The sequence below is a fragment of the Diceros bicornis genome, unplaced genomic scaffold (assembly GCF_020826845.1).
Source record: "Diceros bicornis minor isolate mBicDic1 unplaced genomic scaffold, mDicBic1.mat.cur scaffold_331_ctg1, whole genome shotgun sequence".
Taxonomy (NCBI): Eukaryota; Metazoa; Chordata; class Mammalia; order Perissodactyla; family Rhinocerotidae; genus Diceros; species Diceros bicornis.
In genome coordinates this window covers 99699-171787 of record NW_026691202.1, presented here as the reverse complement: position 1 = coordinate 171787, position 72089 = coordinate 99699, and the positions used below count along the sequence as shown (strand labels likewise).

The 72089-nt window shown below is 37.6% G+C and overlaps 1 long non-coding RNA gene across 1 annotated transcript; it reads right to left on the bottom strand.

Annotated features, from left to right (window-relative positions):
* Positions 1-19162: 19162 nt before the first annotated feature.
* LOC131402899 (uncharacterized) lies at positions 19163-39028 on the bottom strand. Its single transcript, XR_009219056.1, has 4 exons — positions 38912-39028; positions 29645-29708; positions 20563-20658; positions 19163-19325 (listed from the first exon to the last, which is right to left on the bottom strand). It is a non-coding gene; the product is annotated as an uncharacterized LOC131402899 (long non-coding RNA).
* Positions 39029-72089: the final 33061 nt, after the last annotated feature.

Sequence of the window (72089 nt, the reverse complement as noted above, 5' to 3'; positions counted from 1 at the left end):
TTTTTTAAAATAAAAGGAGCATTTCAATTTTGTAGACATGTCTTCTATAAGTTCTGATGCTGTTCTTATTAAATAAATGTTAACTGCTTGGAATCCCAGGCACACACTCAAGTTCATTCCCTTTCTCCTCAGGCAGTTTCCATAATCCACAGCATTTTCATTTTAACAGTCCTCATTACTGGTATCATTTAATACTTGAGAGTTTGCTCAAGTCTACATCAATCTTGCTGATCCTGCAAACACTTATGTTGTTGACACAACACAATCTGAATCCATAGCTACTAAATGTAAAAAACTGAGAACTATTCCTTCACCCGACACATCACCAAGTACTAAGAAGAACTCTGTCAGTCACTTGTCCCGTCACAGAGACACAGCGCTGGAGAGACGTCAAGCACAGGGCCTTTCACCAGACCCCATTCCCTTCAATATGGTGCCGTCTCATCTATCTCCCTGCCTCCCATAGGTACTGCATCTTCTCAAAGACATTTGACACCTTAAGCTTACCCACTTTGAAGAGGAAAATGTGTACCTGGAAAACATCTTGTTAGACATATCTGGCTCATACTCCCTCACTAAAAAAGAGCCCTTTACCACAAGTAAATTTTAACTAACCAGAGACGGAGAATCTTCGCCCTCGGAAAAAGCAATAAAAACCCCTTCAGAATAAAATTTCTTCTTCAATTAAGCTTTAAATGTCTTTGAATGAGTCTAAATCAAGAAATAAAATCTCTCTTTACCTGATTGGAAAACTTCACGCTCACGTTACGTTGATTCTGTAGTGGGATATAGCGCTGAACAGGATCAATGTCTTTAGGACTGATTAATTCATCAGCTGAAAAAAAAGAAGGGAAATGACATTATCAAAAATGCATCTGTACAACACCATAATCCAACCAGACCTAATATATATCTATAGAACATTCCATTCAATAAGAGCAGAATATATATCCTTCTCAATGCAAATGGAACGTCTTCCATATGCTAGGCCATAGAACAAGTTTCAATAAATTTAAAAGGACTAAAATCATACAAAGTATGTTCTCTGACCACAATAGAATGAATTAGAAATCAATAACAGGAAGAAGTTTTAGAAATTCACAAATATGTAGAAATTAAACAACGTAATCCTAAATAACCAATGGGTCAAAGAAGAACCAAAAGGGAAATTAGAAAATACTTTCTAATGTACTTTCTGATGAGATGATTAAAATAATGAAGACATAACATAACTTATGGGATATAGGTAAAGCAATGCTCAGAGGGAAATTTGTATCTGTAAATGCTTATATTAAAACAGAAGAAAAGCCTCAAACCAATAACCTATTCTTCCACGTTAAGACAGTGGATGAAAAAGAGCAAACTAAGTCAAAATCAAGCAGAAGCAAGGAAATAATAAAGATTAGAGTGCAAATTAATGAAATAGAGTATAGAAAAACAATAAAGAATATAAATTAAACCAAAAGAAGATTCTTGAAAAGCTCAAAAGTTGACAAACCCTTAGCTAGACTGACCAAGAAAAAAAGAAAGAAGACAAATTACTAAATCAGGAATGAAAGAAGGAACATTACTACCACCTTTAAGGATTATAAGAGAATACTATGAACAGATGTACACCCAGAATTTAGATAACCCAGACGATATAGACAAATTCCTAGAAATACACATATTACCAAAACTGACTCAAGAAAAAACAGAAAATCTGAACAGATTTGTAACAAGTGACTGAAACTTCCCACCAAAAAAAAAAGCTCAGAACATATGGCTTCACTGCTGAAGTCTACCAAACAGTTAAAGAAGAACTAAAAGGAACCTTTCACCAACTTTTCCAAAAAATAGTAGGGAGAACACTTTCCAACTCATTCTAAGAGGCTGGTATTACCCAAACACCAAAACCAAAGACACCACAAGAAAAGAAAATTACAAACCCAAATCTCTTCTGAATATAGACACAAAAATCCTCAATGAAAATACTAGCAAACCAAAGCCAGTAACATTTTAGGATTACACACCATGACCAAGTGAGATTTATCCCACAAATGCAAGGATAGCTTAACATCCCAAATCAATACTTGCAATACACCATTTCAATAGAATAAAGGACAAAAAACTACATGATCATCTCAGTAGACACAGAAAACACATTTGACAAAATTCAACATCCTTTCTTAATAAAAAGCATTCAACAAACTAGGGATAGAAGGGAACTTCCTCAACCTGATAAAGGGCATCTATGAAAAACTGATGGCTAATATCATACTCATGATCAAAGAGTGAATGTCCCAAAGATTAGGAACAAGACAATGATGTCCGCTCTTGTCACTTCTATTCAACATTGTAATGGAGGTTCTAGCCAGAGAAATTAGGCAAGAAAAAGTAATAAAAGGCATCCAGATTGAAAAAAAGAAGTTACAGTAATTAAGACAATGTGGTACTGGCATGAAGATAAGACACACAGATCAACAGAATAGAATCGAGAGTCTAGAAATAAACCCTTACATTTACAGTCAATTGATTTTTGACAAGGGTGCCAAAACAATTCAAGAGGGAAAAGAATAAGTTTTTTTCCCCCACAAATTGTGCTGGGACAACTGGACATCCAAATGCAAAAGAATGAAGTTGGACCTTCATTCCTCACACCATCTACAAAAATAAACGGAAAATAGATCAAAAAGTTAAACGTAAGAGCTAAAATTATAAAACTGTTAGAAGAAAATATGCATAAATCTTTGTGACTTTGAATTAGACAAAACTACGACATCAAACCATAAATGACAGAAAAAATGAGATAAATTGGATTTTGTCCAAATTATAACCTTTTGTGCCTCAAAGGACACCATCAAGAAAGCAGAATGTTAGCCCACAGAATGCAAGAGAGTATTCGCAAATCATATATCTTGTAAGGAACTTGTACCTTGAATATGTAAAGAACTCTTAAAACTCAATAATAAAAAGACAACCTAATTTAAAAATGGCCACAGTACCTGAATAGACATATCTGAATAGACATTTCTCCAAAGATTTACAAATTACCAATAAGCACATGAAAAGATGCTCAACATTAGTCATTTGCGAAATGCTTATCAAAACCACAATGAAATACCACTTCACATCCATTAGGATGGCTATAATCAAAACAGACAAGAAGAAGGGTTGGAGAGAATGTAGAGAAATTGGAACCCTCATACATTGCTGGTTGGAATGCAAAATCGTTTAGCCACTTTGGAAAACAGTCTGGAATTGCTCAAAATGTTAAACACAGAGTTACAATATGACTCACCCCTAGGTATAGACCATACATTTCACCTATTTAAAGTTTACAATTCAGTGGTTTTCCACCCCTAGCTATATCCAAGAAAGCTAAAAACATGTCATTTTATGAATGAAACAATGTCAAACAATAATTTGTACATGAAAGTTCATAGCAGTATTACTCATAACAGCAAAAACGTGGAAACAACCCAAATGTCTATCTCCTGAGGAAAGGATAAATAAATCAGATGTGGTATATACATACAATGGCATGTTATTCCACCACAAAAAGTAATGAGGTGTTGATTGATACATGGATGAACCTTGCAAACAATGAAAAAAAGTGAAAATAGACAGTCACAAAAGGCCCCACATTATGAGTCAAGGTACATGAAATGTCCAGAACAGGAAAATCTATAGAAAATAGAAAGTAGATTAATGACTGTCTAGTGCTGGGGTGAGGAGTCAGCCTTGGTGGTCTAGTGGTTAAGATCAGGTGCTCTTCCACGGTCGCCCAGGTTCGTTTCCTGATCAGGAACCACACGACCCATGTCACAGTTGTGACACTGTGGCGACTGGGTGTTGCTGTGATGCTGAAAGTTATGCCATTGGTATTTCAAATATCAGCAGGGTCGCCCATGGTGAAGAGGTTTCAGCAGAGCTTCCAGGCTAAGACAGACTAGGAAGGAGAACCCGGCCACCCACTTCCAAAAAATCTGGCCACGAAAACACCATGAATAGCAGCAGAACATTGTCTGATATAGCCAGGATGCTGGGGGGAATGGGGGAAGGGTGAAGTGATTGGGGGGAAGTGGGGGGTGACTGCTAAAGGGTATGAGGTTTTTTGGGGGATGATGAAAATTAAATTAATTAACTGTTTGTAGTGACAGTTGCACAATTCTCTGTGAATATACTAAAAACCACCGAATTGTAAACTTTAAATAAGTGAAATGTATGGTGTGTAAATTATACCTCAATAAAGCTGTTCTAAAAATAATGCATTTGCATTCTCAAGGAAGGAAATCATTTCACTAAGGGGAGTCAAAGTGTCTGCTGATGCTAAATTCTACAATAGTCTTCTGAGATGGGGCGTTTTTTCTGGGGCACTGACCAGCATGACGGTAATGTCTCCAACTGCTGCTATACTGTAAACACGGAAGCTCTTTTCATGTGGTAGTCCCTTGTGGCAACTTTTGATAAAATCCAAGGATACAACAAGGAACGCCACTTAGATTTTTGGGAGGGGAGGTTGAGAAGAAGGTACTAAGTCAGTGGTTCTTTGCTGTCTTCTGCTCTAACACACCTGAGAGGCCCATCAGCACCTGAGACTCACTGAGGCAGGGATTCTCCCTGGGCCTGGAAGAAACTAAGCTGGGGAGGAGAGAGTCGGTGGTGGGAAACCACAACTCAAATATAATTCTGCATAATCTCGTCAGAGGACAAGTTGGCAGTATTACCCAAATTTACAGCAAGCATACTCTGACCCAGCATTTGCACATCTATCAAGTTATCTTATTATGCTCAGACATGTGAAACATAATTAAATAATAACATCGAAAAAGGAATCCAACTATTCTAAAGTGAGTCAGCACACTTTTTTATTTTTACCGCACTTAAGTTATGAAAATGTGCTCATTTCACTCTTGATCTTCAATTCTATATTGATCACATAAAAACGACACCACGCTGAGTTTTGTATAAATTCACCCACGTATAATATTTACTAAAAAAAAGAAAAAAATTACACCTCATTTTCCATAGCTTTTTAGGTACTGCTTTTAGACAGTGAATAATTCTGAAAAACAGAACAGGGAGTTAACCACAAAAATGCTTATAAATTTCTTTGCAGTTTTGGGAATGTTTCTCATTATATTTCTATTTGAGGGTAACTTCAGGGCACATGTGCAATGTTATCCAACAGGCAAAATCACCAAAGGTGTTTATAGTAACACTTGGAAGATGTTTTTAATAATAATAAAAGTGATATTAAAAATAGAATAACAAAAAAAGGAGGAGCAGCCCCAGAAGCCACTGCTGCCTCTGCAACAGCAGCCCTAGCAACACTCACACAGAACTGACTACATCCCTGGCAGTATGTCACATGTATTAATTCATTAATCGTCACAACAACTTTATCATTTTACAGATGATGAAATGGAGGTACTGAGTGGTTAAGCAACTTGCACATGGCTGGTAAATGACAGAGCTTAGATTCCAACACAGGCAGTCTCTCTCTGGAGTCGGGGTTCTAAACCACATACAATTCTGTCCTTTGAGAACACTGACATTCTATACAATACAGATGGAAGAGACACCAGGAGGAAGAAACAATAAACAAACAATTTAGACCTTGATATGTTATACTTTCCTACCCAAATCAGGGAGCATATTACAGAACATTCTTCTCTCTGAAAAAAAATATACTTTTGCAAAATTTAAAACAAACCAATACAGGCTTAATTATGGCAAATATCAACATATAATTCCAATTTATTACTATCATTTTAGCTCATGATGCAAGGTTGACCATGATAGTCTAAATAGCAGCAAATTGTTTCCCTATTTCATTTGTCTGATCATTGAGATGTGGAAAAATTTCCACTACCAACAAGCATTTTACATAATTGATGTTTCACTGTCATTCTATAGAAATGAAATTCTACCTTTATTATTTTGTTATTTATAAATGATGACAGATAAATTAAGAAATCTTTATATCCTTGGAAAGCATAAATGCTAACGTATAAAAATTGATATGAATCAAATAGTTAACCAAGTCTTTTGAAAGTTTATTTCTTTGTACTTCCTTCTTATTTCTCTCTTTGTACTGCACCTGCGTATCTAGCCTGATGTTCCCCCACTTATACCACGTGCTTGTCTATGTCTCCACGGGCTGTATGCTTCTCACTCATAGCTGTACCCCACTACCTAGCACAGCATCTGGCATACAGCAGGTACTCAAGAGACTTATTAACCAAAATAATAAATTGGTGAGTTAACAAATTTGGAAACATTAATTGCCATAATCATTACTTTAATTTCCATAGAGGTAAAAGCGACAGGTATTTTAAAAGGTCAAGTTAACAGACATACATTTTTTTCACTGCACTGATTTTTATCACTCAGGAGGCAAAAACGGAGCTCCTCATTGCGCTAATTCCGTGACAGCAGCTTTCTGGCGAAGTGTGAGAAGCCTGAAAGAACTTACACCCAACCAACTACAGAATCGCTAAAGGGAAAATGAGACAACAGGAGAAAAGAGCAATTGGCTTTCTACATTTCGCAATACAGTACCAAAGCTCACAGAAAATCAAGCATTTCTATAAATAGGAGTAGCTGTCTTTAAATCCTTAGAAGACAGATTAGGTTCATTAATATTTGCACTTTTTTATGCATAGAAAGGCTTATAAAACATACCCTGGGTTCACCTCTAACAATAATTATTGAGGGTAAAAAGAAAATATTAAGGAGAATTTTTGTTTCTTTAATGAAATGACAATTTAAAGGAAATGTAACAGAGTAATTTTTTATCATGACACCAAAATCACATAGGACACACTAAAACAGGCTCAGCAGCTAATTCATGGAGTAAAATTCTGTGCTGCAAAGCCTGGTTGATTCTCAGGGGCAGGGACACATATTAGCAACACATGTATTAAGAAATGAGCTATGAAGAAAAAGAAAATGTAGATCTTCAACCGAATACATTGTACCAAAAAATTTCAAATGTATAATATATGTTTTTAACTCAATTGATTAACAGTGATGAACTTTCAAAGATTAAATGTTAAATTCTATGGCAAAAAGTTAAATAGAAAAACAATGAAACACCTGAATATATAAAGACTTTAAATTTCATTCATCGAAAAACAGAACAAGCAAAGTTTAGAGGCAAACAAACTAGGAAAACGTCAGAGAGATTTAGTATACCTAACATATGAAACATTTATGTAGACTGATAAGAAAAATCGTAAAACCAAGGTTAAATGCGCAAAGCAGATATCCAGACAATTCACAGAGGATACAGAAATGACTAAGAAATATGTTTTTAACAATCAGCATGTAAATGAAAACAGGATACAAATTAATTCTTATTAGGTTACCAAAGTTTTTATTTTTAATAAGCATATTTACTGCCACAAAGGTTACAGGTGACGCAAGCACCTCGAAGACTCCTGAATAAATCAATCAAGTCTCTGTCAGTCCCGGGCTGGGTGACCTCGGGTGAGGTGCTGAGCTCTTCGGAGTTTCAGTTATGACACAGAGTACCCATCTCATAGAGGAGTTAGGAGGATTACTTAGGACATTATTTGTAAAGGGTAGAGCACAGAATCTGACACATTTTAAGGCAGGTATTATTATTAGCATTTCTGGGAAATAGTTTGACAATATGTATGCAGTCTTCTCGAACTCTAGGCATCACTGCTTTCATATTCAATGTCACTAAGATATTTGAGGGTGGAATCATAAATTTTTTATACAAGTTTTCTAGACCTAGTAGCAATTCAACTAAAAAATTTCAGTTTCAAGAAAGCTAGTCATTTATACAATAAGCTAAAAGAAGAAAATCTTCCTACGTGAAGCTTTTCAAGTAATACTGTATTACATGTGCTCTCAAGATGTTTATAATGCCCACTGCACAGAAATCCCATTATAGGTCACTATCAATCACAAGGATACCATGAAAAGGATAACAAAAGTGCTCAGAAATTGATGTCTTTCTGCTTGAAGTTTCCTGAAGTGTAACAGATGGGAAATCTTTCAGCAACCACAATTTATAACTATATCTGTACTCTTATCTATTCATTTTACCTTTACTGATCAGTAACAAAACACGTGCTATACTGAGCAATAAAATTAAGTCAACTGCATTTGAAGTCAACGGACCAACGAAAATCAAGACCTCAGTTTCGTATGACCTCATGCACACTAGGGGTGTGATCACTGATTTACTTTAACTTTTAAAAGCATTAAATTTCCAGGCTTAATAAGTGGCTTTTATATTTGAGGTCAATTGGGCAAGAAATATCATGAATGAAATCAAATGCAAATGGACTTATCTTAGTTACAAACACTGGAATTAGGAAGCAGTATATCAGAATAAGTAGGCTGCCCTCAGAGGACAGAAATATTTCCTAGATTGTCACATTCCTTTCTTGCTGTAGAGCTACTGGATATCACAGTGACTAGCACAGAGCAGGCCTCTACAAATAGTAGCTGAATCATCAAGCAGATGAATGGTTATGGAGCAACTAGGCAAGCATTCTCTTCCTGTGATGTTTTGTGGCAATGAGAGTACTAGCAAGGAGGGCCCAGGAGCATCCTGAGTTGCCTGGTTAACAAGAACTATGCAACATATTTTCACAAAACCATATCCTAAACGGTGGCTGAGAGAGGGAGGGAGGGTAGAAGGGCAGGAAGTAGAAGAACCATTGAAGTATGTAGTTGTCCCACAGTCAATGCTTTATGTATATTTCCTCATCAGTTAATCTTTCTGACATAAAAATAAAGAAACTGATGATCACAGAAGGTAAGAAAATTCTTCAAGTCATATAAATAGTAAGTAGTAGAACTTATATTCAAACGATGAACTGCCTAGTTCCTAAGTTTAGGACCCCAAAACTCTTGATCTTTCCACTACAGTCAAAGAAAAACATGAAGAAAAGGAAAAAAGGAAGAGAAACTAGGGGAGAAGGAAGTGGAGGAAAAAGACGATAATGTCAGAGAAATAATCTATATCACATGGCTACAAGTTTGCTAGGTATTAATACTCATTTAAAATATAGTCTAGTGGAAAATAAATTGAGTTTGAAACAATGACTTACCAAAGAACTTTAGGTACCCAAGAAATTAAGTTGGGAACTTTATATGTACATAACACTTTGGATATTTTAAAGTACTTTTATATCCATTTTATCACTTTAAAAGTCTCTGAATAAAACTCCCAGGAAATTAAATAACATTCATGCCAAAAAGACAAAAAGTCTTCACAAAACTCAAGAAAAATTTCATTCACCTGAATATTTTGGGAGTTTGTGTATATTGGAGAGAAAGGTGTACTTATTAAAATTACTCAATAATTCAAGCTTAATCAAAGAACATGACTGACTTTAACTCCTGATGTTTACTAATAATGTTTTCAAAGTATCCATTCTAAAAAAATCCTTCTATTCACCTGTCTTAAGTTATACAGTATATAAAGCTCTAATCTTTAACGATTTGGGATCTTACAGTAGGACCTACATGAAGGTCATCACTGTCAATGTCCTACGTACAGAGAAAGGAAAGTCAGTTGCATGTATATTGAAAAGACAAGATAAAATCTAGAAGTCAGATATTTTTTAAAGCTAAACAACTGATATGTTAGTTTCTCTTTTTAGAAAATACTAAGAAAACATATTAAAGTTAAGTAATGGCTTTGGGAAAGTTTTAGAGTAAAGTTGTCATTAACCTTATGTTATCTTACATTTCCCTACTTTTCTTAACCTCAGAAAAGAAATGCAATCCAAAGAACTTTTATGTGATAAATACTTTTACAGTTATTTTTGCAAAGAACTCAAAAAGTACACTGCTTTCTACAGACTGATCATCTCTTACATGGATAGTTTCTAAACTTCCAAATTTAAATAACAATTGTAGGTATAACAAATGATCACTTTATTCTAAGACAAGACAAATGTATCTTAAAATATGTCTCTGGTTTAAAATAAACATGTTTACAATTTATTCACCCATTTTATAGCAAACACTGATATTCTAAAAGTCTAAATTTTCTAAAGAAAATAAAAGAAATACTGTAATAATTAACTATTTTCTAAGAACACAGTGGGTAGGTCAAGCCTTCGGCCAGGAAACACCATATTGAGTCTTTTTGCTCTAACAGTGGAATACAAGTCACATAGTTTTGTTGTATAATTATTCACTAAGGCACACACAGAACAAAATATTCTTAGTGGATTTCACTGGATACAAACTGGCCTGAATTAGTAAAAGTCATATATTCCAGAATATTTTTAAAGATTTACTGTTCTATTATTTTCACATAACTCCAATCAATTAACTGTCCATAAAATGTTGCCAAGCAGATATCCAACTGAGGCTTCTTTAATGAATAAATAAGCCTTTGTTGGTAAATGTGGCGTCTAGAATGCTGATTAACGTCCACAGAAGTGTGTTGGTTCTTGGAGCAAGTATACAATAGCTAAGAGTGAGTTGTCAACCAGAAGACACACAGCTAGGTAAGAGTGCTAAAGAATATGCAGCATCTCTTTCTCAGGGAAGACAAGCATGTTGTTTCTTAGTTTGCAACACACCCTCTGCATGTTCTCTACCGCCTTTGTAGAAGCTCAGCAGGGAAGAAAAGAAACTGACTCTTTCTTTGAAGGCTCTTTCTTCTTTTTGATCGTGAAACAGATCAAGGCATGACCTACACTATTTCTGTTCACTCTGGTCTTAAGATAAGAAAATGGTATCTAAACTCAAAATCTGTCTACACTGAATACATTAATTTTGGAGTAAAGAAGGTCCAATGCTTTTTTACTGATTGATATTGTTTTCAATTTTTTTCTTTTTTTTTAAAGCTCAATTTGCTTATGTAGAGTATAGTCAATTCTGCATTCCCAATTCACTAGGCTTCTCAATTTTATCCACAGGCTTTGCTCAAATAGCACTTTTTCTCACTGTATCAAGCTCAGGCTGAATATACAGCAAGAAGCAGAATGAAGAAGGTTTAGATCTCAAATCCCATATCCCAGGCACCAGTTTTCAGCCTCTGAATCACAGAAAAACTTCGTTATGCTCGTTTGTAATTTCCAAGTATAGTACTTAGGATTCTGATGTTAAAATTCTTGTCCTTAGGTAGGTTAGCTACTCCTCTACTATAATATGTTTTATTTAGCTGTGAGTATCAACAAGGCTTCTTCATATTCATGTTAGTGAGAAGGAAATAACATTCTACCCAGAGATAACCTTACCAACTAGGCTTGATTCTAAGAACACTACTTCATCTATATATATTTGTCTGTTGGAAAATCTAAATGCAAAACCTGTATAAATAATATCAACTCCTTATTAAAAAGCTGCCCTTTTAAAGGAAGAAAATTTTTCTACAGGTTTTAAAATTAGCATTAAGTTTATATGGAGACCCAGAAAATACAGTTAGGAAAAGAACAAACTGGAAACAGCATTAAGTTAATTTTCTCTTCTTTGGTTAGCTTCTATTTGCCCTTATATATCATCTGTGTAAAGCTTGAATTGGAAATCTGGACTTTGAAACATTCTTCCCTAATGGAATGGAAAAAAAAGAAACCAAAGACAATAACTCCTACAGCACAAATTTAGCATTTATGCAGTAGTACTGGGGACAACAAAGACAACAACAGTATTTCACATAGCAAGCAGTTCTTTTAGTACAGGTACAGTATTCACGATCAGCCTGTTTCATAATCTTTTTGTCATAAAGGAATTCTGCCTCTAATAAGATAGCCTTTTTGATGGAAATGCTAATAATATTTTAAATTTTAGCAAGGAATCGCACAGGAAGAGGCATAATAGTTCTTTGTGTTCGTTAAATTAGCCTTCATTTCAATGTGTCCAAAGAGTACTTTTATTCAGCTGAAGTTTTAGGAAAAGCTAAAGAATAATTCTTCAAAGAATTATGAATAATGCTCCCGTTAAGCCTCTAGCAAACTGAGTAAATTGCCAATGTGTATTTACCGGAAAGAAGAAAACTCTGGGATAACCAATTCCTTTTGGCAAGTGGTTTACTAAAGCTATGACCAAACATGATTGCTATATTAAATCAGAATTTTATTACATTATATAAAAGTAACTCAAAGTTCCCATAGGCTTCTGTTAGAAACCTATCCACTAAGCTGAATGCAGCCCTCTAAATGATAATGGTACCCACACTATCTGACTTTCTTCCCAGAAACCGTCCATCATCATTCAGTGAAACAGACATATTAATATACCTTTACATACTAAGAAACTCCCCCAAGACCTCTTAGCAGCATGAAACGCCAGGCAAACACAAGAAAAATGTCTGCAAAGACCTACTTCTTCTTTTTTTTTTTTTTTTGGTGAGGAAGATTAGCCCTGAGCTAACATCTGTTGCCAATCCTCCTCATTTTGCTGAGGAAGATTGGCCCTGGGCTAACATCCATGCCCATCTTCCTCTACTTTATATGTGGGATGCCTGTCACAGCATGGCTTGATGAGCAGTGAGTAGGTCCACACCTGGGATCCAAACCTGCAAACCCCAGGCCACCGAAGAGGAGTGTGTGAACTTAACCACTAATACACTGGGCCAGCCCCTGACATACTTATTTCTAACGACTTGATAACAAGAGATAACATTGTTCCCAACCTTCTCCACTTACCCAGGAGTTTTTCGATGATATAAAGGGCTTGTCCCCAAAGAAACAGTTTTCCATCACGGCCACAGTTGCTAGGAAATCGCTTCTGACTACCAGGGTTTCTTTTTCAGATTCTACAAAATCAGCTGGCACATAGTAGTGCTTTGGTACAACAGGATAACCTATGGAGTTTAAAAATAAATATTTAAAATATAACGAATCAGTGTCCTTCCCAAATTTTCTCTTCAAGAAATTGCAATAACTAGAAGGGAGAGAGAAAGGTTGTAGAGGAGGTAACAGATTTGATAGACTACAGAAAATTGGATATTTTGGCTCCTTTCAGAAATTGCAAGTGCAAAATGCGGAAAAAGCTTCTTGACTTTAAAACACTAATTTGACAGCATATGTTACGCTTTAGCCAACAATGTTAACATATCTCCTTTAACAACATTTAATTTTAACACCTTTAAATGAACCAACAAATATACAGTACGCAAATATTTAGAGCCATTGAAGAAGCTATTTTTAATAGGATTAGTCTATGGAAGTTTTACAAATGAGATACTGTATAATCTTAAATGAAGAATTATAACCCTGAGCCATTGCTTAGAGGGAAGAAATCCTCATTTTAATCATTAAACCCATTATCTACCATTCAATATCACTGAAGAGAAAAAATCCATCATACCCTGTGAGCAAACTGTTTAAAAATATTCCTTGGTGAAACTAAAAATTATTATTTAAAGACTAGAATCTCTGTGGATGATGTAAAGGGGGAAAAAAACCCAATTCCAGTAGAGTGCTACAGAAGACTTTTTGCAATATCAGCCCATAGTAAACTTAATTTCCCTCATTTCCCTAAAATTTGCTTCCTTCTTCATGCATCAATCAATCACGATGTTTGTGTCTAAAACTAGTAAAAAGGTCTATGATTCACAGGGAATAGTTTGAACACCACTCTCTGAATGTGATGAAGCCTAAAGTGTGGTACACTAAACCACCACCTCAAGGCATCAATGATTTACCACTGAGTACTAAAAGATCTCATTCGAGGGATTTTAAATATCATATGCATTACCACACGCATTACATTATTTCTCACATTGCACAAGTAATTATTTGGAGCATAAAGACATAAATAAATTAATTAATTTTTATTTCAAATTCAATGTTTATCCATAAACATTTCACTACTTTAACATTACAAGTATTTTAAAGGGTGAGTACATACCGTGAAGTATTTAGGGTACTTGTGGAAAACCCTAAAGAATATCACAAACTTCATGTGAGATAGGAACAGGGCTCAGTGCTGTAACCGCCAGTTCATGCATTGTGCCCATAAGCCATCCATTTTCACCAACAAATCGTATATACATATTTGTTTTTGTGAGGAAGATCGGCCCTGAGCTAACATCTGCCAATCCTCCTCTTTTTCTTGCTGAGGAAGACTGGCCCTGGGCTACCATCCGTGCCCATCTTCCTCCACTTTATATGGGACACTGCCACAGCATGGCTTGACAAGCAGTGTGTCGGTGCACGCCTGGGATCCGAACCGGTGAGCCTCCGGCCGCTGCAGTGGAGCGCGCACACTTAACCGCTTGCGCCGCTGGGCCAGCCCCAACAAATCATAATTTTTAACTTCCAGATAAATATGTTTTCAAAGATGTTCACTTATGAGAACATATTCTCATTTTATTAATACTTCCAAACCCCAAAGATATTTGGAACTTCTCCTTTGGAATTCCTTTGATAACTAGTTTTCTAGTCATACAGAAAAATCAGTTATGTTCTTTTATGGGCCCTGACAGTGTTTAACTGCAACCAACATACTACTCATAAGATGGGGCCTTTTGACCATTTCTAAAATATTAAACCCATCCTCAAAGGATGACATTTTAGCATCACAGCAGACATTCAAAATAACATGCTAAAAGCCCTAGAAGCAACTCCAAAGAGGAGGCCAGAATGTTCTTGACAATGGTAGTACCTTTAGGCTAGGACAGAGCCTTTAGCTGGCCCTCTGGAGGGGGCAGCAGTCACCTGAACATACCATTTCTGGTGACCTGAATACAAATCAGTCATTTTATATTATTGCCACACTACACAGAGTGGAGTTACACAGTAGATAACAGATGAAGAACCCGGGCCTATCCAGTGAACTATTTTCCAATTACTACAGCCATGACGACCTAAATTCGTCTCCATCCTTGTATTGCCTAATGAACTCCTTTTATAAAAACAAATTTATTATAGCAAATTAATAAATTATTCTTTCTAATTCATTCAAGATCTCATTCATTTTTTTCAATTTAAATAAACTGTTCTGTTTAAAAAGCAATCATTTACGCTTTTCAAAGGAATGTGAAGGAAATATCAGGAGGAAGAATTTCTTGAAAAACAAGCCAACTATACCGTCTGTGGTCTGATGAAGCACTGGAGTCAGAAGGTCCCGATATTCCTTTACTTGGTTGGGATTTTGCCTCTAAAAACTCCTAAAACGTAAAATATAAAATCCAACAGCATCTGAGCTCAATAAGCACCACAGAAATTTTACCTTAGGAAAATCTATTAGCCCAGTTATAATTATTTTGGTAATTTCTACATAAATGATAAAAATAAAATTGAAAAAGGTAATGCAAACGTGCGTGATATTTTTTCAGGAAATTGATTTTAGAAGGTCATGTTAGCATTTAGAATCGAAAACAGAATTTTAATTGAAATATCTCTATTTATATGTGTAAATATTATAGATATTCACAATGTTACGAATTATGGTATTCGTGATTTCTATTCATAAAAAAACTTCTTTGCAAATATGAAAATATGTTTGCATCATTTTTTAAATAAAGTATTTCTTTAATTCTTTAAATTCTTTTACAGAAAATGATTTAATATTCACTCAGAAAGCAGAAGAGTAGCGTACAAAAATGCAGAGCAGTTAACATCACTGTGTGCAGTCTATTTTGCTAGCTGAAAGGAGTCATATTTCATTTTTCTCTTCTTTAAACCACTTATATCCTATAGCTTAAATTTCAGGAGGAAAGCTCACTTACCATCAATCATCATGTAAAGGAAAAATATGGGAAATTCACACTCAATGCCATCAAATAGCTAAAACAAAAATAAAATATTAAAAATTTCACTAAATTAATTAGAAAATTATATTAATTAGAATAATTATAGTTAGGATGTACATAAAAGATTCATTTATAGTAATAACAAAATTGGACTGATTTATAAGTAGTTTCATTGTTCTTTTTTAAAAATTTTTCTCAGAACTCTTATTATTCAAACGCTCATTCATTTAATCCATCACACACAGTAGTCATTCATTCAATAAGCATTTGCTAAGTACTCAGCAATGCCTGGCACCAACTAGACAGAGGGCTGTGAAGACAAAAAGACAGAGAAGCTGCCCTCAAGAGCTCACAGCCTAGGGGAGAGGCAGGCACGTAAACGAACAACTGTAGCACCCGATGAAATCTACATACGTGATATACCAGAAACACAGGGAATGAAAGACCCAAGTCTGCCTAGGGGGTCAGGGAAGGGTGTATAGGAAAAGAGATGCTTCAGCTAATGCTTGATGGATTTCTCCAGGGAGATGAGCTAAGGGAACTCCACACAGAGAAACAAAAGTATAAACTACAGATGCATGGAAGCACAAAGTTTCTTAAAGAAACTACCACCAATTCAGTATTTCTGGAACAAGCAAGGAAGAAATAGTGAAAGCTGAAGCCCAACAGGTGGGCCAGGCCAGCCAGATCAAGAAGAGCCTGGCAGGTCATGCTAAGAGACTAAGACTTTGATCTGGAGGCGACACAGAACCACTGTTGAATACTGAGCAGGATCAGATTTATTCATTAGATTTACTTGCTAGATGGACAGCAGGCAGTGTTGAAGAGAGTTTTAGGGCAAGAAATGAGACCAATTGGAAGGCTGCTGGGAATAATCCAAAGAGAAAAGACGATAGCCTAAACCAAGGTTTTTCCACTTCAGCATTTATTGACATTTTGGGCAAAATAATTCTTGGTTGTAGGGGCTATCCTGTGCATTGCAGGATGTTGGTAGAATCCCTGGCCTCTACCTCCAGATGCCAGTAGCACCCACCAAGTGGTGACAATGAAAAAATGTCTGCAGATATTGTCAAAGGCCCCCGGGAGAGCAAAACTGTTCTTTGTTATGAACCACTAGCCTAAACCAAGGAGTTAATAGAGAGGAAGGTTAAATCTGTCAGCCTTGGTGAGTGACAACGAGGGGTGAGTGAGAATGAAGTGCCTAGGATGACTCTCAGGTTTGCGACCTGGGCAGAAGAGCGGGAGACGCACATAAGCAGACTGCAGGGCATCCAAGGGAGGACGTCCAGAAGGCAGGTGGATACATGGTAGGGCACTCCTGGGGAGAAGTATGAGTTAGGGACAGAGACACTAAAGTTAACAGTGATAGCTATGATTGCATGAATAGCAGAAGAGTAAGGATGGAACCCAGGAGAAGAGTAATATTTAAGAGGTGGAAGAAGAGGAACCTGCAGAGGAGACTAACAAAGACAGTGAGAGAAGTAAGCAGAGTCAGGAAGAGAATGGGGTCACAGAAAACGTTCCAAGTAAGAGAACTCAGTTAAGACACCCAAATGCCAAGGAAATAAGTGAAATAAGGCCAGAAAAGCATCCACTATGACCCAGTGACCTAAACTGACTGAAGCCAGCACAGCTACCGGAAGTACTGGGAAGAGGAGCAGGGTTATAAGGTGAAGGAGTGAGTAGAGGCAAACGAGGTACTACACCTAGAATGGACCATGCTTTTCAGAAGTGTAGCCACAAAGAGAGAGGCGATGGGAGGCAGACAGGGGTGAGTGGTGAGGGAGAGTTTTTGCTTGTTTTTTTAATGATGAACTTCATTGTGTTTATGTGAAGAAAAAGAAGCTGATTTGAGTTGGGGAAGCAAAACAGCGGGAAGGAAGAAGTAGGGAAGATGAGGAGACAAAAAGAAAGAGATAAAAACAGACACCTATCTATCAGGGAAGAAGACAAATGATACACCAAGAATCCTAGGAACTAAAAGAGAACAGGATGAGGTGTACATATGGAGGGTTAGCCTTAGAATGAAGAACAGACAGCAACTTCTGGGAGACAAGAGAGATGGAGGTAAGTATGGATGAAGGATAGATGCAGTGGAGGAGGCCAAACAGAAATGTAAGGCTAACAAGTAGAAAGTGAGAAGTCAAGTCTGGGAACTTGAGTACAAATGGAAAAAATTTTGAGAAGCTTATAAGAGGAGTCCCTGGCAGGGTCACATAGCAGAACTAACAAGCAGTGAAAGCAATGATGAGAACTGAACCAAGATGGATGTCCTAAATCCGGGGTGGCATCTATCCACACTGCTGTGGCCTTTCTCAGTGGTGCTCAGCAATAGGTGGGAAATAGAGAGAGCCTGCTGGACTGATCCAAACTTGAAAGTATGCAGGGTGGTAGTTACAGGGGGTCCAGTTCAAATGTAAGTGCTGTAAATCAGCACAGGAAAGGTATTAAATAGAAAAGAAACATCTCAAGGTGTTTAAGAGATAAACGGATCTTTTGGCTTAATCTAACAGACTGCTGTAAGGTTTCAAAGATGTACACAATACAATGGCTCCTAATGCTCCCAAATGATAGTCAGTTGTGAAATTAAATAAAATGATAAATAGTGTGTCTCGCTGTTCTGCAAAACTAAATGTATACTAAATTTTAAAAGAGTATTTAATTGTCAAACAAATTACAAGGTACCATGCTGCCTGGACATTTTTTATATACAGATTCATGGGATTTTCCCTATCTTCAGTGAATGAGTCAAAATTATGACAATGCTTACAAAAGTAATTTTCAATCTACCCCACTAATTGTATTCAGCAATGTGGAGGCACGCTTACCTTTTTGGGGGGTGTTATAGTTTTCTGGACAGCTTAAAAACACCTAGTATAAATCTAGATATAGTGGTACATATGTATATTTGAAATAGAAAATATTTTAAAACTAATTATTTAGAGGACTATATTTCAAAGGGAAGTGTCTAAGTGAAACAAAAAAAAAAAGAGCATTTGCTTAACAGATTGAAAATTGGATCACAAATAGATATTTTCTATTACATGAGACAAATGGTATGAAACAGGCAGGCAGAGTTCTGAAAGTGTGAAAGAAGAATTATTCACCCGATGAATCAATATGGCTCCATATGAGCAAATGGGCTTCACTGGTGGTAAGAGCTAACACTTATCAAGTGCTTACGATGTGCGAAGCACCGATCTAAGCATTTTTACATATACTAACTCATTTAATCCTCACAAGAACCTCAATAATAGGACCAATAATAGTAGGTACTATTATATTACCAATGAAGAATATTAACACAGAGAGGTTAATTAACATGCCCAAGGCCAGACAGCTAGTAAGTAGCAGAGCCAGAAGTCAAACCCAAGAAGTCTGACTCCTCAATCGGTGCTTTTGACCACTCTGTTATGCCCTGATATGGAATAGTTTTTGATACCTTCATTTCAGCTGGTTTGTAGCAGCGTATGTTGGGATCTTCCAGTGATGTTCTATATCCATCTCTCAAGAAACGTTTAAATCCATATTTTCCTTTTAATTTTCTAACCACTTTATCAAGTGTCTGGCTAAACAGAACTTCATCATCCAGGGCAAATGCAGGATAAGTGATGCAGGGGAGCAGGGCAGCATCTGTGTTCTGGCAGCAATAAAAAAAAAGAAGGGACTGTAAGTGCCTGCAGTGATATGATCAACACAGCCCAAGGAGAATCATGGAGATGAAAAGCCGATAAAAATAAGTCAATAAATAAGGAATAGATAATAAAAGGTAAGTAAATAAGAAATAAGTCAATAAATAAGTCAATAAAAGTCTTTAACTGACAGTGAGATTGCTGTGCTACAAGGGACACACAGACGCTTATATGGTATGGTTTAGTGAAGCTTACAGAGGAGATAAAACTTTATTCACCAATAAGGAGTATTTTCAAGGTTCAACACTGGACTCAAACTTTAAGATATTAATTAAGGCAGTGTGTAAAAATTTAACACCAATAACTAATCATTAAAACTTAGTTTCTCATAACAATTTTTTGGTATCAGTGAAAAACACAAAACAATCTAAATGTCCAACAATTAGATAAGTAAATTAGCAGCCATTAAAGTTTATATTGTAGAAACATTTATTGATCTGGAAACATGTCCATTCATAGAACCAGATTATCAAATATTATGAACAATATTCTCCCAGTATTATAAAATGAAAAGTATATATGTATATAAAAATATATAAAAACATATAAACACAAATGTTGTCACCCTAAGATTATAACTGAGTGGTGGAATAACGAGTGGATATTATATTATTATTACTTGCTTATTTGTGGGTTTTGTTTTTCTTTGATCATAATCCTGCATTACTTCTATAAAACAGTTATTTTTAAATAATTAAATTATTCCATTTTGAGTGTTTTCTAAGAATAGAGCCATAAATAACCCCTATAAAAATCCGCAATTGCGTACTATAGGCATATAAAAGTTTATCAGCCAAAAAAAATTGTGACTCGAATGAGAGAAAAGAAGCATGAAAAATAATTTTATTCAAAAGGAATATAAATTATGAAAAATATTTTTCTAATATTCTGTGACAAAAAAATTCATTTTGGTATAATGTTGCTACTCCCTCCTGAAAAAATAAAAGGTCTACTTTTCTCCTGTTCTACAAAAGACTCGAAAGACAAAGCAGCTGTGTCCACAGCTCTGCTCACTTCCTGAACAAGACCTCCACAGACCAGGCAAGTGAGAGGCAACGTCTATTCTCTCTTCTCTTCTCTGCTGGCAACCTCTAACATTCTGGAACACATTCTTAGAAAAGTAAACAAAATTACATAACAATCATAAACGATAGCTCTTATTAATTTATTATAAAAATATCTCACATGAGATCTTGATTCTCTGGGTAAGAGTGAGCACAAAGTTTGCCTATTGCGATTGTGAGCATCGAGATCCACAAATATAACCGACCAAGAACAGCCCTGGAACAAGAAAGAGAAAAACATTTCCTAAATTAAGAAAAAACGACTTGTAGAACATTGGGCATTTTGACTGTAAGAAATTTCACAAAAACACTAACACTGGTTGCATTGAGAGTGGCATTACAGAAGATTTTAATTTTCTTTTTTTATACTTTCAGCACTTCCCAAATTTCTTGCAATAAACATTTATTTTATAATCATAAAAAATGTTATTTTTACATTTCCCTATTTCTCCTCAGTCTTCTTATAAATCAAAATGTATTGATTGTAAGATACCTAATCAATTAAGGATATTCATGTTAATAAAAATACAAATAGTTTACTCACATTTTTGACAAGGAATAAAACAAGAACCAATTTGAGTTCACAAAATCTGAATTGTACAGTCCTAATAAAGAATGTTGATTATATGATCAAACTAAGCAAATTTAGATACAATCTAGAATTATAGATATAAAAACTACTTGATTAAAATATAGAGACAGGAGAATCTCAAATAATAAAAATGCAAATAAAAGCTAATATTCACTGTGTGTCAGGCACTGTGCTTTATGCTTCACATGGATTATCTCATTTAATCCCCATATATAGAGGATTATTATCCCCATTTTACTGAAAAAGATGCTAAATCTTAGTTTAATAGAGCACGGGTTCAAAATCAAGTCTCTAACACAGAAGCCCACACCTTAACCACTAAGTTATACAATTTCCCACAATAAAAAATATCTTTCAAGTAAGAGCCAAAAAACTTGAACAAAAAGACAGGTGTAACAAAAAATGTCAATTGGTCTGCTAACCAAGTTAAAAAAAATTTAATATTTAGCCATTAGTGCTTTCCGTATTTATGAGCATAGCCATAAGTAAACATAGCTTTGTTCTTTTACTGGGGAGCTAAACATTTTGAAAACACAGAGAATGAAACTGGAATACAAATACAGCTTCCATTACAAGAGAATACTCAGAAAAACACATGGGGAAGGGAAGAAGAGAACTATCATTCTAATTCTCACCAACTTCAAAGACGCATTCACTCTGAAACTAAAATACCTCAAATCAATCACCTAGACTGAAACTCAATGTCTAGTGGTACTAGGCCCTACCTCCAAATATCAGACTCACTATATGTACATTTTTCCTGTTAACCCACGTACATACATGAGTATTAGCTCATAAAATAGAATGATTTCTCAGGCCGGCCCGGTGGTGGAAGTGGTTAAGCGCGCACGCTCCGCTGCGGCAGCATGGGGTTCGTCGGTTCGGATCCTGGGCGCGCACCAACACACCGCTTGGCAAGCCATGTTGTGGCGGCGTCCCATATAAAGTGGAGGAAGACGGGCACAGATGTTAACCCAGGGCCAGTCTTCCTCAGCAAAAAAAGAGGAGGATTGGCAGATGTTAGCACAGGGCTGATCTTCCTCACCAAAAAAAAAAAAATAGAATGATTTCTCATTCATAATATCATTTCTTAAATCTGTTTTAACTCTGACGAGTAAATTAATAAATGAAGAAGAAATGAGTGAGGCTGTCATTCTACAACCAGATTAACACTAAACTGTCCTTTCTATTATTTGAAATTCCCTAGTTTTCATATCCACTGACAAAATTGAATTCAACAAAGCTTCATGCGGTATCTGCCACTGTCAGAGTGATGTGTTCTCTGCTTTGAGGAAAACAAGATAGAACTTGACCTCTGCTCTCAAGGAGCTGACCCAGGTGATATTCAGTCCTAACCAGATGAATATTAAACAAAACAAAAAGACTGCACATGGCAGGCAATACATGACGATGTACCAAGATATGGGCCTATGTACCAAGTGAGTGGCTTAGATGAGAGAATAATAATGATAATAAATCTCTAAAGGTAACATAAAAAAAACAAAATAGGGAACCTGGGATACTTCATGGAGAAGGCAAGGACCAAAGCTAGGATCTGAATTTTTGTGGGAAGGGGAGCAGGCAGGGTAGTTAGAACAAACAGCAGAGAAATGAATAGGTATGAGATGTTGGGAGCCTGTGAATACACAAAATAACAGGACTTATAATTTATCTTTAGGCTCATAATTAATAAAGTTAATTGCATGCCAAATCAGTCTGCCTTGAACTGAATTTTTAAAAGATAAAATCTAACTAGTGTAATTTATAAATAATGAAGTGAAATAGCAAATTTGGCAATTCTTGCCATTATCTGATTAATATAAACAAGCCAATTTCTATTTTCTGGCCACGAATAAATGGTTTATTTATCTAAATTCATCAAAGTATTTGTTCAGGTTTCTTCCTCTGCCAGCCTCTAAGAAATATGCACAAAGGGAAAAATAATTTCATAATATTACTGGATTTTAACAGTGAGAGCAAATGCTAGTTAACTATATTGTGTGGCTGTCCTCTTAAAAAATATACCATGCTTAGGCATAGGGCCAAGATTCACAGGAAGATAAAATTCACCATAAAATTCACCTAAGACCATGGGCACCTATTCCTCTTCAGAAGCAAATTTTTAAGAAAGTCATCAAGGAGACCCTACTTATGGAATTAATTATCACCAACTTTAAATCATCAGACACATTAATTTTATGCCTGCAAATTTCAAAGGAAGTTTGATATGTCTGCATTGCTTTGAATGCTCTGCATAACATGAGCAATTTCTCTAGTCATTACCTTTTAGATTCTGGCCTCAGCTCATTTGTCAGTATTGTGATTTCTCCAATCAAAACCAGGAATATGAAAGGATGTTTTATATGTATATGTCACTCCAAAGTATCTGATTAACACTGTATATTTTATTTTCATCTTCCATTTCCTGAAATTATCACAACTCTACCATCATATCCTGACTCCATCTACAGAGCATATTTTAAGACTGATAGCTCAAACTGTATTCCCAAACTGAGTTTCTATGACTACTTTCTAGTAAATACACTAGAAGATGATTCAACCTAACCACTGTCATGGGGACTTGAGTTCCAATGGTGGGGAAGAGCTGCACTGAACCATCTACCTCAGACTCCATGACTGCAACAAACACTTTTGAGATGGTACCTAAAGCCAAGGGTGACATCTATGACCATAAGACACTGCTGATCTCTTTAGTCTCAATTCAAAGGGAAATGATTTGAAGGATCGTCTGGGCCTTTCTTTACCCCATCAATCACTTCTCTGAACCTGAGCTAATAGGCTTGCTGCCACATAGCATCAAAGCATAAAACAAGATGAACCCACTCAGTGTATCTACTACACATGATTTCTGTTCTTCTGAATGCAAAATCATACCACAGAACTACCATCAGGAGACTTTCTTCCCTAGTTCAGCATTAAGCTGTTCTTGAGCTCCGTGGCAGAGCCTGGAGAGCAGGATTCTTACAGAAAGGATATTTACTGATGGGAATTACCCCTCTGCATCATGGCTGTGGTGGCAATGGGCATGTAAATAGTCAACTTTTACTTACTGGCCCAACAGTAGCTTCCAGCAGCCCCTCTCACAAGCCATGCTTCTCTTTTCTACAGAAGATTCTACTCACATGCGTTAAAAGAACTTTCCAACTACAGAGCGAGGTGAACCTGAGTAGTAATTCTTAGGGTTTCAGAAAGGGGAGAGCTGAGACTCAGACCCAGGAACCACAAAACTGTTGCTTAGCATGTCTATGACATTTGCTGAGTGTGAATTATAATTTATTTAAAAATTATTATTTAAATAGTGTCAAATATCACTTAAATATTATATATGTCACTATATTTATAGAGAATATATTTGAAAGTATGATGAAATATGTGATTCTCATATTGATGAGTATGTTTCTAAATGCTCCAAATTAGCCTTTATTATAAACTTATCACTAAAGACATTAGGCCATTTTATCACATTTTCTTCTTAGATATTTTCTGCCAAAGAAAAATAACTTGCTTTCACAGGGAAGATTTAAATGATAAGGTTTTTTCCTTGAATAATAAGACAAGTCTGACATTTTAAAAAAAAGAAGAAAGGAAGTGTAAGAACACATAATAACCATTATCAAAGCTAAAAGCTTATTCCACCCAACAATTTTCCATAAAAATAAAAATTAACATTTATCTTATCTCATACACTGAAGCACAAAAAGGGCAAAAGGCAAGCCTTTCACGCTGTTTGCCAAGTGGATGTCTCATTCAGAAGTTCAACAATTAAGAAGAAAATAATGTGGTCAAAAGGTAAAAACTTCCAGTTATAAAATAAATAACTCATGGGGACGTGATATACAGCATGGTGACTACAGTTAACAATACTGTACCGCATATTTGAAAGTTGCTAGGAGAGTTGATCTTAAAAGTTCTCACCACAAGAAAAATAAATTTGTAACTACGTGTGGGTTTGGATGTTAACTAGACTTATTATGGTGATCATTTCATAATATATACAAATACTGAATCACTATGTTGTACACCTGAAACTAATATGTTGATTACACCTCAATAAAAAAATTAAATTTTTTAAAAAAGAAGAAAATGGCTTAAAAGTTTTCAAAAGCAAATGCACAGTTCTCACCTCTAAAGGTAGAAAGCATTCAAGATTTAAGATTTCCTGTACTAATAGTTGATATTCCAGATTCATTACCAAGTGGCTTTGGTTTAATTCCTGTTCTGCCTCTTTGTTGCATGACCAGTGAAAAGCCACCTCAACTCTGTGACCACTCATTTTGAGAGAAGGGCCCTTCCAGCTCCAAAGATCTAAGATTGTCTGAGTTGCGATCAATAGGTGTACTTTTTCAAAGCTCTAAATTAATTTAGTTAAAGACACATGATCAGGTCTTCTAAAACACTACATCAACAGTTTTTGGAAATAGCTGAGAATATTCATCTGATCTGAAATCCCTCAAATCTTGAGGAGGTTTCTATAGGTTTTCATTTGAATAAAAACATTTCTTTGTTACATCAGTTCTTTTCCCAGCCACTGACTTCTAATTAGACCACAGCCCATTGAAGGACATGGAGCAATATGATAAAATGATTAAACACTGAAAAGATCATATGCACTCTTAAATGTGCTACTATTTAGCAGGTATATTTTTAACTTTGCTGTAGAGGTGGGAATTTTAACATTAACAAAGTCAGGTTTCTGTAATTCTCCACATCAGAAACAAAAATGAAAGGGAATTGGTAAAACTAGGATACTGTTTGATATTATCCAAAAAAAAGGAACATGGAGAGCTCCACTTGCAACATGTGACATCTATGTGGCTAAAGGAATAAGACATTATTTGTCTATATTTCCATCCAAAATACTCAACGAATAGTCAACTCGGCAAACATTTGGCACACAGCTCTGCTGGGAATGGACATGAGCTAACCAAGGTCAATATTAACTCTGCTTAGAGCAGTCGTTCTCATCCTTGGCTGAACATTACAATTCCTGGGCAGTTGGAAACATCTCAAGGCCAAGGTCTCCCCCTAGACCAATTAAATCAGAATCTCCAGGGGTAGAGCCCAGCAATCAGTATTGCAAATAATTCCACTGTGCAGCCAAGACTGAGACATTATGGCTGAGGAACAATTCTAGCAGTATATTTATAACTCAGAATCAGAAAGTATAGTAGAGCAATTCAGTGCTTTTAGAGTTATGGCTAAGAGATCTATGAAAGCTTCCTGGGAAAAGTAGGCTGAAGACAGAGCCCTGAAACATGGGTAGTTAGGAAAGGTAGCATGTATACGTGTGGGCTTCTATGTAGGTGGAGGCATATATGTAGTATATATACCAGACACATAAGCAACATACACTAAGACTCAGGGACATCAAAGGAGATGGCACGATTGCAAAAAAGAGCTGACCAATACCTTATAATGTCCAACCTAGACACAAAACTCCATTCAGCACACTACTTGGTATGCCATGGAAGGCAGAAGAGCAAGACCTGTATCTTTCCAGACTGCTGCTGTAACACTATTGATTTAGTCCATGACTCCTCTAAGTCTCCTTGAAATACTCTCTAGAAGCTTTTCAGTCCAATCTCTTCATTTCCGTTCTTTAACATTACCAGTACTTCATTAACAATAACAAGAGATAATATTTATTGAGGGTTTAATCTTTGCCAAGCACTATACTAAGCTTTTTATTTGCATGAAAACCTTCTGAGTTAGGTCCTAGTATCATTATCTCTATTTTTTTAGTTGAGGAAGCCGAGACAGGTAAACAACTAGCCAATGTCACAGAACTCACTAGTGGGAGTACAGAGCGTACAGTGAGTCTCCTGACTCCAAATACAATGCCATTCTTTTTTTTTTAATTGAGGTATAATTGACGTATAACATTATATTAGATTCAGGTGTACAACATAATGACTCAATATTTGTATATACTGCAATATGATCACCACAATAAGTCTAGTTAACATCCATCACCGTACATAGTTACAAAAATTTTCTTTCTTGTGAAGAGAACTTTTAAGATCTACTCTTAGCAATTTTCGAATATGCAATACAGTATTATTAACTATAGTCACCATGATACACATTACATCCCCATGACTTATGTTATAACTGGAAGTTTGTGCCTTTTGACCCCCTTCTCCTATTTCACCCACCCTCCACCCCCGACCTCTGGCATCCACCAATCTGTTCTCTGTATATATGTGCTTGGTGTTTTGTTGTTTTAGATTCCACATATAAGTGAGATCATATGCTATTTGTCTTTCTCTGTCTGACTTATTTCACTTAGCATAACGCCCTCAAGGTTCATCTATGTTGTCACAAATGTCAAGATTTCATTCTTTTTCATAGCTAAATAATGTTCCATTGTATAGTCATGCATCACTTGATGATGGGGATATGTTCTGAGAAATGTGCTTTTAGGCACACTGTATGCTGTTCATCATTGTGTGACTATCACAGAGTGTACTTACACAAACCTAGATTGTATAGCCTACTACACACCTATGCTACATGGTACTAATCTTATGGGACCACCATCATATATGCAGTCCATTGTTGACCAAAACATCGCAATGCGCCACATGATTGTATATATATTTACCACATTTTCTTTATTCATTCATCCATCGATGGACACTTAGGTTGTTTCCATATCTTGGCCATCGTAAATAATGCTACAATGCCATACCTTTATGCCATGTTTATGCCTTTATACCTTTATGCCATACTCCTTCCTTCCTTCCCACCTACCTATCTATCTAATATACCTATATACATACACAAACACAAACACAGACATACACACACACATATACACACACAAATTCATACATACACACGTACACACTAATTTAAATGAATGTACTGAGAGTGAGGCAAGGGTGAAAAGGAAATGAGAAGTACTGAAGGATACATGTGGGACTTCCATGAGTATGTTGACTCTTCCAGTGAGAAAGAAATGTTGACATAAGCCAAGAGATCAGTGCCAGAGGCACCAAGAATCTCCAGGAGAGGCATAATATTAATAATCATGATTTCGATAGGCTCACACCCCTCAAACCCCCATGAGCTCTGATCTCTCCATTTCTCCAGCCAGAGGTCTTGAGAGAGGAGGAAGAGTGTGGGAAGTGGGCGATTTAGTCTTGGGCACCCAAAATAAGGTGCTGCTCCCCTCTTCCCAATCCGTTCATGTCTATGTTCATTCTTCATTCTTCATGTCCTGGATGTAAGCAGAGTCCATCCTCCAAGAGGAAGTTAGAGTGAGAACAGAAGTGAGTTTGTGGATGTAGGGAGTGAAAGAGAGGCAGTTGTACTATAACACTTCAACTTAAAACTTTCTTAAATTCAAGACTTCGGGTACATAGTATTACAATTGCCATAACAAAAACCATGTTACCTTTTGCATATCTGCATAACTTTCTAAAATGTATTTTTACTGACTCGGCATTTTAATTGGTTGTTGTTTTTAGTGCCATCAAGTCCGTTCCGACCCCTAGTGACCCTGTGTACCAAAGAGCAGAACCCCGCCTGGTCTTTTTGCTCCATCCTCTCACCTTCTGGTGCTGTATCAGATAATGCTCCAATGCTATTCATAGGGTTTTCATGGCCAATTTTTTCAGAAATGTGTGGTCATGTCCTTCTTCCTAGTCTGCCTTGGTCTGGAAGCTTCCCTGAAACCTGTCCACCACGGGTGACCCTGCTGGTATTTGACATACCAGTGGCATAGCTTTCAGCATCACAGCAACACATGGCTGCCACAGTATAACAACCAACAGATGGGTGGTGAGGTTCCCTGACCAGGAAACGAACTCAGACCACAGCAACGAGAGTGCTGAATCTTAACCACTAGACCACCAAGCATTTTAATAACTTAAGGTTAATTATAATATCAGCTGGAAACCGCCTTTGCCCTCCCATCTTAAGAATCTTTACAAAAATTGCTAAAGACAATTAGCCTAGTTCTTGATCCAGAGTAATAACCTGTATTCCTACATTTTATTCCCTTTCATTGACAACTCAATCCACGGTCACTTGATTGGGTGCAGAAACTTGTTAAAGATCTTGTTTTAAGAAAATTTAAGGCAACCCTTAGGATTTCTCTTTTATCCCGAAGAAAATGAGATTTAGACATATAATTACAGCCAGTTGAGGGTTAAGCTAGGATTAAAATTTCCAATTCTTTGGCTGCACATATTACACAAATTCCCCTCTACATAAGATTTACATTAAGTTGAAACCAACATGAGAACTAATATGGAAAATATATGATATATAAGGCTAGGAATATTTAAAACTGTGAAAGCTCAACAAGAGACCTGAGGAAAAAGCTAGGGAACAAAGACAATGAGAATTCTTTATGAAGAGATTTTTTTTTTTTTCTAATTAAGCAATGTTTTTTAGTTAGAAAACTAAAATTTAACCGGCAAATCATATTCAAAGGAAAGTCTGTTCAACCATGGTCTGCCACATAAATTTCAGACATTCTCTGATCATAAGGAACAACTTGGTTAATGAATGGCCAAATTAATTAAAAACATAATTCAAATAAACAATCACAGTTTATTGTTACTATTGCTGTTTTTTTTACCTGGTTGCCAAAGAGGTTGAATCCATTAATTGCTTCTAGAGCTGCTTTTGCTAAGCCAACAGAGCTAAAAGAGAAAAGGAAATACTTTATAACTCTAATATATCTGGCTACAAAATAAGAACCATTATCTGATGAATATTCACAAGTAAGTTTCTTTATTAAAACTTAGAACAACTTCTGTAGGAAGAATAATGTCTAAGAGATCGCAGTCTGACATTTCACTATTTTAATTTCTCTTTTTTATAGTTAGTGATCTTCTGGGAAAAATATTTCTAAGTTCACCTTGATCTAGGCAAATGGTCATACTATTGATGGGAGTAGTTTTAATTCCAGTATCATTTATATTCACTAACTCAAGAAAAAAAAAGATGAACTTTAGAGGAAGGTATATTATAATATGTGCACAGTAATAACAAGGTTGCGCATCATTAGCTCAGATCAATGTAAAAGAGCTTTTCTGATATCAACTCTGAGCCTTAAAAAAAGTTCTTGCACATCATACACTTACCACGGAGTGGGGTTTAATATACCCATTCAAATACTCTTTGCTTAGAGTCCAATAAAATAGGCATTACTTTATGCTCACAAAACAACTGATCATCATACCTCTCATTTTTTGCTATATTGTTCTGTTTATAATAAAATACGTACTCCTTTGCCCTCTCAAATGCCACATACAATAGTGCTGGAAAATGGGAAGACAAATTTCATTAAAAATATGACTGTCATCTTATAAATAACATTTAAATATTTTAGATCTAATATCCAGTTTATTTTACTTATTGCATTTTTTCTGTTTTTATTAAAAGCAAATGCATATGCTATTAATATCATTTAAAATTAATGATCAGTCATCATTTCAGCATTTCTCTAAAGGAGTGATTATCAAAGTGTGGTCCCCAGAGCAGTAGCATTATCTGGGAACTTGTTAGAAATGCCAATTCTCACTCCTCTCCAGGAGTGGGGCCCAACAATCAGTGTTAAAAAGCCCCCCAGGGGGTTAAATGCACTTTAAATTTGAGAACCACTGTTCTAAGCTATTCGAATCATCATTATCTACATTTTCAATGGGTTGTTTACATGAAATGTTCTCAAGTATGCATTACTTTTAATACAGGATAGTAAATAGGTGGGAAACCTTTTAAAATACATGGATGGGGAAGTGGAGTAGACATAAGTTTCCCTATTTCTCTCACTAAGTACAACAAAAAACCCTGGACATCACATAACAAAAATAAAAAGCCTCAGAAAGATGGAAAGCCAGACTGGCTAGGAGCCTTAGGATTCTAGGAACAACACTTGGTAAGTTCCCTGAGTTTCCTTTTTGCCTCCAATATACCAGACTTAGAGCTAAAGAAGCCAAAAACCAGGAAATGCCAGTAGGTGTATTAAAAAAAGCCCCAACAAAAGCCTGCTCTCTCTAGCTAAAGGACCAGGAAAAGGATAGCCTAGCAAAACACAATAGACAACAACCACTCAAAATTTAGACAGTTTAAAATTTAGAGAAGAACCACTCAAGAAAAGAAAACTGTGGCCCTACCCCCACTCACTCCTGTAAAGGCTAGTGGGGAACCTAGACTTCTACATTGAGTCTATAATAAGGAACTGCACCCAACCTGCAACCCTCTCAGCTGCCGTGTGGTGTCAGAGAAGTCCAAGAAGGAAGCCAAGACTTTCATTACCAATGAGTGTTAAGAAGTCTCCCCCCTCACACTTCAGCGTCAGTGGAGAACACACGGAAAGCCTAGACTTCCACACCTGCTTGCCAGTAATGAGGTGAACCTACCCTTCCTGCTGGGATGGCATCAGAGGAGGTCCAATGGAGAGTCAGTACTTTCACTAATGCCCAGCTGCAAAGAGGCCACATCCTCTCCCTGTTCCATAAGTAGAGGCCAACTGGGAATGAGTAATGAGGCACTCCTATCCTTCCTAGCCAAGGAGGTATCAGTGGAGGCCTACTGGGGAACTAGGCATCCCAACTGGACCCAGCAACAATGAAGAGTCTCCATCTTGGATATCAAAGAAAAACCTAGACTTACATTCCTACCCAGTAGTAATGAGGTGATGACCCTGCCCCCTTCCCCTGGCAGAGTGGTGCCAAAAAAATATAGCTAAAATAGAAAGTTAAAATAAGATTCAGGGTGTTACAACATAATACTCAAAATGTCCACATTTCAATCAAAAATCACTGATCATGTCTAGAACCAGACCCAGCCAAACTGAATGAAAAAGGACAATCAATAGATGCTAACACTGAGACGAAAGCAATGTTAAAATTATCTAACAAAGATTTTAAAACAGCCATAATAAAAATTCTTCAATGAGCAATTATAAATATGATTGAAACAAGTGAAAAGATAGAAAGCCTCAGCTAAGAAACAGAAAAGTGTAAACAAAGTTTTTACAAGTGAAAAATTACAATAATAAAAATTAAAAGCTCAGTGGACAGGATCAATGGCAGAATGGGGGAGAAAGGGGAAACAATAACCAAATTGGAAGATAAAACAATAGAAATTATCCAATCAGAACAAAAGAGAAAAAAATTGACTAGAAAAAAAAAACGAAGAGAGCTTCAGGGACCTTTGGGGCTATAACAAAAGATCTAACATTCATGTCATTGGACTCCCTCAAGGAGAGAAGAAAAAGGGCAGAGCTAAAAAAAAAAGTACTTGAAATAATGGCAGACAACTTCCCAATTTGCAAGAAACAAAAAGCTACAGATTCAAGCAGCGAGTGAAACTCAATCAGAATAAAATAAATATATCCATGCTAGGCACATCAAAACTTTTGAAAACTAAAGACAAAGAAAAAATCTTTAAAGTAGCCATGGACAACATTTTACCTATAGGGGAAAAACAACGGAATGACAATGAATTGCTTACCAAAAACCATGAAGGCTAAAAGGATGTGGCGCAAGTGTTTTCAAGCATTGAAACAGAAGAACTGTCAACCCAGAATCTTATACCAGTAAATATATCCTATTTGTTTATTTATTTACACAAGACATTCCCAGATGAAAGAAAAATAAGAAATCTGTCACCAGTAGATCTACCCTAAAAGTATGACTAAAGTAAATTCTCAAAACAAAATGATTGCAAGCAACCAACCAACCAATCAACCTTGGAACAATCAAAAAGGAAGAAAAAATATAGTAAGCAAAAATATGGGTACACACGATAGGCTTTTCTTCTCCTCTTGAGTTTTATAAATTATGTTTGACAATTACAGCAACAGTTGTAACACTGTGGGTTCTAAATGCATGTGGGAAAAATATTTATGATAACTATAATATAAATGGGGGAGCGTAACAAGACATAAATGGAGGTAAGACTTCTATATTTGCCTCCAGTGGGTGAAATAATGACCGCGGTACACTCAGTTTATATATATAATGTAATACCTAGAGCAATCGCTAAAAAGCTATACAAAAAGATACCTTCAAAATCATTACAGATAAATCAATACGCAATTCTAAAAAATGCTGAAGAACCCACAGGAAGGTAGGAAAAAGAAAACAGAGAAATGACAAGGCCTAGAACCTGAAGGAATAAAGTCCAAGCGAAAAATATGTGCCAGTTTAAAACATGTCTGCAAATTCTTTGACAGTCTTCCCATCAAGAGGTGGACTCTTATTCCCCTCACTAGAATATGGCCTGGTCTTACTGACTCTAACAAATAGAATGTGGTGGAAGTTATACTGCATGACCTCTAAAGCTAGGTCATAAAAGGCAATACAGCCCCCACCTGGCCCTCTCTTTTGTGACGCTGGACCTTGGAACCCAGCCACCATGTTGTGAGGAAGTCTATATGAAAAAACTTCATATAAGTCTTGTGGCAGACAGCTCCTGCCAAGGTTCCAGTCAACATTCCGATACCTGAGTGAGGAAGCCATCAAGCTGACTCCAACCCCACCCACAACTGACGGAAAATGCATAAAAGACCCTGAGCAGGAACCACCTAGCTTAGCCCAGCAACCCTCAGAACTATGAGAGTTAATACTAATAAAATATTGTTGTTGTTTTATGCCTCTAATTTGGGGGTAGTTTATTGGCAACAATAGGTAACCAGAAAAGAACCTAAGTCAGGTTCCTAATTCTATCACGTACCCAGAATAAGTAGGCCAATCATACTCAGCCTTGCATGCTCCAAATGGAAACCAAATAGTACCTGCATAAGAATTCTAGACTCCTGGAACCTAAGGGTTAGGAGAGCCCCTAGGGGTCATCTATTCTGACAGTTCATGCAAAAACATCCATCGTCAACTGGTGTTCTTGCTTAAGAATGTGTTCCTGATGTCCTAGGAGTTCCCTTATAGTCCCCAACGCACAAACATTTACATGCATTTAACTGAGTAATACCAGAAAACCTCCACTTACAGTGTGACGTACATGTGTTATGAAGACTGTTTGTAGTATTTTGAGAAGCGAGAATAAATAAATTATTCAAAAGGCAAATATCCAAAAGAAATACTGCACTGGAGGAGATACACGATGTAGCTAACTCAAGGTTTTGTCTTTAACAAGACAGCTAAAGGATGAATTTTGAAATTGTCTTCTAAATAAAGCATTACAAAAAAAAACAAACACTGTACCTGGACTAGAGTAAATGTGGAACTCTTTCTCTTTTAACTTTCTTTCCCAATGCAATTGGTTAAATAATTGGACTTAACTGAAATTCACAAATATGTTACTTTATTATCCACTGGTTATTTAAATCTCTGGCTACAGCAAGCTATTTAGAAACTCAAACATACTCCTAATGTGATCTTACATTTTACTGTCAAATATAATACATACTGTTGTAAGAGTTAAAAATATTTTACTAGCACAAGACATTCTCAGAAAATTAAATTACTCTATAATTAGTTATTGAATATATTAATATTAGGTGAATACTACCAGTAGAACATTCACCAATCTGGTCTTGAAAAGTGTTACCTTAACATTCATTTAACAGGGCTAAAATGAAGTGATGTTCGCTTGGGAGATAGTTTGTAATAAAAGTGGTTTGTTGCATATTTCAAAGCTTTTCTAGAAAAGATGATGGGTTTGGACTCAGTGATTGACAACCCACCACAGAATCCAAAAAATTCATTGACAAGCATGAGAACTAAATTCACATCCTCCTGCTCATTAACACTATGCTTTAGTTCCCTGAGCCACCCAATCATATCCCCTGAAACAGCAAGAACTTGACAGGACTATAGTTTTAATGGGTGCTGATGAATTGTTCAGTACAGCAAAAATACATAAAATGAAGCAGAACGGAGGGATAGTTGCTTCTATCATAGTTCAATGACTGGAACATCAAAAATGATTTAAGAAGATTAAGTAGTTACTTTAAATAACAAGCACTGTGTGGAATAAAATGGTCACTAAAAACATCTTAAACTGAGTAAAGTGGTGATATGATGGTTACTTATCTGATATTTTAGTGATGGCTTTCTTTATTGGAAAAGCCAAGCGAATAGAACATAAAACCATGAAAAAAAAAAAAAACTGAAAAATCAGATCTAAATTTCTAAATTCTCTTTGCTTCTACAGTCTTCTTTGTACCGCAAATATTAGATTTAACAAAGTAAAAAAGGAAATTATGCTATTAAATAGAAAGTTCTATTTAGGAGTTAATGTTTCAAAAACTTTTCTTTCTATTTGGGCAGATATCCACATTACTAAGTTATTAAGTACAATTTTCCTTTTTCTTCCCAACAGCCAAAAAATTCAAAGTTAGTCTTGGTGAAGGTTCAATTCACATCTTATAGATGACTCATCTCTTCTCCAAAACAAAGAATTTTGGTTTAAAGGTAGTCCCAAGGTGTAGGAATATCCTCACATAAATGAGGAAGGGGAAATATAAAGATTAAAATACTTTAATTCAACTTGGAGCAGCTGAGAAGACTACTTGGATACGTAATTCTGGGGGTTAAGAATTAGTGCTACAATAAATAGGTACCAAAAAGATATATGGAGGAAAATGTAATTAAATCAAATAATATAGGATTTTAAAATACATAGGCATTTGTTAGAGACTGAACAAGAGAAAAGAGGAGAATTAGCTGACACAGTTCCAGACACCCTGGGAGAAACTGAAAGGAGCATGTCACTTGAGGAAAGTCAAGTCAACAGAAAAACCAGGAAAGCAGGGAACACTTGCTTAGGAAACATTTCAAGAAAATCATAGTGAGCCTAGAGCAATGGATCCTTTTCCTAAAGCCCTGAAAAGGGTGAGGCAGCTGCTAGAATGCGGTTCAGATAAATGTAAAGAGATCACCTTTCAGAAAAAAATTCTAGGGTTTATCTAAGAAATACTAAATAATTCAAAAACTTGGACTAAAAGGGATACCAGCAAACCTGGGGCTGAAAAGGGCAGATCAGGAAGGGTCTGATCAAAGCATTAAGCTGAATCAAGCTGTACTGATTACTAAACAAAGATATACTTGAAACTTATAACAGTTTCACCAAGAGCATATACCCTACTGTTCTTTCAAACTTTAGAAAAACTTTTTAAGACTTGAAAATACAACGTGAAAGAGCAGAAACAACTTTGGACTTGGAGGCCAATCACCTGGAATCCAGTTCTGATTCTACTACTTACTGGGGTGTATCATTTAAAGGCAGGGTCGGGGGGAGATCGCTAAACCTTCTAAACCTTAGTTTCTTCCCGTATAAAAGGCAATAATGTTCCCTGCCCGACCTAAATAAAATATATTCTGTAACTGGACAGTGCCACAGATTGCAATTATTAAAGGACCACTGAGAATGGATGCTGAAAAGGGAGGCTCTGACTTCGGAATACTATGTGTGCCTTTTGGGGGCCTAGGGGTGGTAACCTTCTTTGATCAAGTTGCAGCTTAGAAGGGATGTGCCCAGTGTGATAAGGGAAGAAAGGAACATTCACCAAGCCAGTCGCTTTGGCCAAGGCCCTAGTGAGCACCAAGGCAACAGTCAGATTGTGCTCTGTCTCTTCTCTGACTCCTGCTAAGGAGGACCGTATAGTACACAGCTAGAGGGAGAACGGCAAAGAAAGCCAGAAGGCAAAAAGGGTGGTGTGGGTACTTACAGCAAGAGTTACTGTAGACTACTTCAGGCTGTCTGAAATGAGGAGGACAGCTTAAGGAGATAACAGGGTATTGCACTAAGCAGTAAGGATCAGATCCAACCAGGCACAGACAGTTCTGGGATGTCTTACAGCAGCAACAGGCTAAGCAGCAGCTCCACATTCCACTACCCAGGCCTGAGCACAGAAAGATACTGGCCTCCCACGACTACCGCTATCGCTGCGTCCGTCAGTGCCAAGTCCGCCTGCAGTGTCAAAATAGACCCTTTTGGCACCAGAGGTGACACATCCAAGAAGGCTTGTGGAGATCTGAGGTCAGACACATTTGAAAAAAATGTTTAGAATTCTTATGGAGAATTGTAAAGTGTTATACCATAGAAAATTAAAAGATCAATGTTAAATGTATAAAACCCATCATCCAAACCTAATGGCAAACTTCATTACCCATCCATTTGAATAGAATTGGCCTGCTACAATTAAGATTAATTTTGCATGCAAAAGGTAGCAAAGAACATCATATAATGATCTTCCAAGCCTTGAAATAAAATCCTTAATGGTTCAATTAAAGATTAGCACCTTAGTTACAAGAAAACAAGTTGGAGCCTGTTTTTTCACTAGAAACCTTCCAACACCTTCACTTTCGAGGATGGTATCTTTCACCCAAGGTTCTTTCTGAATTTACTACACTTTTTATAAACAGAAAAAATGCTACTCCAAATATTTTATACTGAAAATAATGTCAGTGGGATAACATTGGCATGTATCAAACGGTTATTAAAACGCAGATAAAAGGTCTGATAAATCATAAATGCTAGAAAGGTAAATTTTTAAAAATCACCTTTTCTAATCAAATCCACTTTCTTTCTTGTAATTTGATAATCTGGAAAATGTTGAGAACTTAATTTGGATTATGGCTGAAATATAACATTATCTTCCTATTTTTAATATTTGCCAGAATTTGTTTAATGTCTGAACTGAACTTTCCCACAAATTATTTCTCCACTTCACTGACTTCTTCACTGATTGTTACTATTCTGCTGTGCACTATAAAAATGCCTCATATGAATCATAAAACTTACAGAAAAATGTTTGTATTTTAGTTAACCCAGAGTTAACTGAAGTCCTTTTTGTTTCAATCTTTGTTATTAAAATATTCTTAAATGTGTGAGTACACTTGTATTCTAGTGCTCACTTATGCCAGGTATTCAAATGCTTTACATATATATTAACTCAATCATTATAACAACTTTATAAAGTAGAAACTATTATTATCTTCATTTTATAGATGAAGAAACTGAGGCATGGAGATGATACACAGCTAGAGATCTGGAGCCAGTTTCTATATCTTAGTTTATATCTTATATTGGCTTAGTTTTCTGTGTGATTAGTTCTTCTACCCAAAAAAATATACAGCTGTGGATTCCTCTTAACCAGTGTTTCTTAAACTGTTTCTCTACTTCAAGTCTCAATGATGTAAACTGACCTATAGTTAATCACCTTTAAATTCTTAAATCTTTTAGTGTGAAATGGATAGGACTCATTGAGCTACACTTTTTAGTTAAAAGATGACCTCCTGGGCAAAAATTTACAACATCTGAAAGGTGCAATCAGTCATTAAAGCTATTTCCCTCACCCTAAAGAGTAAAGGAAATTCACAAACTACTAACATAAGTTATCAACTATTCTTGTTTATTCAAACCCCCTAAACCACAGCTCAAGATGGTGACCACACCTCTCAGAGAAAACAATGAATGTTAAGTTTTATATGAAGAGTATAAGTATCTCTGATTAGGACAAAAATCAGCTCTATAACATGGAAGGGAATTTTACATGCAATGTATATACATAGGTGTTTGGCAATTTTAATTTCCTTGATCTTTCAAAGAGTGTCATTGTAAAGAGGAAAAAGAAAATGACTTGGCTGAGCAGCAAGGCCAAGCCGTGGACTGGAGGCTGATATGCATGTACCAACACCACGGGAGGCTGGGAAAGACACCCTGCTCCTTTCCTGCATCTGTTTATCGGCACTGAGAGCAGACTCTTCTGGTTTAATTTTAAGTGAATTTCATCTGCATCACATAGAAAAAAAAAAAAAGAGATGAAATTAACATAGAAACCACAGTTCCCATCTAATACTTTTGATTTTTATTCATATTCAAATTCCACACATTTAAATTAAAAAAAAAAAACCCTTAGAAATAAACAAATTACCTCGAATGTAGCTCTGTGCTGCCATTATTATATTTGCTTCCTCTTTCCCAGACACCAAAATCAGGCACACGGTAAACTCTTTCTACACAAAATACAAGGTTTTGAATAAAAGAGACCTAAAAGAAACGAAATAAAACATAAGGACACATGCAGTAACAGGATCTTTCGATACTGATAAGAACAATTAGATACCGTTTGAAAACCAAATACATACTTGCCTACTAGCACTTTTTTACCATGTTGAAACTCTTGTGATTATTACATTACTATTAATATTCTGCTATACCCGGCTTTTCAAATATAAAGCTTAAAATGAGAACCTAATATTATACCGTACAGATACAGAATTTAAATCCTATCAATGCTCCAACGATAATTCTTCAATGATACACTTATTACTGTTCATGACTACTGTGCATCTTAAGAATTAAGAAAAACATAAAGCACTCTTTTATACTAGATAATAATATTTGGAATCTAAAATAGCCATATGAAATGTTAAATAAGCCTAAAACTTGAGAGATAAAAAGGTATTTCTCAGTTCTGCAACGAGCCAGTCCCATGTTGAATAAACCAGGAGTCTTGGGTCTATTACTCCTGGAATCTAATTTTCCTCCTGCCTTTTCGACAGCTATAGGTACCCATTCTTATAAACTCAAAGCTTGCACTTGGAGGTAGGCTCCAACCAACAGGTCAGGAGTCACAGCTTCCGTGTAAGGATTTCAAATATTTGATGAAGTTTACACTCTCAGAAGTAACTACGGAAAGCAAAGATTACGGTCAGTTCTTATTTAATAAAACTTTAGTCATTTTAATAAAGGCAATATCTTAAGTGGGCTATGGTCCTGATTATAGGGTTTTTAATTTAGTCATCATGTTTGGTTCAATAAGACAAACTGAATATGTGCATCGAGCCTAGCCTTCATCTCAAGATCCCTCTCAAGTGGCAATATATATTCCCAACTGCCACCCTACACACACATAATTAATATAATGTATATACCTTCAGAATGACAGAATAATAACACTGAAAACCAAGGTAAGGTCCCACCAGTAGACCAGAAACTTTGAGAAATTACAGGAAGACAGAAAGCAGTAGGAAGGAATTGATCAAGAAATCAGAGCAGGAGCCGGCCTGGTGGCGTAGTGGTTAGGTGCGCGCGCTCCGCTGCGGCCGCCCGGGGTTTGCGGGTTTGGATCCCAGGCGCGCACCGACGCACCGCTTGTCAAGCCATGCTGTGGCAGCGTCCCATGTGAAGTAGAGGAAGACAGGCACGATGTTAGCCCAGGCCCAATCTTCCTCAGCCAAAAGAGGAGGATTGGCGACAGATGTTAGCTCAGGGCTAATCTTCCTCACACACACAAAAAAAGAAATCAGAGCAGAGGAAACCATAGCCCCTCAAAATGGTTCTTCATTGTAATCTAGCGTCTCTGGAAAGTCTCTACGGCCAGAGTCAACATATACATTGATCAAGAGTTGAGCAGGGAGCAGTCTACCCAGATTCTCTTACAAATGATAGACAGCTGGGGCACTTGACACCTGCCTTTTCCATTCTCCATCCCAACAGAGAGATATTTGCCCTCAGGGCCAAGAACAGCTCACACATTTCAGTGGACAAAAAGGACCTAGGATGTTGGGGCCTCACAGAAAGAGAACTGAACATAAGATAATTCTGGCTTTCCACAAAACATGCATCTATCTCACAACTTGTCTACCCAAGAGTGGAGCAGTACATACCTACAGTAAACTTTTTTTTACTTTGATTATTGGTGAGGGTCTCCCTAGCTTTCCCAACCTCTTGCTACCGTGTCTACATACCCTAAGGAAAACCTGCCTGTATAAAAACTCTGGTCCATTTTCACAAAACCTGGTGTCTTTGCCTCTTCCAGGGTCTTTCAAGTTATTTAGATTCTATAACACATACAGGAAATATGCTATACTTTGTCAGGTCTCCATGTTTAAAGCTTTGAAACCATCCAAACCTTCTTCCTTTCACGATAAACTTCTCAAGTGATAGTCCATATACCTCTTTCTTAATCCTCTTAGAAGAACTTTAGGAACAGGGTTAGGCCCAAGTAAGGCAGTCTGGTCAGGCTGTGTAATTGGTATAACAGGTGGCTAGAAAGGCATTTTTGGCTAACAAGCCCTGTGGGGAAAACTAAAATAACACTTACATTCCAGTTCTGCAAGTAAGCAGTTTGGAAACTGCCATTCCACTCCGTCTTAACAAGTAAAAAGCTGAACAGACTGAAAAATCCACAACTCTTCTTGGATCCATAAGAGAAAAGAGGACACAGAGCAAACTGCTGCTCTATGACTGGAAAGACAACAGGTGAATACAGGCAGTCACGGCTTCCTGGAGCAGAGACTCACGGGGGAAACCAACTTGGGAACTAGCACTGGGGTAGTAAAACCTTAACTGTAACTGACAAACTGCTCAGTTAAAAACTGAGAGTTAAAAACTCCAGGAGGACCCAGTCATAAGGGGGTTCCCACAATATTGTGAGATTTACCTCCAAGAGTCCAACTAGATTTCCATACTAAATATCAGAGAAAAATCCTCTCTGGCTTCCAACAGGGGGAGGGGAAAAGAAACCATTTTGAGAGACACCAAAGCACTCAGTTTTTCTTAACAAGGCCTGCCATTGTGGGGCAACCAGTCAAGCAGAGCTTGACCTGCTGGGCTATTATCAGAGCCTAACTGACCTGGGGAAGGGGAATACCCACCTCCAGCCAGCTCTAGCCTTCCACAAAAGGAAGCCCACCATAGCCATTCTGTCCTCTCTGAGGGGAGAGAAAAAACTAAGAAACACTTGTAAAGTCCACAGTCCAGAAGCATAAGGCAACTAAAAGACTGAGACCTAATCATAGGACTACAGAGTGCTTTGCTTCCCTCCCCCTCACACCTCACCACCAGAACACTAAAGGCCTACTTACAGCAGATCCTTTTAGTTGGCACATCATGTCTGGCTATCAAGGCATACCAAAAGACAAAAAAACACAATTTGAAGAAACAAAGCAAGTACATGGCAGGATGTTGGAATTATCAGACTGAATTTTAAAAAACTATGATTAATATGATAAGGACTCTCCTGGGTAAAGTAGACATCATGTAAGAACACATGGCCAGTGTAATCAGAGAGAGGGAAATCCTAAGGAAGAACCAAAAGAAACGCTAGAGACAAAAAATTGTAACAGAAATTTAAAATGGCTTTGATGGGCTTATTAGTAGACTAGACTGAAGAATCTCTGAGCTAGAGGATACGCCAACAGAATCCTTGAAAACTAAAAAGCAAAGAGAATGAAGACAAAAACACAGAACAGAATGTTCAAGGACTGTGAGACAACTAAAGAAGGTGAAACATATATGTAATGGGAAGATGGAGGGACAGAGAGAGGGAGGGAGGAAGAAAGGAAGGAAGGAAAGAAGGGAGGGAGGGAGGCAGGGAGGGAGGGAGGAAGGAAGGAAGAAAAGAGAAGAAATATTTAAAACAATGACGTCTGAGAAGTTCCCCAAATTAATGTCTCACACCAAACCACCAAACCATATGATAAATGCCAAAAAAACTACACCTCAGCATATCGTTTTCAAAATACAGAAAATCAAACATAAACAAAAAAACCAGAAAGAAGTCAGAGGAAAAAAACACCTTACCTATAAAGGAACAAAGATAAGAATTACATCCAACTTCCAACTTCTCAGAAGCCATGCAAGTGAGAGTGGAGTAAAATATTTAAAGTGTTGAGATAAAAAAACCATCAACCGGGGCCGGCCCGGTGGCGAAAGCAGTTAAGTGCGCGCGCTCCGCTGCGGCGGCCCGGGGTTCACTGGTTCGGATCCCGGGCGCGCACCGACGCACTGCTTGGCAAGCCATGCTGTGGCGGCGTCCCATATAAAGTGGAGGAAGATGGGCACAGATGTTAGCCCAGGGCCGTCTTCCTCAGCAAAAAAAAAAAAAAAAGAGGAGGATTGGCGGATGTTAGCACAGGGCTGATCTCCTCACAAAAAAAATAAAAAAAAAAAAAACCATCAACCTAGAATTCTGTACTCTGTAAAATTATCCTATAAGAGTGAAGGAGAAATAAACACTTTCTCAGGCCAATAAAAATTGACAGAATTTGTTGCCAGTAGACGTGCCCTGCAAGAAATGCTAAAAGTCCTTTAGAGGGAAGGAAAATAATATAAGACAGAAACTCAGATCTACATAAAGAAATGAAGAGCACCAAAGAAGAAATAAGTGAAGGTAAGATAAAAATTTTATTTTTCTTATTTTTTTTTTGCTGGGAAAGATTTGCTCTGAACTAACATCTGTTGCCTATCTTCCTCTCTCTCTTTTTTATTTCTCCCTAAAGCCCTAGTACATAGCTGTATATTCTGGTTGTTAAGTCCTTCTAGTTCTACATGAGCCGCCATAATATGGCTACTGACAGACAGGTGGTGTGTTTCTGCACCTGGAACTGAACTCAGGTCGCCAAAGTAGAGCACACCAAACTTTAACTGTAGGTCATCAGGGCTGGCTCTATTTTTCTTATTCTTAGTGGATCTAATATATAACAGTTTGTTCAAAATAATAATAGCAACAATGTAATTGATTATGTTTATGAATATACCCTATGTATGCTTATATATACGTGAAATGAATAACAGCAAAGATAAAAGGGAAGGAAAGAAGGAACTAGTGTTATTTTGTTATTATAAGGTATTGACACTATATGTGAAGCAGTATAGTGTTATTTGAAAGTGAACTAGGTTAGTTATAAATGTATATTGCAAACTCCAGGGCAACAAGTAAAAAAGCAAAAAAAAAAAAAAAAGAAGTGTAACTGATATGCTAAGAAAAAAGGGAAAATGAAATCATATAAAATACTCAATTAAAAAGACAAAAGGCAGAAAAAGAATGGAAGACAAAAATAGACAAACAATAAGGGCAACAAATAGAAAACAGTAAAAAATATAGTAGATAGTAATCCACCTGTATCAATAATCACTTTGAATGTCAATGGTCTAAATGTACCAAGTAAAAGATAAAGATTATCAAAAAACATGGCCTAATTATATGTTGTCTATAAGAAACCCACTTTATATATAAAGATACATAGATCACAAGTAAATGAATGGAGAAAAACACACCATGCTGACACTAATCAAAAGAAAGCTGGAGTAGCTATTTAATTTCAGAGAGAGAAGAATTCAAAGTAAGGAAAAGTTATCCGGGGTAAAGAAGGGCATTACATAACGATAAAGGAGTTAATTCTCCAAGAAGACATAACAATCCTTAACGTGTATGAAACTAACAACAGAGCATCAAACTAAGTGAGGCAAAAACCAATAGAATTGGGAAGAGAAATAGATGAATATACTATCAGGATTGGAGACTTCAACTCCCCTCCATCAAAAATAAGCAGATCCAGCAGGCAGGAAATCAGTAAGAACATAGTTGAATTCAACAACACCATCAATCAACTGGATATTACTGACTTCTACAGATGATTTCACATAGCAACAGCAGAATACACATTATTCTCAAGCTTACATGAAACATTCACCAAGACAGATCACATTCTGGGCCATAAAACATACCTTAACAAATTTAAAAGAATAAAAATCATACAATGTCTGCTCTCAGACCACAATAGAATTAAAGTAGAAATCAATAAAAGAAAGATAACTGGAAAATCCCAAAATATGTGGAGATTAAACAACATGCTTTTAAATCACACATGGGTCAAACAAAAAAAACCTCAAGAGAAATTAGAACATATTTTGAGGGGCTGGCCAAGTAGCGCAAGCGGTTAAGTACGTGTGGTTTGCTGCAGCGGCCCAGGGTTCGCCAGTTTGGATCCCGGGTGCACACCAACGCACCGCTTGTTAGGCCATGCTGTGGCAGCGTCCCATATAAAGTAGAGGAAGATGGGCACGCATGTTAGCCCAGGGCCAGTCTTCCTCAGCAAAAAAGAGGAGGACTGGCATCGGATGTTAGCTCAGGGCTGGTCTTCCTCACACACACAAAAAAACATATTTTGAGATAAATGAAAATACAACTATTCAAAATTTGTGAGATACAGCAAAAGCAGTGCATAGCAAGAAATTTATAGCACTGAATGCATATATTAAAAAAGAAGAGGGGTGGGCCCGGTGGTGCAAGCGGTTAAGTGCGCGCACTCCGCTGCGGTGGCCCGGGGTTCACCGGTTCGGATCCCGGGCACACACCGACGCACCACTTGTCAAGCCATGCTGTGGTGGTGTCCCACATAAAGTGGAGGAAGATGGGCATGGATGTTAGCCCAGGGCCAGTCTTCCTGAGCAACAAAAAAAAAAAGAGGAAGACTGGCAGATGTTAGCACAGGGCTGATCTCCTCACCAAAAAAAAAAAAAGAAGAAGAGAGATCTAAAATCAACAATCTAAGTTTCCACCCTGGGCAACTACAAAAAGAAGAGCAAATTAAATCCAAAATAAATAGAAGAAAAGAAATAAGAATTAGAGCAGAAATCAATGAAATTGAAAACAGAAAATCAATAGAGAAAAATCAACGCAACCAAAAGCTGGTTCTTTGAAAAGATCAATAAAATTTATAAGCCTCTAGCCAGGCTAAGGAAAAAAAAAAAGAGGACACAAATTACTAATACCAGAAATAAAAGAGAGAACATCACTACAGATCCCACGGAAATTAAAAGTAAATAAAGAAATATAATGAACAACTCTATGCCCACAGATTTGATAGGCTAGATAAAATGGAGCAATTTCAAGGAACAATTCCTTGAAAGACACCATCTGCCAAAACTCACACAAGAACCAACAGACAATCTGAATAAACCTGTATCTATTAAAGAAATTGAATCGATAATTAACGAAATTCCAAAACAGAAAACACCAGGTCCAGATGGGTTCACTGGTGAATTCTAACAAACATTTAAGGAAGAAATTATATCAATTCCCTACAATCTCCTTCAGAGGACAGAAGCAGAAGGAATATTTCTTAACTCATTCTACGAGGCCAGCATTACCCTAATATCAAAACCAGACAAAGACATTGTAAGAAAAGAAAACTACAGACCAATATCTCTCATGAACATTGATGCAAAAATGCTCAACAGGGGCTGGCCCCGTGCCATAGTGGTTAATTTCGGCACCTTCTGCTTCAGCAGCCCAGGTTCACAGGTCTGGCTCCTGGGCGTGGACCTATACCACTCGTCAGCCATGCTGTGGCGGCAACTCACATACAAAATGGAAGAAGACTGGCACAGATGTTAGCTCAGGGTGAATCTTCCTCAGCAAAAAAAAAAAAAAAAAAAAATCCTCAACAAAATATTAGCAGAATGAATCTGAAAAAGTATAAAAAGAATTACACACCACAACTAAGTGGAACTGATCCCAGGCATGCAAGGCTAGTTCAACATTAGAAAATCAATTAACGTAATCCATCAGATCAACAGGAAAAAAAGAAAAATCACATGATGATATTAACAGATGCAGAAAAGCATTTGACAAAATCTAACACCTATTCATGATAAAAACTCTCAGTAAACTAAGAATAGAGGGGAACTTTCTCAACTTGAAAAAGACTATCTACATAAAACCTATAGCTAAAATCATACTTATGGTGAGAAATTCAATGCTTTCCCACTAAGTTGGTACAAGGCAAGCATGACCCCCTCACCACTCCTTTTCAACATGGTACTGGAAGTCCTTGGTAATCAAAAAAGGCAAGAAAAAGAAATAAAAGGTATACAGATTGGGAAGGAAGACATAAAACTATTTTTGTTCACAGATTACATGATCATCTCTATAGAAAATCCAAAAAAAATCTACAAAATAACTGGAACTAATAAGTGAATATAGCAAGTTGCACGATATATGTTTAATATACAAAAGTCATTCACTTTCCTATATACCCAAAATGAACAATTTGAAATTAAAAACAGCACCCCTCAAAATGAAATACTTAGGTATAAATCTAACAAAATATATATAAGATCTATATAAGGAAAACTACAAAACTCTGATGAATGAACTCTAAGAAGAACTAAATAAATGGAGAGATATTTCATGTTCATGGATAGGCAGACTCAATATTGTCAAGATGTCAATTCTTCCCAACTTTATCTGTAGATTCAATACAATCCCAATCAAAATACCAGTGAGTTATTTTATAGGTATCTACAAACTGATTTTAAAGTGTTTATGGAGAGGCAAAAGACTCGAATAGCCAACTCAATATTGAAGAAAAAGAACAAAGTTGGAGGACTCACACTACCCAACTTCAACAACTACTATAAAGCTATGCTAATCAAGACAGTGTGGTATTGGCAAAAGGACAGACAGACAAATCAATGGAAGAGAATAGAGAGCCCAGAAATAGACCCCCATAAATATAGTCAACGGATCTTTGACAAAAGAGCAAAGGCAATACAATGGAGTAAAGACAATCTCTGCAATAAATGGTGCTGGAACAACTGGACATCCACATACAAAAAAATGAATCTAGAGAAAGACCTTATACCCTTTAAAAATTAACTCAAAATGGACCATAGACCTAAATCTAAAAGCAAAACTACAAAACTGCTAAAAGATAACATAGGAAACAACCTAGATGACCCTGGGTTTGATGATGCCTTTTTAGATACAACACCAAAGAGACAATTCATGAAAGAAATAATTGATAAGCTGAACTTCAATAAAATTAAAAACTTCTGCTCTGTAAAAGACAACGTCAAGAGAATGAGAAGACAAGTCACAGATTGGAAGAAAATATTTACACAAAAGATACATCTGATAAAGCACTGTTATCCAAAATATACAAAGAACTTTTAAAACTCAATAAGAAAACAATCAACCCAATTATAAAATGGGCCAAAGATCTTAACAGACACCTAACAAAAGAAGATACACAGATGACAAATAAGCATGTGCCAAAGGATGCTCCAAGTCATGGCATCAGAGAAATGCAAATTAAAACAACATTAAGATACCACTACATACCTATCAGGATGCCCAAAATGTGGAATATTGACCAAACCCTGGCAAGGATGTGGAGCTACAGGGAATCTCATATATTGCTGGTGGGTATACAAAATGGTACAGACACTTTGGACTATAGTTTGGAGGTTTCTTACAAAACTAAACATACTATTAACAAACGATCTGGCAATTGCACTCTTTGCTATGGACCCAAAAGAGTTGAAAACTTAGGTACACATAAAAACCTGCATTCAGATGTTTATATCAGCTTTATTCACAAATGCCAAAACGTGGAAGCAACCAAGATGTCCTTCAGCAGGTAAGTGGATAAATAAACTTTGGTATATCCAGACGATCCTACTTGGAAAAAACACGATGTCATCTCCCTTAAGAACTTGTCTTGTATCCACCCTTCAGACAATATGAACTCGCAATTCTATGGGATTCCCTGATTATGTAATCACCACAGAATTACATAGGGTGAGGTTTTGGTTCAAAAACGTTTTGAACAGCAGTTTTTGACTCTATGTTTTATGTGCTTTTAAAAGAACCCACCAATTTCATTTCCCCATCAATTCTCATTTCTTTTCAGTTTTCTTTGAAAATTCATTTTGTACTGTGTGCCCGTGTCACTGACTAGGTTCCTCAGAAACTCAAGGGTGGGTTTGGAAACAATGAACTGTTTTTCCAAGTTGTTTCTTTTCCTTTTGTATGTTAAGGAGATGTAACCACCAGCCATCCTGAAACTGACCAAATGAGGCACTCAAGGGAGATGTAACCACCAGCCATCCTGAAACTGACCAAATGAGGCACTCAAGGGAGATGTAACCACCAGCCATCCTGAAACTGACCAAATGAGGCACTCAAGGGAGATGTAACCACCAGCCATCCTGAAACTGACCAAGCCTCATCACAGGAGCTGTGCCCACGACCTTTGCCTTATTTTTAAAGCAAAGATCTCTCCAGGGGGAGCTTAGGCCTCATTATGTGGACGCATGTTCTCCAACTGAGCCTCTACAAGTGAATACCCACCTCTCCCTTTTGAATATTCATTCCCCAACGAAATAAAAGTTGCTGCTTCCCTTTGTTCAGGGATGCCATGACTTCAGAAATGATTCCTCGTGGCCTCCTATTTGCTGCAAATACACTTTACTTTGTGAGACAACTTCTACTCGTGTCGAGTCTTATTTAACTCACCAGGAGGCGAGCTCACTTGGTTCAATAACACCTGTTCCTCAATTTATCTCATTTTTAATTCATCACCAGCAATGGTCTTCTCCATAAACTGGCAAAGTTATCACTTTGATGTAGTTTTTATAAAGATATATTATGCTTACATGTTCTAAACATTTCAAAAGTGTGAAGTCATCAAGTCTTTCCAGGCTGCATTCATTTCTACAGCACTTGCACAGCCACCACTGCTCTAAAACTGGGCTGAAGTCCAGGAACCTTGTTGTCACGCATGAACAGGTTTGTTCTAACCCCTGTGTCTAATTCCAAGGACAAATGTTTGTTGTTCTGTTAATTGAGCTATACATACATGCAGCAAAGTACACACAAATCTCAAATTCACAGCTTGATAAATAAACACATGTCCTTGTCCAATGACCACCAGGCTTAGAGTACAAACCTCCCAAAACCCCACTAGTCTTCAGATGGCACCAGGTCTCAGAATCAATTCCTGAGATCAGACCCTGCACACAGTGTGGGGCAGTCAACAGACAAGTGCTCAGAGCCTCAGGCTCAACCGCCAACAGGCTGTGTGGCCTCCAGCATATTATTAATCACTCTGAACTTTCATTCTCCTGGCTGTACAACAAAGATGATGTGACCAGTGTCAATGTCACTGTGTGAATTACATGAGACTGTGCACGAAAATCACTTTCTCTGCATCTGACATATCATTGCTAGTTCCCTTCTCCCACCACAATGAGGAAACTAGGTTGGGGGTAGTAGAAACAGACCTGTAGCAAGGTGGCCACAGGCTTGCTCTAGGCATTCAATAATTTTGCTACATTCTTCTGTGTTTGCAGTCACAGAAATCAAATGAATTGGCAGGGGCCACCTCCCACAGCAGGATTTCTCATGGCGCAGGCCTGCTAAGACTGTCCACTTGTGGATGCCTCGGGATGTTCATAAAAATGTAAATCTTTCCACTTTAAACCTAGTAAAACAAATTATAGATGTATGCATGTATATATCTGTGTGCGTACATTTGTATGTATTTGCATGTACGTGTACGTGTGTGCGTGAGTGTAAATTAACGTGTGTACATGTGTGCATGTATGTTAATTTGTGCATGTTTAGAACAATTCTTGAAAACATGCATTTTTAAAATGTTGTTTTGTATTCTTTTGGCACATTCACATTTGATAACCACTATTAAATATTGGTTATTTCATTTGAGATTCTATGAATTACATTTGGTGAGTAATTTGGTGTTTTCTACTAAGTGGAAGTGATGGTAACTTTCCTAGCAACAGATACCTGAGATCTTCAAACTCACCATCTAGTTTGCAGTTTCCCCATGTTCTTTCCTACGCGGGCAGAATGATGTCAAACAATATGAATTTAGTAACTCTCTTGGTGAGAAAGACTGATCCCAAGATACACTTTTAAAGATAAGACTTGTTCATAGAAACTGAGCAGCCAGGACACCTGTAGATGCTGGCAGGCAACCTCAACTCAAGGGAAAAGCATCCTTGACCACTTTCCAAGTGCTGGTCATGGGGCGTAAGGTAAACTTCTTGCCCTCCAATTTTTCAGTTTAGTCTTAATATTTACCTGATTAAGATTCCTCATTTGGCTCCCCTAGCATCTTCTGGTGGTTGTTGGAAAACAGCCCTGCTCTCAGCCTCTCTATGGCCCACCAGATGATGCAGCTTTTAGAGAAGGTTCCTACTAAGTTATTCTAACTGTCTGTCTTATCAGACCCGAGCGTGGGGGCCCAATCTCAGTATTCTTTCAAAGGGGGAGGCCTTCTCGATTACCTTCAGCTGCCTGACCTAAATTCCTGTACTTGCAGAGGGGAAAAGGCTAAGACTTCCTCAGAGCAAAAGGCATTTTAATTATTAATCCTTGCAGTTTTTGTTCAATGCAGATTGAGTTTTTTAAGTATCCCATTTGGCCGTTTTTCTATTATTTTCTTCTAAGTTCATAATGAAAGACAGCTTTCTGTTAAATCACAAAATCTAGTTTACAATTTACTTTTCAAAGACAGTGCGGTTATTAGGAAAACATAACTTTCAACATGAGGCACCCAGATCTACAATCTTACTCCCATTGATTTATGTAGAAAACAGCTAAGATTGTCTCTTGACCTCTCCTGTTCCAGTTTGAATGGAGAACCCTCCACTGGCCATGTCTGCATCTGCTGTCACAGTTTAGATTTCTGCTGTCCCAACTAGATGAAATCTCTTCAAAAACAGACATTGTGTCTTATTTTTGCCCAATTCAACAAATATAATTTGAGAGCCTGCTAGACACCAGACACTTTTCTTGGCACTGGGATAGCGGAGCAAACAGAGAAGAGAAACCCCCACCACGTGGCACTTGCCTTCTCGTGGAGCAGATGGACATTCAGTGTAATAAATAGTCAGTTGTATCGTGTATCTGACAGTGAAGAGTGCTATGGAGAGGAAGCAGAGAAGGGTGGCTGAGATTGCCCCCAGCATCCAATGAAGTGCACGATTCAAACACTATTGAACACGACTATATTTAACTAAAAGGAAATAGCATCTTTTGAAAATATTTTGAGAACGGAAGATAATGTTCAAACAATTCACTACTCTTGTATAAAAATGCCTGCAAGGAAAATAATGAAGGATGTATTAACAGTGTGTGTAGGACAATACAATTTAGTCAGAATGTCCAGGATGTAGAAGGCATTCCATTAGCCTCACTGCATAAAGAATCAACTCCATGTGTAATATTATTCACTATAAACCAGTTCCTGGACTCCTGCTGGCACCTACTGTGTGCTTAATAAATACTTTTAATCTATAAGTGAAGGAGAGCAGAGGATAGAAGAAGGAGGAGGAGATCTCATTTCTAACATATGAGAGCGAGGAGTGAAATCCAGTGCTCTCAGCACTCTAAGGGGAGAATCAAGGGTTAGCGTTGAGGACAAGAGCACTCCAGATTGACCTCTTTATTGGAGAAAATTCTGAGTAATCTATGCAGACTTACGTTCTCTCTTGGCTCATTTACAACTGTGAATAGACTGTCATCATCATTTGGGCAAGGATTTTTTTATCCTAATTTCTTAAAATACTTTAATAATTTGAGAAACTCGTGTTGTTCAACTATTTTCACATTTTGATGTGTCTAGAAAGCCTATTTGAAGACAGGAATGGCTATCTGAATCATACACGCACAATGCTATTAATTGCAGCTTAGTATTTTTTACTACTTCTACAGTAAACAAAAATTATTTTGCCTGAAACTGTAACCCTTCTTCCCTTGGTAAATCTCCTGTCTGACCATCTGGTTCTTGAAAAAGAGGAGTGCTGCCCTCACAGTCTCCACACTCTCTGGCTCCAGGTGGGCCCTGACCCTGGGTGAGTCAGCATACTCCATCCCTCAGAACAATGGTTGGTCCAGGAAGACACACCTGACTCTCCAGGCCAGTCGGCACCCTCCAGGAGTTTCCTGTCCAACTCTCTGGGGAACAAATCTCCTTCACATTCTCCCAACTCTTTAAGGATGTGACTCCTGAGCTCCCAGCAGCTGTGTGCTCAGCTGTGTGAAGAAAGCCATCAGACGTACAAGAGCATGAAGCTGAGACAGAAAGAAAAACAAAAAGCAAAGACAAAATACAAAGAGATCGAAAGAAAGAGAGATAGAGAGAGAGGAAGAGGGGTGGGTACTGGGAGAGAGATTGCTGACAGTGATGCTAGGAGATGCCTTACCTCCTTTATATTTTTCACTAATTTTGTCTTCTACTTTTGTACTCTTCCAATAAATCCTATTTTCATTACTTTAGTTCAAATTGGATTTCTGTTACAACCTAAAAAATATGGAATGCCACAGAAATTAGACTCAAGCGTGGTGTCACAGGGAAATACTCCAAAATATAGCTGTGCTGAAGTGAGAGAAGTGGGTCTGGGGAGCAAAGACCCTTGAGTCCTGGCCACTCACAATGAGGACTCCTCATTCTGGTCGCTCTTCTAAACTGGGCATGTAACACCTCCAATTGTCTCAATGAATTGGAAGGAAGGCAATGTTATCCCCATTTTACTAATGAAACCTAAGCTTACATAAGTTTATGTAATAAGTTTATGCAATAGAGTGGAGTTTTGTTTAATTCAAAAAAGGTAATATGTGTTTTTGTCATGGAGGAAAGATTTAGACTAATATTGAAGGCTATTAGTCTAGAGAGGAATAACAGAAAGGCTTGGAGACCAGGTGCAGGAGACAATCCTTCTGGAGCCAACCCCAAGACCACTTACCAAAGGGCTGGAACTGTGTCAGCTGCAAAGCCTCCATTTGATGGTAACCAAAGCTGGTAGTGTTAGTTGTCTGGAACATCATGAAACACTTTCCTGTGTGAGAACTCACATCTGGTTCTAGTGTCCCATCATTTTTGGGTTTGGCTCTCCTTTTTTCAACAACGGTATCTGCTGATAGAGATGGGAGAAACCAGCAGCCTTTCATTTTCAACAAAATACATCTTAACCTATTTTTGAAAGGTTCTGGCAAACACATTTTGCACAAATTTGTTTTTCTCCTCAATCACTGGATTTGCAAAGAAATGTTAAACCATGTGTATTTGATTAAGTTACCATTAACTCTTTGAAAAAGCTCTTTAGAAGAAATGTTTAATGGACAGAAATCCTTGGAAATCTTTGTTGTTGGACCAAATCTTACCATTTTGTTGAAATGAAATGAAACTTGAAATCAATGCATTGAATTTGAGTCTACAATTGGCACTCTATATTTGACTAAATGTACAAAAGACTGAAAACACAATAAGCAACATAAATTATACATATTGAATGTGTTATGTTTTAGAATATTCTCATTAGTTTCAAAACAGCATCCTACCATTACTAAATGGCATTTACTTTAAGTGAGTAACTATGACTATATGTCTCACAAAAAGTAAATTAAATTTAGCAATAGGTTTACACAATTGTAATCTCATAACATGTTATAGTCTCTCAAGTGTAAAATATGAATAGAAAAACCAGAACTGGTGATTTTAAGGAGTCAATAAGACTTTCAAAGAGGTTTAACTTCATCTTGAGTATCAGGAGTAGAGCAGCAATTAAGTGATGCTCTGAGAACATATTGGGTACTGTCTACGGGCTCCACGCAGCCCCTCAGTATCGCTTATATCTGGATATCTCTTCTGAGGCCTCATCTCTCATTTCTGTCACCCAACTGCGCACCTTACACTTAATCTCCTCGCCATAACCTCAAAACTAATTTGTCTAATTAATGCAAAGTTTCCCCTGTTCTCAAACTGGTTTTTCTCTTTCTTCTTCTCTTTATTTTCCTGCTGATAACCGAATTGTAAATTTCTCTACCACTTATTTTTTTTAACAGCTTTTTTGAGATATTAACTGCAAAGCACAAATTCACCCAATTTAAGTGTACCATTCGGCATACATTTCCTTTTTGTCTTTACACAAAGGTCATCTTCTCAGTGATTTCTCTCTAACCAGTTATTTAACTTTTCAATACCTTTTCATCAATAACTCCCAGATATTGTCTTTGCTTTACATTTGCCACTTACCATTTGCTTTTTTATTTTTAACACACCTTAACAAGGTCAGGGTTTTTCATCTGTCTCATTTGTTACTACGTCCCCAGTAAGTACAACAGTGGCTGGCACAGAGTAAGCACTCAATAAATATTTATTAATGAATGAAAACTCGTGAGAAATTATGATTAATAGAGACGGAATAAGAACTATTGGATTTAGTGGTAGGGAATTAAGTAGCGATCCTGTCAAGAATAGTTTCAATTAAATAGCTGGTGTAAAACAAGATCATAGTGGCTAAAAAAGTGAAAGAGACCTTTGTGCACTGTTGGTGGGAATATAAAATGGCACAATCTCTGTGGAAAACAGTATGGTGGTTTCTCAAAAAATTTAAAAAAATAACATACGATCCAGCAATTTCACTTCTGAGTATACATCCAAAGGAATTGAAAGTGGGGTCTTGAAGAGATATGTGTACACCCATTTCCATAGCAGCATTATTCACAATAGCTAAAATGTGGAAGCAAGTCAAGCGTCCATTGACAGATGAATGGATAAACAGAATGTGGCATATTCATACAATGGAATATTATTCAGCCTTAAAAAGGAAGGAAATTCTGACACATGCTACAACATGGATAAACCTTAAGAACATTATGCTGAGTGAAATAAGCCAGTCACAAAAGAACAAATACTGTATGATTCAGTTATATAAGGTCTCTAGAGTAGTCAAATTCACAGAGACAGAAAGTAGAACGGAGGCTGCCAGGGGCTGGGGGAGGCGGGGATGGAGAGTTACTGTTTAATGGGTATAGAACTTCAGTTTTACAAGGTGAAAAGTATTCTGGAGATGGATGGTGGTGATGGCTGCACAACAATGTGAATGTACTTAATGCCACTGAACTGTACTCTTAAAAATAGTTAAGATGGTCAATCTTATATGTGTGTATTTTACTACAATGAAAAACAACAACAACAAAAACAAGCAAAAAAGTGGAAAGTGAGGAAAAAATTAACGCATTGAAACCCATTTAAAAGCTTAATATGTGGCATGCAGAAGAGTGATAATTAAAAAAGGATGTGGGATCAGGGGAGGTGTTTTAACGTACAGATATGGATTTACATGTTAGGAAATATAAAGAAGTTGAGAGAGAGAAGCGAGAGAGAATAACTGAATAAATCAAATAGTCTGAGGAGGTAAGAGGAGATGTGATCCAGAGAACACACAGGGAAATTAGCCTACAGGAAGGAGGAAAGACAGAAAACACGATATATAAAGATGCAGATAAATGTGTAGCCTTGAAGGTAAATTTTAAGAGAAATTTGTCTCTTACTTCTGTGTTCTTTGTGATGTCTGAGAAATGGAAATCCCTGGAGGTTTGAGGATGCTAGGGCATACTTGAAAGAACTGTTACATAAAACGGCAGAGAAGGAGAGAGAGACGACTCACAAAGTGTAATGACACAGTAGGCAGAAGGGAGGGTCCAGATGAGGTTGCTGACTGTACTGATAGTGGTGTCAGTCTAGACTTGGTACGTAGATTTAAAGTTGCTGCAGTCTTCACGTTTCATTCTGTTATTGATGTTTTCTCAATTTTATGGGTGTGGGGTCATTGCTGTGCTATTCTTATCTCTACTAACTGTTCTTAGAGCCGTGGAAAGATGAGGAATGTGAAAGCATTGGGTTTGAGAAAACCCGGCTCCGGGGGTACTGAGGTGGCTGTGTCAGCTCCCATGAATGATTCCACAGGCTGAAGTTGAAACTTAAGCAAATTAGCCTCCAAATAAAGACTGTTCTTTCAGCTTTTGACTCAGAGATGAGCAGAATAAGTGGGGAAGGGGCCATATATTGGGATTTTCTCTTGGTAACAAAATAAGGGAAGATACACTTCGATGAAATTTTTACTTATCTGTGGAGATAAGTAATTCCATAACGGAAAGAGATACCTACTAAATTTTATAAAGTGGCCGTGAATTTGGGGTATTTAAGTAACTGATCATTTTTTTTTAAATTATCATTTGTATGTTTATACCACTGTCTTGATAGTTTTGTAGGCAACACACCCAGATATGATTTATAATGTTAGTTGGGATAGGGTGGAGTTCTTGGCTGTGGACCTGTTGGAGCAGGAGCTATAATGCATGCCCATCACCATCTTCTCTTCTTGACCCCGAAATGTGAGAAGAACAACAAAAGAGGCTGCACAAGACCATGCCCTATTGTCTTACCTTTCCTGGGAATCCAGAATTTTTACGTTTTTCTTGTATACATAAAACTGAAGATCTCCCCCCACCACTTTCCTTCAAAAATTGTAAAAATACACTCTGGACAGGACGGCCCTCTGAGACTCTGACTTGCTCTTTCTTTCTCTTCTTCCACATGATGACACAGTGGAAGTGGACAGAATGGAGAAGGCCAAGGCTGCGGCCCTAAGATTTGGTGCAAAGTGGTGACCACAGGAAATCTGGCCAAGTTGAACTAAGACAGCTCTAGGCTTCTCTCTGTGTCTGTCCTGGCTTTTGGCAGCCCTGGATTCTTTTTAATCAGTCTTTCTTCTAGTTATATTGACGATGGCTGACACTAAGGCTTAGACGTTAAAGGGAAATATATAGGAGTGATATTTGTGCTTTCTTTGAATTGAGACTATTCAGACCTTCCTGGAGTAGGGGAAAAAAAAAAGTAGTGCCCTCTACATGGTCCAGCACATTCGCTAAACATTGGGTTCTGAGGCCATTGGGATCTCTTGCCCAATCCCATTAAAAATAAAGGGATATTTTGATTCATTTTCCCTCTTGGTTTGTTTTAACTCCCTCTAAGTCTTCTTAGAGGAGAAAAAGAGGCTCAGTTAAATCAGGATTCAAAAATTCAAAAGCCTACTCACAAATTCCATTGTAAGATAATCTTACTGCTACCCCAATCAACATTACTAGCATTTTCGTAGGGTTCAAGAGCCTTCAGAGACATTATAAAGGTATTTCTAACAACCTAAGGCTGGAAATGCGGGTAAAGGTAGAGGAATAAAAACATTAGAAAATAAATATCATAAACAGTTAGGTAGCATTTTATTGATATTCCACTGAAAGCCATCCTCAAAGAGGAAGGGGGAACAGGAAGACCCTGGACGACCACCCTTCTGACTTGTAAGCACATTCGGTCAACAGGAGAAAGCACCACAATGGAGCCACATGGATGGCAGAATACGGCTTCTGGGAGGACTCACGGTGCCTTCTGGGAAGATGTTACTACAGCAGCTATGTGTGCAAAAACGAAATGTGATTAGGGTGAGAAGAACACACATAAAAGAGATAAAGTTAGTGAAATTTTGGTCAAAAAGGAGATTGGTTCCCAGGTCACTTAGGACCTCAGATGTAATGCAAATGAGATCTTTTTACACTAATAATTGTAATAGCTAATATGTGTTGAGCACGTGTTATGTGCCAGACACTGCAAGCGTGATGTGTATATTAAACAAATGTACAATATGTAATGTTACAACAAGAGGAGAAACACAAAGAAACCCAAACCTGGGCACATCATGGTCAATTCCATCAAGTTAAAGATAAAAAGAAAATCCTAAAGGCTTCTTGGAGAGATGGCTGTTTCTAGGGATGGAGTAGGAAATATAGAAGATGAGGCTGGTGCATCTTGTAATGACAGAAGTAAGGAAGCAATTATTAAAATGCACAAAGATGCAGTCTGTCAAAGGGACACAGGAGCCATCCTAAAGAGCTCCCAATGGCCAAAACTGGACCAACTGGAGGAACAAAATAGAGTTACTTGGTCATAACCCAAAGTATAAATAGATATCTATGAGCCCATACTTATATAAACAAATGATAGAATGAATTAAAAATGGGGGAGAATGGATGTCTCCCATCTTCAGAACTTCAAATAATTCACGCAGATATTCTGCCCTGTAAGTGGTGGAGCATAACTCTTCACTCCTTAGGTGTGGGCTGCACATAGTAAATTCCTCCCACAGAGCACAGCATGGAAAGGGGGTGAGAGTCACTTTACAGTGGAGACACTTGACAACCCCACCTCAGCCAGGTGATTGGGGTCAACATCAATAGTGATAAGCCATGTTGAGATGTAACTTAGATACAGTGTGATGAAAAAGGCACCCTGCCTCTGTGTCTCTCCTCCCAAGAACACATAACCCCAGTCCCATCATTAGGAAAACAACAGACAAATCCAAACTGAGACACATTCTACAAGATTCCTGACCAATCTGTCAGGAATCCTCCAAACTGTCAAGGTCACCAAAACAGGGAAAGTCTGAGAAACTACCGTAGCCCAAAGGAGGCTGAGGAGACAGGGCTACATGTAATGTTGTGTCCTGGATGGGATCCGTGAACTGAATTAGGATGTTAGGTAAAAAACAAGAAAATCTGAATAACATACAGACTTCAGTTAATAACGATATATCAATATTGATTCATTAGTTGTGACAAATGGAATATCCTATAGTAAAATGTTAGTAATAGGGTAAACTGGGGTGTGGGGGCTATGAGAACTCCCTGTATTATCCTTGTAATTTTACTGTAAATCTAAAACTGTTCTAAAATAAAACGTTTATTTAAAAAAGGAATTCTTCAAGCAGATTAAAAAACACATTTTATAGAGAGGAATAATGATAAGAATGAGTCCGTTCCATCAGAAACAATGTAGGCCACAAGAAATGGGTTACTTCTTTAAAGTGATAAAGATGAAAAGCATCAATCTAGACTTCTATGTCCACTTAAAATATCTCTCAGAAGCGAAAGCAGAATAAAGATATTTTCAGATGATCAAAAGCTGAAAGAATGTATTGCCAGCAGGTTCACACCATAATTGCTAAAGAAAGTCAGGCTAAAGGAAAATGGAAATTTGTATTTATAAGAGTGTTAGAAATTGTAAAATGTGGGTAGGTATAAAAGATTTTTTTAACTAATAATCTTTAAAAGTTAACTGATTCTTTAGAGTAATATAATAATGCACTGTAGAACCTACAATATACATTGAATTGAAATATGTAACCTACAAAGCACAAAGGATAGGAGAAGTTAAATGGAATTATACTGTTGTAAGGATTTTACATTACATACAAAGTGGTGTCATATTAATTCAAAGTAGATTGTATTAAATTAAGGATGTGTATTTATAAACCCTGTAGTAACAATAAAATATAACATGAAGAGTTACAGCAAAAAAACCCAATAGAGAAGATAAAATGCAATGTAAAGAAATACTTAGTTAACCCAAAGTACAGCAGGAAAGGAGGAAGCAAGAATAAAAGAACAGAAAGGATGAACGGAAGGTAAATACCAAGATGACGGACAGAGACAGGGAGATGGAGTGTGATGGAACACAGCAGGCAGAGAAGGCGGTGTTGCTTCCTAGGGCAACAGTGATGTGTAAGAAATATGGACATAAAGAAAACATTCAAAGTTTTCTTTGTTAGCAGATTATAGACATGTCAGAGCCCTCACTGATGTCCACTCTCCCTTTCTGGAGATCTCAAGTGGGTACAGCATCTTCAGTTATAAATCAGCCAGGTGTGTGAAAGGACAGCCCTTATTTCCATGGAAGATTTTCTAGTTAAGAAACTGGAAGCTATTTTTAGTAATTGCTTGTTTTCAGTCGGCTCCAGTTTACTAAGTTGATACAAGATGTAATCTTTTAGATCACATATTGAAATATTATTTGTGAGTAAGAGAAGTATATGACTTCAGGTCCCTAACTGAATATAAAAATTCTCAGGCAAGACACTCAACATGAAAACAATGACCATTCCAAGAGGCTATTCCTGTATGCTGTAAGAAATCTGTGACTAAGCTATGTGTGAAAAGATTCAAACTCTATTGCAGAGTCACAGGAATGTGCTATTTCTATGAACATATTTTAAGCTGGAGTCACATTTAACTTAATTCTTTGAACATCTTTGGTGGCTTCCTGGGTACTCTACCAGTTCACTGGACTATCTTCCGCATTCACATGCTTAGGCTAAAAGTAATGGTATATTTTTCTTCAAACAAGCAGAGTTAAAAACAAAATTTGTCGAAGATTTACAGATGATACACCGCCTTTTGGAGGTGATTGCTTTTCTGTGGCTTGAAGGTGCGTTGGGTCCAAGGAGTTCCTCCTGAACCCAGAGGAACCTGGTTCCGCTGTGGAACCCAGAGATTTGTAGTGAGCTATTCAGCTTCACTTCCACTACCTTTAACTGTAATTAGTACCACTCAGAAATTTGGGGACAAGGTTTGATCCCAGAAAGGGCAAGCATAAGGAATCCCACGGCAGATGGTCTTGCTGTGTGTCCCCGAGGACCACGTGATATCATGGATAAACCAAGAATTCTGGAATCAGAGGGATCTGAGTTTCAACCTACGTGGCCTCTGGGTAAAGAGGGATAACGGCCTTCTCAGAGGAACTCGAGGATTAAATCATGGCAGCAGAGCTCTCGCACAGCCCCTGCTACTGGCGGGTAGCAATGAATAGTGGTCCCACCTCACTCCCTCTCTTTCTTTCTTCGCTGACCTTGGCCACACCTAGATTAACTGAAAATATTCAGTTATTAGTCTTTTAAATTTAAGACAATATGTTCTTATATGTCTGCAATGGTCATTGTGACTCTAATTTTCATTCATTGTTGACTGCTGATGTTAAACATCTTTTCACATGCTTATTGGCAATTTGTCCCATTTGAAAGTATTTATTCAAATATTTTGCTCACTTTTTAATTGTCCTGTTCATCTCTTTACTGAGTTGTGAGTGTTCTCTTTGTATCCTGGAGACAAGCCATTCCTTTGTCATATATTTTCTCCCAAGATGTGGCTTGCCTTTTCTTCTTTTTCATTTTTTAAGAGCAGGATTTTTTATTTTGATAAATTCAAATTTACAAAATTTTTCTTCTGTTATACATACCTTTTGTTTCCTGTGTAAGAAGTAACCACAAAGTCTCAAATATTTTCTCCTATAATTCCTTTTGGAAGTTTTATAGTTTTAGCTTTTATGCTTAGGTCCACGATCCATTTTTAATTCATTTTTGTCTATAGTATGAAGTAGTTGTCAGGGTGTTTTCCCTTATATTTCTATTGGTTGTCCCAGCACCATTGGTTGTCCCAGCACCATTGGTTGAATGACTGTCATGTCTCTCATTGATTTGCATTGCCAAACTGGTCAAAGATCAAATGACCATTTGGGTGTGGTTCTGGACTCTCTCTTTGTTCCTTTGATCAATGTGTCTATTCTCTCTCTCATACCCGCTCTCTTGATTATGGCATCTTTATAGTCTGTTGCAGGATCTGAAATCTTTGTAGTTTGATACATGATTCGAAACCAGATCGTATAAGATATACAGATTTTTTTCTTTTAGGTTTGCTTGACTCTTTAGATTCTTTTTATTCCCATCTAAATTTTAAAATCAACTTACAGTTTTCTAGATGAAATTTACACTTTTGGAATTTGACTAGGATTGCTTTGAGTCTATAGACCAAATTGGGTAAAGTGAACACTATAACAATATTGAGTCTTTTGATCCTTAAAACAACATATATCTCCCCATTTTTTCAGGTCTTCCTTAATTTCTCTCGGAAGTCCTATTTACTTTTCATTGTACAGATCTTTTTCATATTTTGAGTTCATCCCTAAGTATGTCATATTTTTTTACACTGTTGTAGATAGTACTTCAATTTCAAAGTCCCATTTTTCTTTTTTTTTACAAAGATTCATGCTGAGCTAACATCTGCTGCTAATTTTCCTCCTTTTTATTCCCCTTCTCAAAGCCCCAGTACATAGTTGTATATTCTAGTTGTATGTCTCAAATTCCCTTTTTTTTTTTGATGAGGAAGATTGGCCCTGAGCTAATATCTGTTGCCAATCTTCCTCTTTTTGCTTGAGGAAGATTGTCGCTGAGCTAACATCTGTGCCAGTCTTCCTCTATTTTGTATGTGGGATGCTACTGCAGCACGGCTTGATGAGCAGCGAGTAGGTCCACGTCTGGGATCCAAACCCACGAACTCTGTGCCACCGAAGCAGAGTACACAAACTTAACCACTACGCCACTAGGCTGGCCTCTCAAATTCCAATTTTTGATAGTAGTATATAGAAATACAAAAATACAATTGATCTTTGCATTTCTATATTGTGTGCTGTGACCTTGTTCAACACATTTATAAGAGCTAGTGGCTATTTTGTGGATTCTTTAGGATTTCCTATGTGCATGATCATATCATTTACACATAAAGATAGTTTTACTTCTTATTTCCCAATTTATATGTCCTTTATTTCTTAATTACCTTATTAGGTGGGGTAGGATATGTCCTTTTTGGTGGAAAGTTTTCAATATGTTTTTTTTCTTTTTGCTGAGCAAGATTCACTTTGAGCTAATATACATTGCCAATCCTCCACTTTTATTGCTTGAGGAAGATTAGCCCTGAGATAACATCTGTGCCAATCTTCCTCTATTTTGTATATGGGGCACCACCACAGCATGGCTGATGAGTGGAGTAAGTCCTTGCCTGGGATCTGAACCTGTGAACCCAGGCCGCCAAAGTGAAGCGCATGGAACTGTAACCAGTCGGCCACGGGGCTGGGCCCTCAATATTTTTTTTAATGTATATAGGACTTTGCAGATTTTCTATTTCTTCTTAAGTCAGTTTTGGTAATTTGTGGCTTTCAAGGAATGTGTCCATTTCATCTCATTTTTCAAATTTATTGGTGTAAAGTTGTACATAAAATAACTTTATTATTCTTTTAATGTCTATAGGATCTTAGAAATGTTCCATCTTTCACTCCTCATATTAGTAAGTAATATCTTCTCTCATTGTTTTCTTATTCAGCCTGATTAGAGTTTCATAGATTTTATTGATCTTTTCAGAGATCCAGTTTTGGGTTACATTGATTTTCTCTATTCTTTGTCTATTGAATTGATTTTCCACTCTTCTTTTTATTTTTCCTTCATTCTACTTACTGTGAGTTTACTTTGATCTACTTTTTTTCATTTCTTGAGGAAAGCATTGATTTTATCATAATCATTTCAAATTCTACATTTCCCTCTAAGCATTTCTTTAGCAATACCTCAAAATTTTTGAAATTTTGTGTTTTATTTTTATTTATTTGAAAGTATATTCCAGCTGCTCTCATAATTTCTTTGACTCATGGATTATTTAAAAGCATGTTGGATTATTTCCAAATATTTGGATATTTTTCAGATATCTTTTTGTGATTGATTTCTTATCAGTACTGTTATGGTGAGAGAATGTACTCTGTACAATTTTAAGCATTTTTAACATTCTGAGATTTGTTTTATGGTCTGGAATATGGCCATAATACCCGGTGAGTGTTTTATATACAACAGAAATGAATATATATTCTGTAGTTTTGGACTAGAATGTGCCATAAATGTTAATTATGTGATTAAGAGTATTATTTCAGTGTTGCATAATCTTCCAAAGACATGTGTCTGAGATTTAATTTAGTCTGATAATATCTGTATGTAAATCTCCTGGGGGAGAGGTCCTAGGGTAACACTGAGCTCTGTTTCCTTTGGTGATGGCCCTTGACTGTGTAACGGGAGGACACAAGAGAAGGAATTTGGTCTTCAGACACAATCAGCAGCAGCAGGAGATTTTCATCATCATCAACTTAATCTTCAAGTATTTATTAAGAATCCATTAGGTTACATTCCCCCAAAGACCTAGTTTCCAGTCTGTCCTGTTGTAAGTCACTAAAAAAATATAAAGTCACAAAAACATTAAGGTTTTAGTATTTTTAAAATGGAAATATGTTGAGTTTTGCACGTAGCAATTTCTCCAGTGATTTCTGCTCAATCTACACCATTTTTTACTTTCCTCCAGTTTATGTATTTGTAGCTTAACTCAGCCTCAGCTAATCAGATCCCCATGATTCTCTGATATATGTCCCTGTTAGAATCCACTGAGGACTTCCCATGAGGCTGTTAAGAGAGAGGGGTTTGCTCTTTCCCTTTGGTCTTGAATCTGGGAGGATCCAGGGGGAGCTGCCCACAGGTGAATTGCATCAAAGGGATCTGAAGAGACCAGAGACAAAGATAGGTGAGAACAGATCCCAGTGAACGTGAACTCCTGAGTCCAGCTCCCCCTGCAGCTGCAGATGTGTCCCGAGAGCTTTTTGATGGCACAAGCCAATGCAGTTAATCCTTTCTTCCCTAAGCACTGCGAGCTATTTATTCTTCCTGTTGCTTAAATCTGTAAGACTTCTAAATGATGTAGATATTATCAAAGTCCTCAGTTGTATAAAAAATATGTTAATATGTGTTTTCTGGTCTGAGCTTCTATAAGACAGTGTGGATAGTTTGCTCTGATGATCTCTGCATCTTCACTGGTGAAACAAGCATCTGTTCCTGAGACAGTGGTTAATAAATGGCTAATGAGTAACTGAAATATTGAAACGTGTTTAGTGTACAGTAATACAGAGGATGAAGTAGTTGCCTGAGTCTTATAATTGTGAATGGTTTAGGAGGGCTCCCTAAATTTTCTTCGTAGAAATTTCTGGTTGAATGCAGCCAATCGTCAACCTCCAGTTTTCGTATCCTTGTCATGCACATTACCTGACGACCTTCTTCTCAAACACTTAGTGTTGGTGGCACCTTGCAGGACCAGTCTTAGACCATAGGGTCCATGAGGTAGGGACTCTTGGTGTTCCCCTTACACCTGGCCTGTGATGGTGGAGCATCATGAAGAGGTGCTTCAGTGCCTCTATGTAGGCTCTCTCCTGCAAATCCTCCTCCCAGAATCCTCCTCTGCTTGAGTTCTGGCCAATGTCTTTCTCTCTTGAGGGTACAAATGGATAAACATCGTCTTCCATGGAACTCATCCCAGTTTCACTGTGGGGTGAAGACAGGGAACAGACAAATATGAACTCTCCTCCCTGCTCCTGCCTTGCTCCCCAGGGTTATATCTCATCCTTTTCCTCAATAATATCCTGCACTTGGAAGACTATCCTACATTAAGATTCAAATAAGTCACACTTTGCAATGTGTTCCTGACCCCAGAATTTCTTGGCTAAATTCAACCCTTGTTCCACTGTCTACAAATCTTGCTCGAAAAAGGAGTCAAGCCAAGGGGTCTGTCTTCTGCTCACTCACCAGTTCAAGCCCACTTGTCACCCAGCAATGAAGACCAGTGGCCCTGCCTGATTCTCTCTCAGCTCCAGAACAACCACAAAACCCTAAACGTTATAGTTTGAATTATGCTCTTTCTTTTCTTTCTAAATTGAAATGAAAAGCAACTCACAGAAACCACAAACTGTGTCAGGAAAAGTAACAAAGTGGCAAATTGGAGGAGGAAGGAGGGCAGAATAATTTGCAGCAGTTTTAAGTGCACTTGTCATCTCATAGATAGAGATGGTTAGTTAGCATCTTACATTTTGCTGGCAGAGACTGTGTATGATCCAGAGCATTATGTAACACAATTTTTCGATAGCAATGGAAGGCTTCCATATTTTTATGTATTTGTCTAAGAAGTCAAAATGTGAAGAAAAGATATTGGAAAGGCTCTGGCCGCCAGCCATTAATCTCATATTATCACTTTTTACAGCCTGTGCTGATTATGCTTAGAAAATTGATGTAGTAGGGGGAAAACAAAATTATAGCCATTGGAATGAAAAGCTACTTACAGTCGAGCCAATGGAGATAAAATCCAATAAGACGTCTGCACACGTTCTCCACTCTCACCCTCCACTAAATTGCTGACATATTTGTTATGCTCGAACTCAACAATATCAAATACCAATATCAAAATGTAAAAAACATTTCTATCCCTTTACTAATTGCAAAGAGGGCAGTAGCTTTATTATTATTTCTTTACTTTTGTAAAAAAAAAAAGAACAAATAAACAAAAACGTGATACAAATTTGGAGCATTGGTTGACACTCAGTAAATGGGCCAGAATCCACATGGATGCTGACACTGCAGCCACCACTCACTGGAAGTGACCCCACATTATGCGTGATGGGGCGAGAACCTCAGAAGTCCCTCAGCTTCTTGGTGAGTGAAGTTATATGGTTCATGCTCTCGGCAGACTTATTTTCCTTTTTATTTGTGTTTCCTCAAGTTTTATGGCTTGGCCCCTTAGAAACCATTTTCATTTTTGCAAATAGAATTTATCTTCAGTTTATTTTATTTTACTTTTACTGGTTCCTCAGTCACCATGGTTTTAGGTTTCATGCGAGGATTTGCAAGTCTCTAAGCTATTGAGACTCTTGGCTGCTGCAAATGTCTGTGAATAACCAGAGACGGCCTGATTGTGGGGAAGTTGGAACATCGGCCAAGTCACCTACGGCCATTTTCTGGGATTCCTTCTAACATTATGTTTTGTATCAATGGTGATAACCATTAGCACTAAAGTGTGGATGCTGACTTCAATCCACATCAGCAATAAAAAGTAGCCAGTGAGTAGGTGGAGTCGCTTTATCCAAAATATTTTAAACTAGGTCTTCAAATAGCATGACGAAAACTTATTCTTACTTGGCACATATATAGCAACCCACAACTCCTGCTTTCAATAATATTTGAATCCTTAGCTTGAGGAAATAAAGGAAAATGTCAGTGTTATAAAATGACATGCTAGGCTCACTGAAAGGAAAGTCTCAGAAATAATTATGTCCACAACCTTGGTGAAAGATAAAAATCAGAAAATGCAGCTTGTTTCAAAATATTCCTCTTTCAACACATACTACTTTCATTGGATTGTGTCTTAGTTTTTACATTTTCAGATTGACTGAAAAAGCTAATTCTCATTCAAGATTAAAAGGTGACTGGTGGTGAGTGAAATTTGGTAAAGACCAGCAGATATAGCATTAGAAAGGTCCAGTATTCCATTGGATTTGCCAGAAAATCAATCTGGGTGTGAGATCTGGCTCTTCAATACTGCTATTTTGCCCATATCTCTGCCAAAGAGTCGCCATCTCCCTGACGCCTAACCCACCGAGGCCGCGCCTATCTGGATGCAGGTGGAGGCGGCTCATAATTTCAGTTTAGAGGTCATTTTCCTTGAGTCTCATCCAAACGCATGAACCCAAACATGAGGAAAGCCGAGGTGGGAGGTGATCAGACACAGCTCTCCAAAGACCAGGGCAAAGCAGCTGCCAAGTGGATGGAGCGGGAGAAGTGGAAGGATGAGGGCATGTTTCTGTCTGTTGCAGGGCTGGGAGGGTAAGAGGAGGTGGGGGAGGCTGCGAAGAAGTGGGAACATGAAAATCGAATCTTGATCATGTTTCAGACAACACACGATGAACTTTTTGTTCTTCATTTTATTTTTTCCTCAAACAACTTTCTGAAGTGGACATTAGTCTCCCCACTTTATAGGCGCAGTGGCGTTCACTGTTCTGCCAAGTACACACAGGGAGTGAATCCTGATCTAGGATTGTTGGGCGCAAGAGCCAGTTAGTGTTTCTTAGGACCACTTTTGTCCACCAAGGAGACTGAAACGCTAGAAATGACTCAGTCTTCAGTTTCAAGTGGGAGATAAACCATGAAAACAATGACTAAATACTATTAAGGTGAGTAATATGGAAATGCCTTTTTTTTTTTTTTTGCAAGTCAGGTCAAAGGCAGGTGAATATTTGCAAATTCATATGGTTCAGCCTAATTAAAATAGATACATTGTTTGATTCCTTTGGGGAAATATGGAGGTCAGCAAGGCCAGCCCTGGTTAGACGGTCCATGATGCCGAGTCTAGGTGACATCTCTGCTCTCCTTGGCTTCTCCTCAGGGTCTCAAGACCCATTTTCCATTGTTCCCAGGACTTTTGGTTCTTATACTGTCATATTCTTCAATTTCCTTTTCTGCAATATTCAATCTACTATACATTGGCATCAGTTTTTCTTTGTTTTTATGTTGGAGAGATTCATTATCTGCAATAACTGTTTATTGTGAACAGATTGGGTCTTTTCATGACAGTTTGATGTAGAACAAATATCATTGAAAAGATTATTTGTGTGTGTGTGTGTAAATTATTTTTTCCTCCATTCCTATTTCCTACAATAACTCTGTCCATTTTGAGACCATTTGTTCTAAGTACTCATATGTGCCTGCTACCTCTCAAGTCTAGTTTTTCTATTTTTAAGCTTCTGAGACTGTTTTTTTCCCTTCACTCTTTTTTTTTTTTTTGGTGAGGAAGATCAGCCCTGAGCTAACATCTGCCAATCCTCCTCTTTTTGCTGAGGAAGACTGGCCCTGGGCTAACATCCATGCCCATCTTCCTCCACTTTATATGGGACGCCGCCACAGCATGACTTAACAAGTGGTTCGTGGGTGGACGCCCGGGATTCGAACCAGTGAACCCCAGGCCACCACAGCGGAGTGCACTCAACCACTTGCGCCACTGGGCTGGCCCCAAGCTTCTGAGACTTTTTATGTAACTGTTAATTTTTCTATGCTTATTCATGCTTAGAGATGGATATCTCTTTGGTCAGAGGCAGTAGCCCATAAAGACTCCATCAGAGGTTGTACAGTTTTCTGCACTCCTTAAAACATCTTAAAATTTTGTATGTGCCTCTAAACATCCTCCCTAGATACCAGTCATCTCATAGAAGTTTACCAGTCGTATTGATGGTATGGCAGAGATTTTGGGTGGCCCCGCATTCCTGGCACTGGAATCATTCTCATTAGCAATCCTACACTGATAACTCACAGAATAATGATCAATCCAAAGTATTCCTATGCTGGCTGTGATGCCATCTATGGTGTGACCACTCGAGATGTAACGGTTCCTGTCAGAAACAAGCAACATTAAAATGATGTACACAAATAACTCGAATTTGCTGGTTCCAGTTGAGGATCATAACTGCGCTGATGTTTTTTTCATCTAAATAAAAAAATTACTGAATTTTATATGTGAAGTAAAGATGGTGTTTCATAGAATTGTTGCTTTGTTGCTTTCTTTCTCTAACATGAATATTTCACCTTAACACTACATTAAAAATTTGTTATTCTTTGATATTCTCCATCTGAGCTACTGCTTGCTTGAAATTAAGCCTCAATGTTGTGCTCATTAACTCTCAAAGCTTCTAAAAATGCCAAACTTACTCTTGGAAAAAGTGTGGTTCAAATGTTGCACCTTGATGTTTTACTGGCCCTCATACATTTCAAACCCTCAACTGTCACAATAAAATTAAATGAGTATAATTTATTGAAGATTTCTTGACATAATTATAGCTTTTTGAAAGAGAGGAATATTTTTTCTGGAAAGTAGCAGTCCAAAACAAAAGAAACCTAGAGCATTCACCTGACTGCAAAACCATAATTAAATCTGCTAGAGAAACCTGCAAATAGCACAAATGCTATTTTTGTACTGAGTTCAAACAGACATTGGCTTTCCCTAACTTAAACATCTCTGGTGAAAAGCTGAGTTCAGAGTCCAAGGCCTGGCAGATGTCGAGATGTCTTCTCCATGCCCGCATGGAGAACCAGCAGCCATGTTGAGGAAAATGGCTCTTCTGCAGGTAAGGAGGTTTATTTCTCCTTTAGCATCTCTTAGAAAATGGCTGGCCGAGTCTGGAGAGCACTGCGGGAGGGCAGGCCATGAACAGCACCTACTGTAGGTAAATGTGGTGGATTCAGAGGGCCCACATTCCTCCTACTCTTCCCACTTTCTCTCACCGTGGGCCATGCTTCACCCATGAAAGCCTCCCAGTTTCTGCTTGGGCCTCAGAGAATGACTGCACTGGGCAGAGCTGTACTCTATGGAGATGTCTGATTATGAGAGGACAGCATGCTGGGAAAGGCCACATGGGGAGACGGCAGGGAGAAGCCCAGTCAGGGGAGAGATGTCACTAACTCCCAGCCATGAGTTAGCTGAGACCCCAGCTGAGACCCTGATCAGCAGGATGAGCTGACGCCCCCGAGCCCTAAAAAACTGCAGATTTGAGAACAATGTGATTTAGTATTATTCTTTTAAGCCACTGAGTTTTGGAGGGGTTTATTACGTAGTGATAGGTGATCACAAGAGTCAAGTCTACTGCTCACCCAGACTTGATGTGCTCATCCTCCAAGATTGGGTCTGGGGCCACTGCTCTGGTAGGTATGGAGAGTCAGCTAAAGCCAGAGGTTCAGAGTAACAGCATAAGCTAAAACCAGAGAATAAAACAAGGCATTTCAAAGCCAGGGAAGGGAACGCCCCCTGGAATAGGAGACATACAGACACCTCCAGGATAAAATAAGAGTTATTGACATTCCCTGCGCCGCCCAGGGCTGGCCACTCATGTGTGTTCACAATAACTGATGATACCTCTGCAAATAAAAATGAGCCCATTTAATATGCTGTGGTCAATAACTAATTAAATTTATTTTTAAGAAGCCATCCCACTGCTCCCAAATGGTTTGTAGTTGGAAACCAAGAATCACAGAGCAAAATAACCATAATGGTCAACTAACTACGTGTTATTTAATTGAAGTAGCCGTGAAAATCCATCTTCTTGATAAGACACAAGCATTTTATGGTTACAAAATGCTTTAGTAATCCTTCCTAACACAATACTTGGGGGACCTCCTGCCATTAAGGTTTCCTTTCTGAAGGGTCACTAGCAATAAATGTTCTATATTCACTTTTATGTCAGTTTCAGCTGTAAGGCCATATAAAAGCCCAGAGCTGAACAGTGCAAAAGCATCAGTTGCTTGAATTCGTGAAGAATTCTGGGCAGTGGGACCAGATATCTGCCTTCTTCAGACAATGTCATAGTGTGGAAAAATCAGCTGTCCTCTGCTGCTGGAAAGGGTCATTAGCCGTTGCTGGATCTCCCTGCGTTATGTGAACCCTTAACAGACACACAACAGCTGTCATGTGGAGGTCTACACATGTGCCCACAACTGGAGTGCAAAGACTCCGCTCTGTGGGAGACGCAGAATCGCACATGGGCTGTCTGAGCAACGTTCTTGTGGCTGCCTCTGCTGGGCCTCCTTCACTGTGATCAGTGGCAGGTTTTTCTTTTGTGGATGATCTCCTGTCTTACATAGTATGTTAAAGATGGAGACGATGACCGTAACCCAAGCGCATTTTTCCAGGGCAACTGTTTATTCCTGGCTCAAGGACCGGAGACGCAGATGTCCCCACTGGGGTCAGTGCTATGTGTCTCCAAGGTCCCTGTAGATCCCTCACCCAAGGACAGGCAGCCTTCACCAGTGGTTTTATGATTCAATGACAAACAGACAGAAAGGATCACGCTGAGAGGAGGAGCTCTGGGGACCTTGATTATCTCCCACCTTTGGGAGGAGAGAGAGGAATTTGTAAGGCCCAGGTGGACATCTGGATATGTGGAAGCAAGACAAGGGAGGAGGGCCTGGGAGGAAGAGTGGCTCTAAGCAGAAAAGCAGAGCCCATCACGCCTTCCTCTGGCTGGGTCTGGGCAGTGGCCAAGCGGGGCAGGGCCAAGTGCCCAGAGCCGGGCCGAATCTACGCTCCTCTTGCCTAGCATAAGGAACGTGTGCACAGAGAAAGCCCATCCTTGTTTACAGAAGTGAATCTGGAGAGCATCCTCGTCTGCTGGTGAAAG